The sequence below is a fragment of the Pelodiscus sinensis genome, chromosome 29 (assembly GCF_049634645.1).
Source record: "Pelodiscus sinensis isolate JC-2024 chromosome 29, ASM4963464v1, whole genome shotgun sequence".
NCBI lineage: Eukaryota > Metazoa > Chordata > Testudines > Trionychidae > Pelodiscus > Pelodiscus sinensis.
In genome coordinates, this window is record NC_134739.1 from 1 (window position 1) to 63024 (window position 63024).

The 63024-nt window shown below is 62.4% G+C and overlaps 1 protein-coding gene across 1 annotated transcript; it reads left to right on the forward strand.

Moving 5' to 3' along the window:
* Positions 1 to 174: 174 nt before the first annotated feature.
* ADAM11 (ADAM metallopeptidase domain 11) lies at positions 175 to 32473 on the forward strand. Its single transcript, XM_075911283.1, has 23 exons — positions 175 to 241; positions 494 to 560; positions 3710 to 3776; positions 4547 to 4614; positions 6339 to 6413; positions 6609 to 6680; positions 6885 to 7051; positions 10942 to 11026; positions 13091 to 13181; positions 13547 to 13598; positions 14904 to 15003; positions 16512 to 16583; positions 18377 to 18469; positions 18806 to 18886; positions 19096 to 19146; positions 19773 to 19836; positions 22324 to 22423; positions 23886 to 24005; positions 25413 to 25581; positions 25880 to 25994; positions 26985 to 27075; positions 28183 to 28200; positions 29304 to 32473. The coding sequence occupies exons 3-23, from the start codon at positions 3737 to 3739 to the stop codon at positions 29317 to 29319; spliced, it is 1740 nt and encodes a 579-aa protein (XP_075767398.1). The 5' UTR covers positions 175 to 241; positions 494 to 560; positions 3710 to 3736; the 3' UTR covers positions 29320 to 32473.
* The last annotated feature ends 30551 nt before the right edge of the window (positions 32474 to 63024 follow it).

The window sequence follows — 63024 nt, forward strand, 5'->3', positions numbered from 1 at the left end:
CGCTGAGCGGCCACTGGGGGGACGGAGGCAGAGAGGGGCCGGGACTCCCCCACAGTCAGAGCCAGGCATGGGGCCCAGGAGCCTGGCTCCTCCTTCGGCCCCTGGGCTCTGCCCGGCCCCGCGCTGACGCTCTGCTGCCCGTTGCTCTGTTGCAGGGCGCGGGGGAGCACTGTTACTATCAGGGCAAACTCCGAGGGGAGCCGAGATCTCTGGCCGCTCTGTCCAGCTGCCACGGGCTGCAGTGAGTACCCGTGCGGCGGGGGCAGGGGGCAGGGACAGAGCCCCGGGAAGCTCTGATGCTGGACTGGCAGGGGCAGGGAGGGGGCACACACCTTAGGCGCGGGCATGGCCCTGCTCTGCTGGGCACCGCAGGGAGAGGGAGGGGCAGCAGACAGGCTGGGGAACTGCGCGGCCAGCGGCCCTGGAAGGGGCTGGGGGGGGGGGGGTAGGGCTGCAGCCACGTGTGACAAGGGGGCGTCTGCTCTCCCCGCAGCGGGGTCTTCTCGGACGGGCGGGACACGTACCTGATCGAGCCCCGCGGAGCAGCCGAGCGTGGCCAGGTAAGGGCTGGGCTGGAATTCCATCCCCCCCGGGCTGCCTACTTGGGTTCCCGCTCACCTGGCTCCTGTTCCCTGGGGAGGTGAAGGGGAGGCCCAGGGTCACTGCATTGCCAGCCATCGGGGTGCAAACCCAGCTTCCCGAGGCTGACGCAGGCGCTGGGCTCTGGGCACTCAGATGCGGGCGCTGAGTTCCAGGAGCTCGGACACTGGTAACAGCTCGGGGGCTGGTGCCAGGAGCTCGGACACTGGTACTAGCTCGGGGGCCGGCGCCGGGAGCTCGGACATTGGTTCTAGCTCAGGGGCCGGCGCTGGGATCCGGGAGCTCGGACACTGGTACCGGCTTGGGGGCCGGTGCCGAGAGGTTGGACACTGGTACCAGCTCAGGGGCCAGCGCTGGGAGCTCAGACACTGGTACTGGCGCAGGGGTTGGCGCCGGGATCCAGGAGCTTGGACACTGGTACTGGCTCGGGGGCCGGGAGCTCAGACACTGGTACTGGCGCGGGGGCTGGCGCCGGGATCCAGGAGCTTGGACACTGGTACTGGCTCAGAGACTGGTGCTGAGATCCGGGAGCTTGGACACTGGTACCGGCTCGGGCGCCGGGAGCTCGGACACTGGTATCGGCTCGGGCGCCGGGAGCTCGGACACTGGTACCGGCTCGGGGGCTGGGAGCTCGGACACTGGTACACGGCTCGGGGGCCCGGAGCTCGGACACTGGTACCGGCTCGGGCGCCGGGAGCTCAGACACTGGTACCGGCTCGGGGGTCGGGAGCTCGGACACTGGTACACGGCTCGGGGGCCCGGAGCTCGGACACTGGTACCGGCTCGGGCGCCGGGAGCTCGGACACTGGTACCGGCTCGGGGGCCGGGAGCTCGGACACTGGTACACGGCTCGGGGGCCCGGAGCTCGGACACTGGTACCGGCTCGGGCGCCGGGAGCTCGGACACTGGTACCGGCTCGGGCGCCGGGAGCTCGGACACTGGTACTGGCTCGGGGGCCGGGAGCTCGGACACTGGTACCGGCTCGGGCGCCGGGAGCTCGGACACTGGTACCGGCTCGGGGGCCGGGAGCTCGGACACTGGTACCGGCTCGGGCGCCGGGAGCTCGGACACTGGTACCGGCTCGGGCGCCGGGAGCTCGGACACTGGTACCGGCTCGGGCGCCGGGAGCTCGGACACTGGTACCGGCTCGGGCGCCGGGAGCTCGGACACTGGTACCGGCTCGGGGGCCGGGAGCTCGGACACTGGTACCGGCTCGGGGGCCGGGAGCTCGGACACTGGTACCGGCTCGGGCGCCGGGAGCTCGGACACTGGTACCGGCTCGGGCGCCGGGAGCTCGGACACTGGTACCGGCTCGGGCGCCGGGAGCTCGGACACTGGTACCGGCTCGGGCGCCGGGAGCTCGGACACTGGTACCGGCTCGGGCGCCGGGAGCTCGGACACTGGTATCGGCTCGGGGGCCGGGAGCTCGGACACTGGTATCGGCTCGGGGGCCGGGAGCTCGGACACTGGTATCGGCTCGGGCGCCGGGAGCTCGGACACTGGTACCGGCTCGGGCGCCGGGAGCTCGGACACTGGTACCGGCTCGGGCGCCGGGAGCTCGGACACTGGTACCGGCTCGGGCGCCGGGAGCTCGGACACTGGTACCGGCTCGGGGGCCGGGGGCTCGGACACTGGTACCGGCTCGGGGGCCGGGGGCTCGGACACTGGTACCGGCTCGGGGGCCGGGAGCTCGGACACTGGTACCGGCTCGGGCGCCGGGAGCTCGGACACTGGTACCGGCTCGGGCGCCGGGAGCTCGGACACTGGTACCGGCTCGGGCGCCGGGAGCTCGGACACTGGTACCGGCTCGGGCGCCGGGAGCTCAGACACTGGTACCGGCTCGGGCGCCGGGAGCTCAGACACTGGCCTGGTCCCGCCTGCCTTGGCCTGTTGGGCTCCAAGCCCTGCCCTGAGCCTGCAGCCGGGGATTTCCCAGAGAGCCGCCTTCCCCGTGTTGCCATGGCAGCAAATGGAAGGAGATTCCATTGATGTCTGCTCCCCATCCAGTCATTAGCCTCCCCTCCCCCACGCTCCCGTAGTCCATGGAGTGTCGCCCCTCCCCCGTCCTTTCCTCGGTTTCCCCAGTCCCGTGCCAAACCTGCAGGGTGGGCTGCAAGGCCTGCTGGGACGAGAGCCCTGTGGGGTCTCTGAGTCCCTCAAGCCCCCACAGAGGGGGGCAGTGGGGGGCCACGAGGGGCCTCCCCTCGAGCTGCCAGGTCTGTGCAGGGTCCGGGTCAGCCGTGGACACTCCCCTCCCCCACTCCTGCCCCCTTGCGCCTTGCAGGCCCCACCAGCCGCAGGCGTGGCCAGTGAGCGGTCCCTGGGGTCCCCGTGGAGCCAGGGGGCGGCCTGGCCGGCTCTCCGTGTCGGGGGTGGGCTCTGGCCCGGCACTCGCGCGTCTGGCACAGGTGCCGGTCCCGGACCAGACAGCTCCTGTCGGGCCAGCGCCGGGACCCCGGACCCTGGACAGTGCTGCCCCCCGGGGCAGTCAATCTGGGGGCCTGCTCCCCTCGTCCTGCTCCTCCCTTGCAGGCAGCCACCATGACTGACCCAGCCCCACCTGCTCCGCTCCCTCAGCTGGGAGGCAGTTGGGGGAGCTCAGCAGGCTGGGGCCAAGACCCCCCACCTAGGATCACAGAACCACAGACCCCCACGGCAGGCAGAGCCCTCGGGGGGCATCGAGTCCAGCCCCCCGTCCGGAGCAGGACCAGCCCCGACTCATCCCGGGGGGGGGAGCACGGGATGAGGGGGTCCCTACTGCCGGCACCAGCCCCCCGGTGATGCCCAAGGCCGTGTCTCTGGGGGTGGGGACAGAGCAGGGTGTGGGGCTCGGGGGAAGGAGCGCAAGGGGGGTGGGAAGAGGCAGGGTGGGAGCTCAGGGGCAGGTGGGGGGTTGTCCAGGGTGCCCAGCCCCTAAGGGAGGCAATGAGCTGGGGGCAGGGGATGGGTGTTGCCCCCCCCCCCCCCCGCGCGGGGAGCTCTCCCCCTCCTGCCACCCGCTCAGGAAACCCAGGCTGGTGGCTCCTGGCCCCAGTCCGCCCTGCGGAGGGGCCCTGGCTCCGGCCGGGAAAGCCGCCGGTGACCGACCTGCTCTCCCGTTCCCTGCCAGGGGCCCGTGCCTCACCTGCTCCAGCGGATGCCTGCTCCCCCCCGCGCTCGGGGCTGCACGGAGCCAGGTGAGTGGGGTGCGCGGCACCGTCCCCCTCACAGCCGGGCCTGCAAGTTGGGGTGGGGGCCGCTGAGCTGAGGAGCAGAAGCTGCTTCTACCTGCCCCCATTCTCTGGGCTGCCCCCCAGGGGTTGCCTGCCCGGCGCACCCAGCACTCTGCCTGTGCCGAGCGCTCGCTCCCTTCTCCCCGGCGTCCGCCCCGCCTCGCCACAGACCCTGGGAGGAACCCTAGGGAGCCAGAGCCAGAGCCAGGGGTCTCGTCCCTCCTTCCGTGGGGCACGGGCCTCCCCAGGCGCCTCTTGGGGGCTCTGCTCTCTGGGTAGGGGCAGCCCCGGGAGACTCGCAGCCTCCTAGGGAAGCAGGATCCGTCCTGGCCAGGCCAGAGCCGGCCACGTAGCCTTTTGCAGGCTGGCTCCGACTTCTTCCGTAGTTCCCAGGGGAGCGCCCCGGGCCCCTGGCAGAGCAGCCCCCCCCCCCCCCCGCGTTCCGGTGCGGGGGGCTCTGCTCACAGGCAAAGCCCCTCCCGCTGGGCTGCTGAGGGCCCGGGGCCTGGTGGCTGGCCAGTGCCCCCCATGTCTCAGCCAGCCCTGAGAGCCGCTCTTCCCCCTCTGGGCCAGGCACACGCCGGGGTCCTACAAAGTCTTGCAGCACGTTCCCCCTCCGCCCCCTCGGCTCCTGCTGGCCCTGGCCCTGGCCTACCTCCCCTACTCCCCCCCGCCCCCGTCCTGGCTGGGGGATCCAGCCCCATCTGCCCTAACCGGGCTGCTCTTCTGCCCAGGCTGCCTCTTTGCTGCCCTGAATCCCTCCAGGCCAGACACCCGGCCCAGGCTGAGGAGGAGGCGGCAGGTAGGGCCCTGCTCAGCCAGCGGCTGTGGGGAGGGGGGCCTGCGGGGAAATGCTGGGGGGGGATGGGGAGCTGTGCACTTGGGGTGGGGGAGACTGGAGGAAGCTGAGGGCTCAGGCTTGTAGGGGGAGGGGAGCTGAGGGCTCAAGGGTGGGGGCAGGGTATTAGAGAGCTCAGGGATGGGGAGGGAAGTAGAGAGCGCAGTGGGGGGGCGCTGAGGGCTTGGGTTGGGGGGAGGGAAGTAGAGAGCGCAGTGGGGGGCGCTGAGGGCTCGGGGTGGGGGGAAGGGAAGTAGAGAGCGCAGTGGGGGGCGCTGAGGGCTTGGGTTGGGGGAGGGAAGTAGAGAGCGCAGTGGGGGGCGCTGAGGGCTTGGGTTGGGGGAGGGAAGTAGAGAGCGCAGTGGGGGGGCGCTGAGGGCTTGGGTTGGGGGAGGGAAGTAGAGAGCGCAGTGGGGGGCGTTGAGGGCTCGGGGTGGGCAGAGGGAAGTAGAGAGCACAGTGGGGGGGCGCTGAGGGCTCGGGGTGGGGGGAGGGAAGTAGAGAGCGCAGTGGGGGGTGCTGAGGGCTCGGGGTGGGCAGAGGGAAGTAGAGAGCACAGTGGGGGGTGCTGAGGGCTTGGGGTGCGGAGAAGGGAAGTAGAGAGCGCAGTGGGGGGTGCTGAGGGCTCGGGGTGGGCAGAGGGAAGTAGAGAGCACAGTGGGGGGGCGCTGAGGGCTCGGGGTGGGCAGAGGGAAGTAGAGAGCACAGTGGGGGGTGCTGAGGGCTTGGGGTGCGGAGAAGGGAAGTAGAGAGCGCAGTGGGGGGTGCTGAGGGCTCGGGGTGGGCAGAGGGAAGTAGAGAGCACAGTGGGGGGGCGCTGAGGGCTTGGGGTGGGGGGAGGGAAGTAGAGAGCACAGTGGGGGGCGCTGAGGGCTTGGGGTGGGGGGAGGGAAGTAGAGAGCGCAGTGGGGGGCGCTGAGGGCTCGGGGTGGGGGGAGGGAAGTAGAGAGCGCAGTGGGGGGCGCTGAGGGCTCGGGGTGCGGAGAAGGGAAGTAGAGAGCGCAGTGGGGGGCGCTGAGGGCTCGGGGTGGGGGGAGGGAAGTAGAGAGCGCAGTGGGGGGCGCTGAGGGCTCGGGGTGCGGAGAAGGGAAGTAGAGAGCGCAGTGGGGGGCGCTGAGGGCTTGGGGTGCGGAGAAGGGAAGTAGAGAGCGCAGTGGGGGGTGCTGAGGGCTCGGGGTGGGCAGAGGGAAGTAGAGAGCACAGTGGGGGGGCGCTGAGGGCTTGGGGTGGGGGGAGGGAAGTAGAGAGCGCAGTGGGGGGCGCTGAGGGCTCGGGGTGCGGAGAAGGGAAGTAGAGAGCGCAGTGGGGGGCGCTGAGGGCTCGGGGTGGGGGGAGGGAAGTAGAGAGCGCAGTGGGGGGCGCTGAGGGCTCGGGGTGCGGAGAAGGGAAGTAGAGAGCGCAGTGGGGGGCGCTGAGGGCTTGGGGTGCGGAGAAGGGAAGTAGAGAGCGCAGTGGGGGGGCGCTGAGGGCTCGGGGTGCGGAGAAGGGAAGTAGAGAGAGCAGTGGGGGGGTGGGCGCTCAGGGCAGGGCGGCTTGCTGAGTTTCCAGGGCCAGCCCAGACAGTCCAGAACCGAAGGCGAGAGGCTGGGCGGGCCAGGGGCCCAGGGCGAGGGTCCCCAGAGGGGTCGGGGCCCTCGCTTGGCCCCCCGGCCACAGGCTCTCACTCAGGCCTCTCTCTGCGTCCCCAGGTGCGGCGGGCCCAGCACACCGTGCACAGCGAGACCAAGTACATGGAGCTGATGGTGGTCAACGACCATCAGCTGGTGAGCGCCTGGCCCAGGGTCCTGCTCCCCGGCCTCAGCGGGGCCCAGGGCAAAGGCGGGGGCAACGTAACAGACTGCCCAGGGCACCAACCTCAGCCTCTCCCAGCAGGGGGCCGGTGGGGGGACACTCCCAGCTGTTCCCCCCTGGCCTCTCCCAGCTGCCCTCCATCCCTCCCCGTCTGTGTCCTTTTCCAGTTCCAACAGCTGCGCCAGTCCGTGGTCCTCACCAGCACCTTCGCCAAGTCCGTGGTGAACGTGGCTGACATGGTGAGTGCCGGCTGCGCAGGGACGCCCGGTTCGCGCCTCGGCCGCTGCCAGCTGGCCTGCCTGGCTGGGGGTGTGGGGGGGCTTCCCCACGCAGAGAGCCGGGTGCCTGGGGGAGGACCACACGGCCTTCATGCCCCAGGAGCCTGGGCAGGGGGCAAAGGCTTGTGGGATTGCAATGGCTGCCCCCTTTCTCTGCCACTGCAGATGTACAAGGAGCAGCTGAACACGCGCATCGTGCTGGTGGCCATGGAAACGTGGGCCTCCGAGGACAAGATCCGCGTGGAGGAGGATTCGCTGCAGACGCTGAGCGAGTTCATGAGATACCGGATGGAGGCGCTGCCGGAGCAGAGCGATGCTGTCCACCTCTTCTCGTGAGAGCGGGCACAGCCGCGCTGTCCTCGTTCCCCCCGCCGCCGGCCTCCTGCCCCGCTCCCCACAGCGCCCCCTGCTGGGAGAGACAAGAGGAGCTGAGAGCTCCCCCAACCGCCGGCCTCCTGCCCCGCTCCCCACAGCGCCCCCTGCTGGGAGAGACCGGGACCGGAGGAGCTGAGAGCTCCCCCAACCGCTGGCCTCCTGCCCTCTCCCCACAGCGCCCCCTGCTGGGAGAGACCGGGACCGGAGGAGCTGAGAGCTCCCCCAACCGCTGGCCTCCTGCCCCGCTCCCCACAGCGCCCCCTGCTGGGAGAGACCGGGACCGGAGGAGCTGAGAGCTCCCCCAACCGCTGGCCTCCTGCCCTCTCCCCACAGCGCCCCCTGCTGGGAGAGACCGGGACCGGAGGAGCTGAGAGCTCCCCCAACCGCTGGCCTCCTGCCCTCTCCCCACAGCGCCCCCTGCTGGGAGAGACCGGGACCGGAGGAGCTGAGAGCTCCCCCAACCGCCGGCCTCCTGCCCCGCTCCCCACAGCGCCCCCTGCTGGGAGAGACCAGAGGAGCTGAGAGCTCCCCCAACCGCCGGCCTCCAGCCCCGCTCCCCACAGCGCCCCCTGCTGGGAGAGACCAGAGGAGCTGAGAACTCCCCCAACCGCCGGCCTCCAGCCCCGCTCCCCACAGCGCCCCCTGCTGGGAGAGACCAGAGGAGCTGAGAACTCCCCCAACCGCCGGCCTCCAGCCCCGCTCCCCACAGCGCCCCCGGGACCGGAGGAGCTGAGAGCTCCCCCAACCGCCGGCCTCCTGCCCTGCTCCCCACAGCGCCCCCTGCTGGGAGAGACCGGGACTGGCAGAGCTGAGAGCTCCCCCAACCGCCGGCCTCCTGCCCCGCTCCCCACAGCGCCCCCTGCTGGGAGAGACTCATGTTGAGAAGACTCATAGCAATTTGCAATTTTTACTCCGATGAACCCTCCCAGTTCTCCATGAGGTAGGGCAGGGCCATCACCCGCACGGTGCCGATGGGGGACTGAGAATGCAGTCGCACTCCTCTGCCTGAAGCGCGCATGCAGCTCCACGCGGGAAAGGATGAGCTAGTTCGGAGAGGCCGTGAGCGGGGAACGGTGCGGAAGGGCCGGTCGGGGGGTAGAGCAGGTGGTGCTGAAAGCTGACCCGTCAGGCTGGACTCAGGGAGCTTTCTAGTGCAATTCCTCCAGGACTGGTCCTGGGACCAAACTTGCCAACTTGTTCAGTGTCTTTGGCAGAGAAAGTGACGAGCGTAATTACGTTTATCGGTGACACAAGGCTGGGAGCTGTGGCCAATATGCAAGAGGGGGGAGGGTCCTATAATGACCTTTGAACCCTGGAGAAACAGAAATGGGATACAATGGGTTAGTGCCGAGCACACGATTGTGCATTTAGGCATGGGCCCCGGGTGAACCTAGGACCGGGGGCCGCAAGCCCCCCGCTTTCTGCCCAGTGCTCCTGTGGGAGCCAAGTCCCCTCCATTGTAGGGGCTGGCCGTGCCCTGCGTGGGAGGCACACGGTCCCAGCCTCCCACCACCCTCCCGCAGCACAAGGAGGGTGGGCGGCACGGGACCCCAGTTTTCCTGGAGCGGGGGAAGGGCAGGCAGCTCCCTCAGTCCCGGAGGGGAGCTTGAACATGGCGGGCAACCCCCTTGAGTTTGGCGCACGGGTGGTGCCCAGTCCCAGCCTTGGCAGAGCCGCCCTGAACGGGGGGCTGGGGGCAGAGTGTGGGTGGGGGCAGTCTGGGAAGGCCTTGCCTGCCCCTGCCTCTGAGATGCGCCACCCATGCACTTAGGGACTGAGCAGCAATGTGGCTCTGAGCGGGGACTGGCCAGCTGGAAGTGACAGGCAGAGAAAGGCCCGATGTGCGGGCGGAGCCCAGGGTGGCTAGGAGCCGCCTGTGCGGTGCGGCTGCTACTGAGGCGAAGACGGTCCCGGGGTGCAGCAGGGGAGGCTGGGACGTTTTATTACCAGGCGCTGGTGAGGTTTCCCCGCGCGCTTGTCTCCCAGAACTTTCCTTTGAAGGAAGATGGATTCAGACGGGGACAGGGCAGAGAGGAGGGGCGAGGGGGTGGAAAACCTGCCTCCGGAGGGGAGCCTGAAGGAACTTGGATGCTTGAGCACAAGCAGAGGCTGCGGGGAGAGACGGTTGTTCTGTAAAACACGTCCGGGCGGGGAGCGGAGCCACCCAAGTGAAGGGCCAGGGGTGGCAGAACCAGCGGAGAGAAACTGGCCAGCAGCGTGTTCTGGCTTGAAACTTGGTGACGGTTTCCAGCCACTGGAGGAGCGACGCTCCCCGGGGAGCAGGGCGGGTACGAAACCCGGCTGGCCTCAGGACTGAGCGTGAGGAGCTCCTGGAGGAGCCGGGCCGAGGGGCGTCATCTGGCCCACTCGCAGCAGCTGTTAGCAATTCCCAAGGGCTGGGGCCAGAGCCGGAGTTAGTGCAGAGAAATCTCTGCCAGGGTCTTGTGCCCGGGCGCAGGGTCCAACTAATCCCCATATTCGGGGTCCCCCGGGCCAGACGGGCGGAGACTCGGGGCGGGGGGGGGTTTGCCTTCTCCGCTGCATGGGGCACAAGTCAGTGCTGGCTTGGAGTCAAGTAAATGGGGAAGTCTGTCCAGCACGATGTGAGGGCGTCAGCACAGAGCTCCAGGGCGGGCAGAGCCCTCAGGGGCTTCAAGTCCAGCCCCCTGCCCAAGGCAGGACAGGAGCGGCCTGAGGCCGGCTGCAGCAGCTGGCGCCAGGCGGGATCGGCGCCCCTGCCTGCACGGCCGGCAATGGCCGTGACGTCATCGGGCGCCCGGGACGGCGGCGCCCTGGGCAACTGCCTGGTTTGCCTGGGCTCACGGGCCGCCCCTGGGCAGGGCCAATCCCAACTCAATCAACCCGGCCGGGGCTTGGTCAAGCCGGGACTTAAAAACCTCCAGGGATGGAGACTCCACCCCCGCCCTAGGGAACCCAGCCCAGTGCTCCCACACCCTCGGAGAATCTTTTCTCCTAAGATCCAACCTAGACTCCCCCCCTGCAACCTGAGCCCATTGCTCCTCCTTCTGCCATTTGCCCCCACTGAGACCAGCCTCTCGCCAGCCTCTTGGGAACCCCCCTCAGGTAGCTGCAGGCTGCTCTCAAATCCCCCCTCACTCTGCTCTTCTGCAGACTGAACAAACCCAAATCCCTCAGCCCCCCCTCGTAGGCCATGTGCTCCAGCCCCCACCTTGTTGTGTTGCCCTCCGCTGGCCCCTCTCCAGTGTGTCCGCATCCCCTCTGTCACGGGGCCCCAGACCTGGACGCAATGCGCCAGAGCGGGATAGACGGGAATAATCACTCCTGGATCCGCTGGCAATGCGCCTCCTAATGCCCCAATCTGCCGTGAGCCGCCTTGGCTGCCAGGGCAGCTGGGCCAGAGGCTGGGGGAGGCTCTGTGCAGGAGGGCAGACTAGACAAGCCCAGTGGCCCTTCTGGCCTCACACGTGGGGGTCTACGAGAGGGGGAGGGGGAAGCCGGACGCTGTGTCCGTGGCAGAGCCAGGAAGCGAAGCAGGAGTCCTGGCTCCCTGGCCCATCTCTCGGCAGGAGGATGCCTTGTCCTGCCATTCCCTGCTCTGTCTCTCCCGGGGGTGGGGGCGCTGGGCGGGTTCCCTGGGGGGGGTGGATCCACCCCTGGAGGTTTGTAAGTCCCGGCGTGGCCAAGCCCTGGCTGGGCTGACTGAGTTGGGGATTGGAGCCGGGCTGGACCCGATGCCTCCTGAGGTCTCTTCTGACCCTGATCTGGTGTGACGCCCGGAGCAGCCAGGAGCCCCTGGTGCTAGCGACTCGGCGCGCCAGGCAGCCGGGCTGCCACCCTCTCACGCCTCTCTCCTTGCTCCCTGCAGCGGGAGGACGTTCCAGAGCAGCCGCAGCGGGACCGCCTACGTGGGAGGGGTCTGCTCGCTCGCCCGGGGCGGGGGCGTCAATGAGGTGGGTGGGGAGAGCATGGCCCTCTTCAGGCATCTGGCCCTCAGCCCACAGCCTGCCCTGCGCAACAGGAGGTGGGGCAGCCGCCCATGCTCCTGGGCTACAAAGCGGGATGCTGAACACAGGGGGCCATGGGGTCGTGGGGCTGCAGGATGGGGGGACAGATTGTGAGAGGTTGTGGGGCTGCAGAAGGAGGGTATAGGATTACATGGGCTGTGGGGCTGCAGAAGGGGGTATAGGATTACATGGGTTGTGGGGCTGCAGAAGGGGGTATAGGATTACATGGGCTGTGGGGCTGCAGAAGGGGGTATAGGATTACATGGGTTGTGGGGCTGCAGAAGGGGGTATAGGATTACATGGGCTGTGGGGCTGCAGAAGGGGGTATAGGATTACATGGGTTGTGGGGCTGCAGAAGGGGGTATAGGATTACATGGGCTGTGGGGCTGCAGAAGGGGGTATAGGATTACATGGGTTGTGGGGCTGCAGAAGGGGGTATAGGATTACATGGGCTGTGGGGCTGCAGAAGGGGGTATAGGATTACATGGGCTGTGGGGCTGCAGAAGGGGGTATAGGATTACATGGGTTGTGGGGCTGCAGAAGGGGGTATAGGATTACATGGGCTGTGGGGCTGCAGAAGGGGGTATAGGATTACATGGGCTGTGGGGCTGCAGAAGGGGGTATAGGATTACATGGGTTGTGGGGCTGCAGAAGGGGGTATAGGATTACATGGGCTGTGGGGCTGCAGAAGGGGGTATAGGATTACATGGGCTGTGGGGCTGCAGAAGGGGGTATAGGATTACATGGGTTGTGGGGCTGCAGAAGGGGGTATAGGATTACATGGGCTGTGGGGCTGCAGAAGGGGGTATAGGATTACATGGGTTGTGGGGCTGCAGAAGGAGGGTATAGGATTACATGGGTTGTGGGGCTGCAGAAGGGGGTATAGGATTACATGGGCTGTGGGGCTGCAGAAGGGGGTATAGGATTACATGGGCTGTGGGGCTGCAGAAGGGGGTATAGGATTACATGGGCTGTGGGGCTGCAGAAGGGGGTATAGGATTACATGGGTTGTGGGGCTGCAGAAGGGGGTATAGGATTACATGGGCTGTGGGGCTGCAGAAGGGGGTATAGGATTACATGGGTTGTGGGGCTGCAGAAGGGGGTATAGGATTACATGGGCTGTGGGGCTGCAGAAGGGGGTATAGGATTACATGGGTTGTGGGGCTGCAGAAGGGGGTATAGGATTACATGGGTTGTGGGGCTGCAGAAGGGGGTATAGGATTACATGGGCTGTGGGGCTGCAGAAGGGGGTATAGGATTACATGGGTTGTGGGGCTGCAGAAGGGGGTATAGGATTACATGGGCTGTGGGGCTGCAGAAGGGGGTATAGGATTACATGGGCTGTGGGGCTGCAGAAGGGGGTATAGGATTACATGGGCTGTGGGGCTGCAGAAGGGGGTATAGGATTACATGGGTTGTGGGGCTGCAGAAGGGGGTATAGGATTACATGGGTTGTGGGGCTGCAGAAGGGGGTATAGGATTACATGGGCTGTGGGGCTGCAGAAGGGGGTATAGGATTACATGGGCTGTGGGGCTGCAGAAGGGGGTATAGGATTACATGGGCTGTGGGGCTGCAGAAGGGGGTATAGGATTACATGGGTTGTGGGGCTGCAGAAGGGGGTATAGGATTACATGGGCTGTGGGGCTGCAGAAGGGGGTATAGGATTACATGGGCTGTGGGGCTGCAGAAGGGGGTATAGGATTACATGGGCTGTGGGGCTGCAGAAGGGGGTATAGGATTACATGGGCTGTGGGGCTGCAGAAGGGGGTATAGGATTACATGGGCTGTGGGGCTGCAGAAGGGGGTATAGGATTACATGGGCTGTGGGGCTGCAGAAGGGGGTATAGGATTACATGGGCTGTGGGGCTGCAGATGAGGGGCAGGCTCCGGGAGGTGATGGATGGGGGCTGTGCAGGGGGCCGGTGGGGCTCCGATCCCTGTTCCCCGCAGGGAGGCGCGCTCAGCGGGGCTGACCCATGGCTCTGTGCTCTCCCTCCCGCCCCACGCAGTACGGGACCATGGGCGCCATGGCTGTGACGCTGGCTCAGACCCTGGGGCAGAACATGGGCATGATGTGGAACAAGCACCGGAGCGCGGCAGGTGAGCGCTGGCAGGGATGCCGGCTGCACGGCCGTTCTGCGGGCAAGGACATGGGCTGCAGCTGCTCCAGCAGGGCTTGGGCGCTGGGGGTCTCCGCGGCACCAGCTCCCCGGCCCCCCTGTGCCTGGCAGAGCTGGGAGTGGAGTTGCCCCATTGCTGACTGGGGGCCTGGGGGGGGAGGAGCACACTCGGGGCGGGTCCGCAGCCCAGTCTGAGCAGCAGCTGGGCCCGTCCTGGCTCCGTCTCCTCAGGAAGCCGATTTGGGGCTGCCGCTGGGCCCGGAGCTTCGCAGCCCCCTGAGGTTCGGGCTGGGGGGCCGGGCGCAGTTACCAGGCCAGCCCAGGCTCCCTACTGTCTCTCTGCAGGGGACTGCCGGTGTCCAGACTCCTGGCTGGGATGCATCATGGAGGACACGGGGTGAGTTCCCTTCCGGGGTGTCCCGGGACAACGCCAGCTGGGCCGGGCCAGGGCTCAGCTGGAACCGAGGCAGATGGGTGCTTGGCGCAGCCCGAGCCAGGCGGGTGACTGGCGCCAGTTCCAGGGGCTTCTGGTGCCCTCACTGCCCAGCCTGGCCCCTTCTGCCTGCCAGTGCGCCAGCCCCACATTCACAGCCCTGCCCCCACCCTGCGAACCAGCCCCACACATGGCGTCCTTCTCTGCCAGTGCACCAGCCCCACATTCACACCCCTAACCGCACCCCACATTCACACCTCTGGCCCCGCGCCCGGGGCTATAGACTAGTCGAGTTCATGCGGTTACTCGACCAGTGAAGTAACCGAGATTTAACCTCTCAGCGAGGGGCTTCCGGGGCTGCCCCGGCCCAGCCTACGGGTCACTGGGCAGCGCTAGAGGCGGCTGCGTGGCGGGTGGGGACGAGCGTCGCTCCGGGCGCCACAGCCTGGGGCAAACCCACCACTTCACAAGCCATGGGCCCGGGTTGCAGCCTCTCGGCCAGTGGCACAGCCATGGGTCCGAGTCCCACTGCGATATCCCAGCCCTCCGCCACCCCACAGGAGGCGACATCCAGCCAGGCAGGCAAAGCCCTTGGCTTCTCTGAAGCTTCAGAGGAAGGGGCTGAGGCCCAGGCGTGAGCCAAGGCCTGACAGTGTGGTCCCCTCACACTGGGCTACTCTGTGCCGTTCGATCTGGCACTGGCTAGGGGACTGAAATGCCCCTCTGCCGGCGGAGCCACCCGACCACCACTGCACGCAGGCGCAAACGACGCTGGCTTGGGAGGAGAGATTGGCTCCGTGCTGCAAAATGAGCGAAACCTGAGCACACAGCAAGGGGAAGGGACTTGACCAAGGGCACAGCTAGTCAGTGGCAGAGCTGGGAGGAGAAGCCAGTGTTCCTGGCTAACAGCACTGTGCTCCATCCACTGGACCATGCTGCCGTGTGTGGTGAGGGCGCAGACTCAGCGGGTAGATACGGTCCCGTGGAGGGCAGGCAGCCGAGGGAAGGGGGGAAGGCCCAGCTTTGCCCCACGCCGGGAGACACACTGGTACGTTTGACAGCAAGGGGGCATTGGTGAGGCTGCTCCGGCTCTGTCCCTGCCCTGCCGTGTGACGAGGGGTGAGGCCCCCGTTATGCCGCCTGTGAAGTAACCCGGGGTGCAGCGTGGGGAGGGCGCTTGGCCCTGGCTGGCTGGGGGGCACATTGCACGAGGCCCCAGGCCAGGGCACTGCGGGTGGCGCCTGTGACTTTGCTGGTTCTTCTTGCCAGGTTTTACCTGCCTCGCAAGTTCTCCCGGTGCAGCCTGGAAGAGTACAGCCAGTTCCTGCAGGAGGGCGGGGGCAGCTGCCTCTTCAACAAACCCTTAAAGGTACCCTCCCTCCCCCGCACTCCGGCCAAGCCTCCCACAGGCCCGGGCAGCCCGGACCCTAGAGCCGTTCCCCCGCGCTGGGCGGCTGTGGCGGGCCGGGTCTGGGCACAGCCGAGGGCGTCCGCTCAGGGCAAATTGCTCAAAGTGGGGGCTCCTACAGCCCCAGACTGGTGACCTTCCCAAACAGGCCACAAACCAGTTACACCAAGCGCTTCAGCTGCCTGCCTGAAGCCTCCCGAGCAAAACCGCTCCGACCCCCCAGCAATATCCGTGCCCCAGATAGCGCCGGGCCTCATACACCGGTGGGGGGTCTTAGAACCCAATCCCACCTACCCCGAACAAGTTCTGTCCGGTTCCAAGAAACCAGCCACAGATCCCTGGTCAATTTACCCTCCGGATCTTACCCACAAACCACGCTGAGCCAATCCCTTAGAATCTAACATCTAAAGGTTTATTACTAAAAGAAAGGAGAGTGAGGTTGTTAAAGTATCCTACGTTACATGCATCGAATCTCCCAGTTCTCAATGCAGGCTCACAGCAGAGATGTTATAACTGCTGGGTTAAAAGTCTTTGGTGAGCATCCTACGTCAGGACGGGTCCACAGTTCTTTCTGGCTCCTCGGTCCCTGCACTCTTGCCTCTGGGATGAAGAGCTGAGCTGAGCACCAAGATGGAGTCGGCCACATGGCCTATTTATATCCCCTCCCCCTCCTCCATCCCCTCCCTCCGCTTCGTCCAAGCTGGAGACAGTCACATGGCCAGTGGTCAGATGTGTCTTTGGCCTTCTGTGGTCCATTGTTCCTGGAGCTTTGCTCATTAGCTTGTCCAAACATGCCTGGCCCATTGCTCCTCCTCAGACAGAATCTTTCAGCATCAACACAGAGTCCATCTTTATAACTCCACACCCAGACATTACACAGGTACATGCAGGGCAGATACGGAATCCATAGACAATAAGCTTCCGTTTGACACCTCACATGGCCCCCTTTGTATCGATTTTTGGGGCAAACACCCCCCAGCGGTGCAGCAGCCATCTGGCTGCTCCCCTTAAAATCCAGGAACATGACAGCGGCGGAGGTAGCTTGGGGCTCTGAGACCCAGCTCCTGGGCCATGAGTGTCCCCAGCCGAACAGCCCCCACGCGGCTGAGCTGGGCGGGCAGAAGCCCAGGTGTGACAGGGCCCCAGGCGTGGGGGCAGGGCAGGGGGTGCTCCTGTGTGGGGAGGCTGCTGGGCCCCCAGGTGCCGGGAGCAGGAGCTCAGAGAGGGGAGCTGGCACTGGGGCTGGGAGCTGCTGTGCCCCCACCCCGCTGCTTTTCCCAGGGCCACAGACGCTTCCCTTCAAACGGGGCCTTTGGGGGTCCTGGGGCGAGCCCAGCCCCGCTGCCGGGAATGGGCGGGGCAGCCGGGAAGGCCTCGGGAATGTCCTGCACCCAGCTGGCTCTTGGTACGGTGCCTCATGCCCATTCCAGGGGCCTGCAGGAACCTCTTGTCCCCCTACCCCCTTGCAGCTGCTGGACCCCCCGGAGTGCGGCAATGGCTTTGTGGAGGCTGGAGAGGAATGCGACTGCGGGTCGCTCACGGTGAGGGCTGCGCGCCAGGGGCGGGTGTCAGACCCTGCAGCCCACCCGTGAGCCGTGGGCACGGAGGTTATTGGAAGGGGCCCAGCCGTGGGATGGGGCCAGTCGTTGTGATGTGGGACAGAGGGAGGTGGGAGAGGGCGGGGCTGTGGGAGAGGGCGGGGCTGGGGGAGGTGGAAGAGGGCGGGGCTGAGGGAGAGGGCGGGGCTGAGAGAGATGGGAGAGGGCGGGGCTGGGGGAGGTGAGAGAGGGCAGGGCTGAGGGAGAGGGCGGGGCTGTGAGAGATGGGAGAGGGCGGGGCTGGGGGAGGTGGGAGAGGGCGGGGCTGGGGGAGGTGGTAGAGGGCAGGGCTGAGGGAGAGGGTGGGGCTGTGAGAGATGGGAGAGGGTGGGGCTGGGGGAGGTGGGAGAGGGCGGGGCTGAGGGAGGTGGGAGAGGGTGGGGCTGGGGGAGGTGGTAGAGGGCAGGGCTGAGGGAGAGGGCGGGGCTGTGAGAGATGGGAGAGGGTGGGGCTGGGGGAGGTGGGAGAGGGCGGGGCTGAGGGAGGTGGGAGAGGGCAGGGCTGTGAGAGGTGGGAGAGGGCGGGGATGTGGGAGGTGGGAGAGGGCGGAGCTGAGGGAGAGGGCGGGGCTGGGGGAGGTGGGAGAGGGCAGGGCTGTGGGAGAGGGTGGGGCTGGGGGAGGTGGGAGAGGGCGGGGCTGTGGGAGAGGGAGGGGCTGTGAGAGGTGGGAGAGGGTGGGGCTGAGGGAGAGGGCGGGGCTGTGAGAGGTGGGAGAGGGCGGGGATGTGAGAGGTGGGAGAGGGCGGGGCTGAGGGAGAGGGCGGGGCTGAGGGAAGTGGGAGAGGGTGGGGCTGGGGGAGGTGGGAGAGGGCAGGGCTGAGGGAGAGGGCGGGGCTGTGAGAGGTGGGAGAGGGTGGGGCTGTGAGAGGTGGGAGAGGGTAGGGATGTGAGAGGTGGGAGAGGGTGGGGCTGAGGGAGAGGGCGGGGCTGTGAGAGGTGGGAAAGGGCGGGGCTGAGGGAAGTGGGAGAGGGTGGGGCTGGGGGAGGTGGGAGAGGGCGGGGCTGAGGGAAGTGGGAGAGGGCGGGGCTGGGGGAGGTGGTAGAGGGCAGGGCTGAGGGAGAGGGCGGGGCTGTGAGAGATGGGAGAGGGTGGGGCTGTGAGAGGTGGGAAAGGGCGGGGCTGAGGGAAGTGGGAGAGGGTGGGGCTGGGGGAGGTGGGAGAGGGCAGGGCTGAGGGAGAGGGCGGGGCTGAGGGAAGTGGGAGAGGGCGGGGCTGGGGGAGGTGGGAGAGGGCGGGGCTGTGAGAGGTGGGAAAGGGCGGGGCTGAGGGAAGTGGGAGAGGGCGGGGCTGAGGGAAGTGGGAGAGGGTGGGGCTGGGGGAGGTGGGAGAGGGCGGGGCTGAGGGAAGTGGGAGAGGGCGGGGCTGGGGGAGGTGGGAGAGGGCGGGGCTGAGGGAAGTGGGAGAGGGCGGGGCTGGGAGAGGTGGGAGAGGGCGGGGATGTGGGAGAGGGCGGGGCTGAGGGAAGTGGGAGAGGGCGGGGCTGGGGGAGGTGGGAGAGGGCGGGGCTGAGGGAAGTGGGAGAGGGCGGGGCTGAGGGAAGTGGGAGAGGGCGGGGATGTGGGAGAGGGCGGGGCTGAGGGAAGTGGGAGAGGGCGGGGCTGAGGGAGAGGGCGGGGCTGTGGGGCTGATGTGGCGCATTGGGCCCCCCCCCCAGTCCTGCTGGAGCAGAGGCTGCGGGCGCGGTGCTGGTGCCAGGCAGGGCCTCACGGGCGGCTGCTTGTGTGTGTCCTGGCAGGAGTGCGCGAGGGGCGGTGGCAGCTGCTGCAAGAAGTGCACCCTGACCCACGGCGCCATGTGCAGCGACGGCCTGTGCTGCAAAGGCTGCAAGGTGAGGGGGCAGGCCGGCCGCTGCCCGCCCTGCAGTGCCCATGGTGGACACTAGGGGGCGATGTAGTTGCCGGGCCGGTCCAGCCGAGGGCAGCCCAGGGATCAGCGAGCGACTGAGGCACCAGAGGTGCCCCCGGAGCCGGGGCAGAGCCAGTCAGCAGGGGAGCCGGTCGCCAGGGCCCCGCCAGGCAGAGCGCCCGGGCCCAGGGTCACAGCGCGGCCGCCCGTCCCTGTACCCGGCTGGGACATGCAGCCGCCGGGAGAGGGAGTCTCCTCAGCCGTGCCGGGGCTGGCTCCTCGCCCCCCGGCCAGTCACGGTCCCCTCCGTATCTTGCAGTACGAGCCGCGGGGCGTGCCGTGCCGGGAGGCCGTGAACGAGTGCGACATCGCCGAGAGCTGCACCGGGGACTCCAGCCAGGTGAGGGGCAGGGCAGGAGCTCAGCGGGACGCCCTGCCCCCGGGGGCTGCTTTGGGGCAGGCCGCCTGCAGGACATGGGTGGCGCTGGTCCGTTCCGGGGGTGCCTGCTGGGCAGAGCGGGGCAGGGACCAGGCCTGGGGGTTGAGGCTCAGGCCGGGGGGGGCAGGGCTGCGTGGCGGGGGGCCCATGGAAACTCCCTCTCTCTGCAGTGCCCACCCAACCTGCACAAGGTGGACGGCTACTTCTGTGACCAGGAGCAGGTAACGGCCCTGCGGCCCCGCTCACCCGCGCCTGGCCCATCACCCGCCCCCGCTCTCGGCACGGCCCCACAGTTCCATGCACAGTCCTGGGCTGACCGGTTGGGGGAGCCCTTTGCCCATCCCCACCCAGCTGCTCCCTGCTCCATCCAGCACTCGCCCGACCCCCCGTCTGACGCGCCCCGAGGCCTGGGAGCCGACCTGCACCCCCGAAAGGGCACGAACAGACTCCACCAGCCGGGAGAACAGGGGAGTTTATTGCCTCTCCAGGATACAGCACAGCACAGATGTCACCAGGTTCCAGGGCAGGCCTAGGATGCCTCAGCCCCCCTTGATATGGGGGAGGGGGTCCGGCTTCTAAACCCCCCAGCCTGTTGCTGAGGCTGCTTCCTCCAGGCTCCCAGACAGAAACTAACTAAGTCTCCTCCAGCCCTGCCCCCCAGCCCGGGCGGCATCCACCTTCCTTTGCCCCTCTCCATGGGGGGTAGCTGGTCGGACAGGTTGAGAGACCCTCACTCCCTGGCCTTCTGGGCCGTGGCACCGGCAGCAGCCAGTGGGGTTACCACAGAGCCAGCATAGAAAGCAGCCCAGTACCCCCACTACGTCACACCCGGCTCTCTGCTCCACAGGGCCGGTGCTACGGGGGCAGGTGCAAAACCCGGGACAGACAGTGCCATGCACTCTGGGGGCATGGTAAGTGCGGGCGGGCCGGGGCTTCGAGTGGGGGCAGGGCAGGGGGCTGCGTGGGCGTGTGCCATGGACGATGCCCGCAGAGCAGGAAGTGCAGCCAGGCGCCAGCTCTGGCCTCAGGGCCCTGCGAGCCAAACTCTCCCTCCCTCCCTGCTGCCTCTGCCAGGCCACCCGCTGCCCACGGACACGCAGAGCGCGGGTGTCGCCCCTCGCCCGCCCGCTGCCCACGGACACGCAGAGCACGGGTGTCGCCCCTCACCCGCCCATTGCCCACGGACACGCAGAGCACGGGTGTCGCCCCTCACCCGCCCACTGCCCACGGACACGCAGAGCGCGGGTGTCGCCCCTCACCCGCCCACTGCCCACGGACACGCAGAGCGCGGGTGTCGCCCCTCGCCCGCCCGCTGCCCACGGACACGCAGAGCACGGGTGTCGCCCCTCACCCGCCCACTGCCCACGGACACGCAGAGCACGGGTGTCGCCCCTCACCCGCCCACTGCCCACGGACACGCAGAGCGCGGGTGTCGCCCCTCGCCCGCCCGCTGCCCACGGACACGCAGAGCACGGGTGTCGCCCCTCACCCGCCCACTGCCCATAGACACGCAGAGCACGGGTGTCGCCCCTCCCCCGCCCACTGCCCACGGACACGCAGAGCACGGGTGTCGCCCCTCGCCCGCCCGCTGCCCATAGACACGCAGAGCACAGGTGTCGCCCCTCCCCCGCCCACTGCCCACGGACACGCAGAGCGCGGGTGTCGCCCCTCGCCCGCCCGCTGCCCACGGACACGCAGAGCACGGGTGTCGCCCCTCACCCGCCCACTGCCCACGGACACGCAGAGCACGGGTGTCGCCCCTCACCCGCCCACTGCCCACGGACACGCAGAGCGCGGGTGTCGCCCCTCGCCCGCCCGCTGCCCACGGACACGCAGAGCACGGGTGTCGCCCCTCACCCGCCCACTGCCCATAGACACGCAGAGCACGGGTGTCGCCCCTCGCCCGCCCACTGCCCATGGACACGCAGAGCGCGGGTGTCGCCCCTTGCCCACCCGCTGCCCACGGACACGCAGAGCACGGGTGTCGCCCCTCGACCGCCCGCTGCCCACGGACACGCAGAGCGCGGGTGTCGCCCCTCCCCCGCCCACTGCCCACGGACAGGCAGAGCACGGGTGTCGCCCCTCGCCCGCCCGCTGCCCACGGACACGCAGAGCGCAGGTGTCGCCCCTCACCCGCCCACTGCCCATGGACACGCAGAGCGCAGGTGTCGCCCCTCACCCGCCCACTGCCCATGGACACGCAGAGCGCGGGTGTCGCCCCTCACCCGCCCACTGCCCATGGACACGCAGAGCGCGGGTGTCGCCCCTCGCCCGCCCACTGCCCACGGACACGCAGAGCGCGGGTGTCACCCCTCCCCCGCCCGCTGCCCACGGACACGCAGAGCGCGGGTGTCGCCCCTCCCCCGCCCGCTGCCCACGGACACGCAGAGCGCGGGTGTCGCCCCTCCCCCGCCCGCTGCCCACGGACACGCAGAGCACGGGTGTCGCCTCTCACCTGCCCGCTGCCCACAGACACGCAGAGCGCGGGTGTCACCCCTCACCTGCCCGCTGCCCACGGACACACAGAGCGCGGGTGTCGCCCCTCACCCGCCCGCTGCCCACGGACACGCAGAGCGCGGATGTCGCCCCTCACCCGCCCGCTGCCCACGGACACGCAGAGCACGGGTGTCGCCCCTCGCCCGCCCACTGCCCACGGACACGCAGAGCACGGGTGTCGCCCCTCACCCGCCCGCTGCCCACGGACACGCAGAGCGCGGATGTCGCCCCTCACCCGCCCGCTGCCCACGGACACGCAGAGCACGGGTGTCGCCCCTCGCCCGCCCACTGCCCACGGACACACAGAGCACAGGTGTCGCCCCTCGCCCGCCCACTGCCCACGGACACGCAGAGCACGGGTGTCGCCCCTCACCCGCCCACTGCCCACGGACACGCAGAGCGCGGGTGTCGCCCCTCGCCCGCCCACTGCCCACGGACACGCAGAGCACGGGTGTCGCCCCTCACCCGCCCGCTGCCCACGGACACGCAGAGCACAGGTGTCGCCCCTCGCCCGCCCGCTGCCCACGGACACGCAGAGCACGGGTGTCGCCCCTCACCCGCCCGCTGCCCACGGACACGCAGAGCGCGGGTGTCGCCCCTCGCCCGCCCACTGCCCACGGACACGCAGAGCGCGGGTGTCGCCCCTCGCCCGCCGGGAAATTCTCGGCTGCGGGCCGGGGGCCGCTCTGGCCATGCCCTGGTCCTGGTGGGGCGCAGCCATGACCAAGGGACGTGTGTTTGCAAAGCAGGAGCGTGATGGCCAGGCTGCCCCATGTGAGCCCCCCTACACGCCGGCCCCCCCGGGGCACTCTGCCAGGTGGGGCAGGAGCACATGCTTTCTGGCAGGGGTAGTGAGGGGGACAGGGCCACACCCGTGGGTGACCGAACCCCTCCTGCCCCAGCGGCTGCTGACAGGTTCTGCTACGAGAAGCTAAACGTGGAAGGGACCGAGAGGGGGAACTGCGGGCGTGCCGGCCCGGCCTGGGCGCAGTGCAACAAGCAGTAAGTGGTGGGGCCCGGGCATCGCCACATCCTCTGTACAGTCCTGCGCTGGCCTCCCCACCCTCCGCTCACTGCCCACCTGCCCTGTGCCAGGAGGGTCTTGCCCCCACACCCAGAAACACCCTCCTGCCCTGGACCCGCTCCCTGAAACCAGTCTGAGGTGGGTGTGGGGGGTTGGTTGGCCAGGCCGGGCTGTGGCTGGGCGGGCGTGGGGGTCTCTGGGCCGGGCTGTGGCTGGGCGGGCGTGGGGGTCTCTGGGCCGGGCCGGGCTGTGGCTGGGCGGGCGTGGGGGTCTCTGGGCCGGGCCGGGCTGTGGCTGGGCCGACGTGGGGGTCTCCGGGCCGGGCCGGGCTGTGGCTGGGCAGGCGTGTGGGTCTCTGGGTCGGGCCGGGCTGTGGCTGGGCGGGCATGGGGGTCTCTGGGCCGGGCCGGGCTGTGGCTGGGCGGACGTGGGGGTCTCTGGGCCGGGCCGGGCTGTGGCTGGGCGGGCGTGGGGGTCTCTGGGCCGGGCCGGGCTGTGGCTGGGCGGGCGTGGGGGTCTCTGGGCCGGGCCGGGCTGTGGCTGGGCGGGCGTGGGGGTCTCTGGGCCGGGCCGGGCTGTGGCTGGGCGGGCGTGGGGGTCTCTGGGCCAGGCCGGGCTGTGGCTGGGCGGGCGTGGGGGTCTCTGGGTTGGGCCGGGCTGTGGCTGGGCAGGCGTGGGGGTCTCTGGGCCGGGCCGGGCTGTGGCTGGGCGAGCGTGGGGGTCTCTGGGCCGGGCCAGGCTGTGGCTGGGCAGGCATGGGGGTCTCTGGGCCGGGCCGGGCTGTGGCTGGGCGAGCGTGGGGGTCTCTGGGCCGGGCCGGGCTGTGGCTGGGCGGGCGTGGGGGTCTCTGGGCCGGGCCGGGCTGTGGCTGGGCGGGCGTGGGGGTCTCTGGGCCGGGCCGGGCTGTGGCTGGGCGGGTGTGGGGGTCTCTGGGCCGGGCCGGGCTGTGGCTGGGCGGGCGTGGGGGTCTCTGGGCCGGGCCGGGCTGTGGCTGGGCGGGCGTGGGGGTCTCTGGGCCGGGCCGGGCTGTGGCTGGGCGGGCGTGGGGGTCTCTGGGCCGGGCCGGGCTGTGGCTGGGCGGGCGTGGGGGTCTCTGGGTTGGGCCGGGCTGTGGCTGGGCAGGCGTGGGGGTCTCTGGGCCGGGCCGGGCTGTGGCTGGGCGAGCGTGGGGGTCTCTGGGCCGGGCCGGGCTGTGGCTGGGCAGGCATGGGGGTCTCTGGGCCGGGCCGGGCTGTGGCTGGGCGAGCGTGGGGGTCTCTGGGCCGGGCCGGGCTGTGGCTGGGCAGGCGTGGGGGTCTCTGGGTCGGTCCGGGCTGTGGCTGGGCGGGCGTGGGGGTCTCTGGGTCGGTCCGGGCTGTGGCTGGGCGGGCGTGGGGGTCTCTGGGCCAGGCCGGGCTCCTGCCTTGGGCCCACCCACCGCACTCTGTTTCCACCTTGCAGGGACGTGCTGTGCGGGTCACTGCTGTGCACCAATGTGACGGGCGCACCACGGCTCGGCGAGCTCGCCGGCGAGATCACAACCATGACCTTCTACCACCAGAACCGATACATCGATTGCAGGTGGGCGGGTGCCCGGGGCCGGCCCATGGCCTGCGCTGGCTTAGTGCCCCTGCGCCCTGGCCCTCCGGGGCCACCAGCTCCCTGGCGCCAGGGCCCACTGTGGGGCATTACTGGCCAGGGCTGGGGGTGTCCTGTTCCCCTACAGGCACAGCCCTCTCCTGTGGGGATCAGCCCCACGCCCTGGGCTCTGGCCTAGCTCCAGTGTCGGGTGGCCAGGTCTCTGGTCTGACCCAGACGTCTGGTCGGCGGCGCAGAGAGGTTCAGGCAGGCTGGGCCCTGGCCTGGCACAGCCCCCAGACGTGGCCAGCGCGTCTCTGCGAGCCCTAAGCAGAGGGTCAGGTAGGGAAGCTCTGCCCCCAGCGCTGACTCTGCAGCTCCCATTGGCCAGGAACCGTGGCCAATGGGAGCTGCAGGGATAGCGCCTGTGCGTGGGCCCCCCGAGTCCTCAGCCTAGGGGCACGTCCGGGAGTCGCACAGAGCCTGGGCCAGCCTGCCTGAGCCACGTGAGGTACAGTCTGGCTGGCTGAGCCCCTGCCCTCCCCCGCCCCCGCCCCAGGTCAGAACCCCCTCCTGCCCCCAAACCCCTCCCACAGCCACCTCCTGACTTCCACAGGGTCTCTGGGCCCCTCGGTTCAGCCCTGCGCCCCCTCCTGCATCCCCAGCCCCGCTCCAGAGCCTGCACCCGCCGCCAGCGCCCTCAGCTCCCCACATTCCAACCTCTGCCCCAGCCCAGGGAAAGTGGGTGGGGGATGGAGCGGGGGCGGAGCCTCTGGGAAGGGGCGGGGCCTTGGGGAAGGGGGGTTCGGGGTCGTGCAATGGGAGAGTCGACAGTCCTGCTCCCGGGTGCAGAGCCCCCTCTTGGGCAGGGCCCCAGTCACTGCCCCGGCCCGAGGGCCCTGGCTCCGGGCGCTCCGGTTTCCCCGCTCAGCAGAGCAATGGGCAGACCCAGGAGCCGCAGGCCAGGCCACGGGCCGCTCCGCCGGGTGCTGTGGCTGCGCCAGCTGCCCGGACGTGGAAGCGTCCCGAGGCCCCGTGTGGGGCTGCGCCGGGTGCGGGCGGCCTGGCCGTGGTGCTCAGCCCTGTCCAGCGGCCGCCTGGCCTTAGCGCAGGATCGGGCCCCCGGCTCCCCCACGGCTCCTTGAGCCTCCGTCGCCTCCCGTGCAGCTCGCTGGGAGCCAGCCCTGGCCTGGGCGTCTGTCAGCCCTCGGGGCCGGGGCCCTTTCCCCTTCCCTGGCAGAGCCGGGCAGAGGCAGCGGCTCCGCAGTCGCCCCCAGCCAGAGGCGGCCGAGCCGGCTGCACAGCCAGGAGCCTGATCCCGGGGGGCAAAGGGGGTTCGTGCCCCAGCCTGCACCCCCTGGGGCATGTCGGACAGTGACCCCGCCCCCCTCAGCACCTCTTCCTCCCCAGAGGCGGGCGCGTGCAGCAGGTGGACGGCTCGGAGCTGAGCTACGTGGAGGACGGGACGCCCTGCGGGCCCAGCATGGTCTGTCGTGAGCACAGATGCCTTCCCGCCGCCGCCTTTAACTTCAGCGCCTGCCCCGGCAGCGGGGACGGGAAGATCTGCTCCGACCACGGGGTGAGTCCTCGCGCGGCGGGGGCGTGGGAAAGCCCGGAGACGCGATCCGCGTTCGGGAACCCCCGGCAGCTCTGTGTGCGCCGCCCGCTTCCCGGACACCCCGCCCCCGCAGCCTGCGGCACGAGCCAGCCGCCCGGGCCCACGGGAGGGCCAGCGTGGGCCAGTGGCCTGGGAGGGCTGCCCCACTCGTGCTCAGGGCTGTCGGGCCGTGGGGAGCCGCCCCGGGGGAAGGCAGCCCAAGGCCAGCGAGCCCCCATGGCGGCTCCCCCCTCACCCGCCTCCTTCTCCTTCGCCGCAGGTCTGCAGCAGCGAGGCCACGTGCATCTGCCACGCGGACTGGACGGGGAAGGACTGCAGCGTCTACGACCCCCTCCCGGGGCCCAAGCCCACCGGCGAACCCGAGAGATACAAGGGTCCGTGCCCAGAGCCCCCCAGCCGCCCCCCAATGCCCCATGGCCAGGCCCCCCTCCCTAGCCCCATGGAGCCCCATGGCCAGGCCCGCCTCCCTAGCCCCATGGCCAGGCCTGCCTCCCTAGCCCCATGGCCAGGCCTGCCTCCCTAGCCCCATGGCCAGGCCTGGCTCCCTAGCCCCATGGAGCCCCACAGCCTCCCTAGCCCCATGGCCAGGCCTGGCTCCCTAGCCCCATGGAGCCCCACAGCCTCCCTAGCCCCATGGCCAGGTCCCTCTCCATAGCCCCATGGCCAGGCCCCCCTCCCTAGCCCCATGGCCAGGCCCGCCTCCCTAGCCCCATGGAGCCCCACAGCCTCCCTAGCCCCACAGGCCCCAAGGCCAGACCCCACCTCTCTTCACCTTGCTCTCAAGCCCCTCCCTGCCCCTGCTCACTCAGCCAGCCAGCCCTCCCCCAGGGGCATCGCGAGACCCCCGAGCCATGCCTGGGGCCACCCCCTGCCCGAGAAGGCTGGCACCGTGTGCCGCAGGACAGCTGGGCCGGGGCGAGGCTGGGGCTGCGCTGGCCCCAGCCCGCCCAGCAGCTCCAAAGGCCTCTCTCTCACTGCCCTCCGCCCTCGGCCTGTGGGGCAGGCAGCTGGGGCGTCTCCACAGGGCTGTGCTAGCCAGGCTTAGAGCCACGAGCTACTGCTGGGGTCCCACAGGGGCACGAAGGCCCCACAGCTGAGCCCGCGGCGCCATGGGCTGTGGGAAGGGGGAGCTGGGGGAGCGCCCCCTGCTGGCTGCTGGGAGCCAGGGTGGCGTGGCCGGCCCTGCTCAGCGTGTCCCCGTGGGGGGCCGGGCCTGGGGGGGCGTTTGCTGAGCCAGAGGGATGGGGGACCACCCCAGAGGGAGGGCCGTGGGGGACACTTCTGACTCGGCGTCTGGGAGGGGCCACGCGGGGCCCAGCGCCGGCCCCACACCGGACCTGAGCGCGGCTCTGCCCTCCTTGCAGGTCCCAGCGGCACCAACATCATCATCGGCTCCATCGCGGGCGCCGTGCTGGTGGCGGCCATTGTCCTGGGGGGCACCGGCTGGGGCTTCAAGTAAGCACAGGGGCCTGGCGCTGCCCGGTGCCGCGGGAGGGAGCACGCCCCAGGCAGCCAGCCGCTGGGCCTGGCACTGAGCAGGGCGGGGCAGGGCTCCAGGCGGGGGGCGCCCCACACAGCTACGCCGAGCCCTGCCCTGGCCCCGCCCCTTAGCCCACGCCCTCCAGCGCCCCAGGGATGCGCCAGGGCTGCCCCGGCCTGGCTGGAGCCTCTGGGCGCCTGGCTCTCTGGGGCCCATGCCAGGGCCCTGCCAGCCCGGAGGCAGCTCGGCTGCAGGAGGCCGGGCGGGCAGGGCCGAGGGCTGCGGGGCATGCGGAAGCAGACAGGGCACCTGGAGTGGGGGGCTGGAGACCCTGGGCCCCACGGGGCAGGCGGGAGAGGGGTAGGTGTAACCCAGCAAGCAGCCCCCCACCTGCCGCCCGGGCCCCCAGCGTGGGGCGGAGGGGCCTGCCTGGCCCAAGGGGAGACCCGGGTGACAGGGAGCTCCATGGGCTGCGCCTGCGTGTTGTGTGCGGCTGGCGAAAGCCCTGACCTGGGCTGAGCGGGGGCACAGCTTTCCGGGGGGCAGGGCGGGGGAGGGGCACAGCTTCCCGGGGGGCAGGGCGGGGGAGGGGCACAGCTTCCCCGGGGGCAGGGCGGGGGAGGGGCACAGCTTCCCGGGGGGCAGGGCGGGGGAGGGGCACAGCTTTCCGGGGGATAGGGCGGGGGAGGGGGCACTGGCCTGGGGCGAGCGGGGGCCCAGTTTTCCAAGGGGGAGGGCGCGGGGAAGGTGCTCCTGGGGTGGAGACTGGGCCGTGGGTCAGGAACAGGGGCTGCAGTGCCCCCTCCCCCCACGTCCCACCCGCACTGACCCCTGCCCTGGCGCATTCTCGCCTGAGCCCGCAGCTGCACCCAGCCACAGAGGGGCCCTGCCCTCCGCCCGCCCCTGCTGGGCTGGAGTTTGCCCCGGCCCCAAGCCGCACAGTGAGCGCTGCCCCAGCCCAGCACCCTGTGCCTGGCCTGCGAAGCCCGTGGCTGGGGGCTGGCTCCTGGCGAGGGTCCTGGCAGGGCCGGGCCTCGCCCCGGGGCCTCGCTAACCAGCCCTCTCTCCTCTCTCGCGCCAAGGAACATCCGCAGAGGAAGGTACGACCCGGCTCCGCCGGGGCTGGCGTAGCCCCTCCCGCCGTCACCCATCTCCATCCCATCTCAGCCCTGCGCTCGCTGCTGGCACGCGCCCATCGCCTCCTGCTGCACCCGCCTGGAACCTGCTGCACGGGCCGTCCCCTCCATCCCACCCCCTGGGGGCCTGGGGGCTGCCAGGGTGCCCTGGGCTGTGCCGGGCTGGAGAGGCGGGGGCTCCGGGGCTGTGCTGCCTCTGCCCATTGGGCCAGCCTGCTCCTGGCTGCCAGCCACAGCTGGCCCTGGGCCGGGAGAGAAGCAGCCTGGCTCCCTGCCCCACGCGCTCCATCGGCTCCGTGCCAGCCCTGCCCAGCGTGGGCCGGGAGCAGAGCAGCTGGCTCCTTGGGCACCAGGGCAGGGACTGGGCCCCATCTCAGCCTCCCACCACGTCACTGTCTGTGTCCATCTCGTTGCCCCTGGGGCCATGCCCATCTGCGCCCACATCCTTCCTCACCCCTGGGCGCTTGCTGGGGTCGCCCCTCCCTGCCCCGGGGCAGCTTAGAGGCCGGAGCTATCCCAGGAGCCCGAGGCTCCTCAGGTTACAGGGCACCTGGAGCCGTAGGGCCTTGACCCGCATGTGCTTGAGCCCAGGTGATGGGGGGCTGGGGCCTGGCCATGGTGCCTCTGGCTCGAGGTGGCTGGTTCAAAGCCCACCCTGGCCAGGTCGCGGTGGGGCCCAGTCCAGAGGCCGGGCCTGGGGCCTGTCACTGCTGGGGCTGGGCTGTGGAGCCCGCATGGGGCGAGGGATGTGCTGGCTGCCAGGGCCAGCTTGGGGCCTGCACGTTGCACGTGGAGGGCAGAGCCTGGGGCTGCAGCGTGGGGCGAGGAGTGTCCCAGCCAGTGGGGCCGGAGCACAACGCTCACCCCCGGCTGACGCGTTGCTCCTGCAGGGGGCCCCGGAAACGTCCCCTAGTGCGCAGGGTGTGGGGCAGGGAGGCCCAAGCACCCCGACCTGCGAGGGGCCTGGTGTGGAGAGCAGCAGCGGGATGGGCACTAACCAGACCCTGGCCCCTTGCTCTGCCCCGCCTGGCGCCAGCGCTAACGGGCCGCTCCCTTCTGTGTTGCAGGTCGGGAGGGGCCTAGCCTGGCCACCCTTCTGGCTGCCTGCCCTCCGCCGGGGGAGAAATCTCCCTAAAACCAGCCACGTGCTGGAGCCGCCAGCTGGGCGACCAACCAATGACACCGTCTTCCGCTGCGCCCAGCGCCTGGCACTGGAGGGGCCCAGCCTCTGCAGACTCGTGCGCAGCTGGCCCCGTGCACGGTCTCCTCGGCGGGCGGCTGCTGCCCGTCCCTGCCTGAATGTAGCTTCCACTCCCACCGCACTGGACTGCCACCACGGAATGTACCTGCCCCACGGCGCGGGCACAGAGACCGGCGGGCCAAGGAGCCGGCTGCATAGTCAGAGCCGCCCCGGGCCCGCACCGGCTGCTGGGACTCTGCCGGGATGTTTGTAAAGCAAATCCGCACACTGAATGTAGGGGGGGGGGGGTTAGTCTTTGGCCTGATGTCCCTGCACACACAGCCGCCCTGCCATGGCTGCAAACGCGGAGCGGTGCCCAGCCCCACACAGCCCAGTGCCCCACACACCCCTTGCCCCATCCATGCAGGGCACAGCCCCCGCCCAAGGAACAGGGGGTGGGAGGGCTGTAATGGCCCAGCTCTGCCATGGGACGCCCCAAAGCTGCTCGCCCCAGCACGGCGCGGCCAAGGCCAGCAGCCCCTTCCCCCTCACTGCTCCAGCGCCTGGGCCCAACCCGGCTACTCCGGCGCCGACAAAGAGCCATGGCAGGCGGGCCTCAGCCCTGAGCTGCACCCTCTGCACGGTGGGTTCCTCGGGCCAGCAGTTGGCACGTCCACACCCCCCAGCTGCACAGCCACAGGCATTGCCTCCTCCACCCGTGCCTCAGTTTCCCCACACAACCCCCAGGTGCGATCATGCTGGTGGCTGCCCAGGGCCGAGGCTGCTCCTTGATGGTCATTCCTGGCAGGCCTGCCGGCCTGGCTTCCAGCACTGAGGCTGGAGGGAAGCCCTGCGGGTGCCGGGCGGGCTGGGCCAGCCATTCCTGCCAGGGGCCCGCGGAGGAGCCGGGGCCGGAGATGATGCCGCACAGCTCCTGGCCCCGGGGAAACGCCCCATGGAGCTGGGCGCCAGGCCCGGAACCCGGACGTTTCCCTTCCAGCGCTGTGCCGGCCGGCAAAGGCCCCCCCGCCCCGCCCCCGAGAGTGACTTGCAGCAGGGGGCTCTGCAGGCCGGGGCCGGGGGCTTTTCAGGCCTGGGTACAAGCTGCCGCCGGGGCGGGGCGGCGGGGCCCTTGTGCAAGCCCCTCCCACCTGGCCGGGCCCGGCTCTGCCCCGCAGCCCGTCCCACGCGCAGCCCGCCCTGGGCACAAGCCGCCGAGCTCCAGCGAGACGGTTCCCAAGGCGGAGGGGACCGAGCAGCCGCCGCCCCGGCCCCAGTGGGGGCCTCACCCCCAGGCTCCCCTGCCCCTCCCCACAGCCCCCCTGCTCTCCTGGGCGGAGACTTGGGACCCGCAGCCTGGGATCCATACAGCCCCCTCCCCCAGCACAGGGATGAGGGCAGTACAGCCCCCTCCCCCAGCACAGGGATGAGGGCAGTACAGCCCCCCCGGAGCACAGGGCGGGGGGTGGTACAGCCCCCCCGGAGCACAGGGATGAGGGCAGTACAGCCCCCCCGGAGCACAGGGCGGGGGGTGGTACAGCCCCCCCGGAGCACAGGGATGAGGGCAGTACAGCCCCCCCGGAGCACAGGGATGAGGGCAGTACAGCCCCCCTGGAGCACAGGGCGGGGGGTGGTACTGCCCCCCCGGAGCACAGGGATGAGGGCAGTACAGCCCCCCCGGAGCACAGGGCGGGGGGTGGTACAGCCCCCCTGGAGCACAGGGCGGGGGGTGGTACAGCCCCCCCGGAGCACAGGGATGAGGGCAGTACAGCCCCCCCGGAGCACAGGGCGGGGGGTGGTACTGCCCCCCCGGAGCACAGGGATGAGGGCAGTACAGCCCCCCCGGAGCACAGGGATGAGGGCAGTACAGCCCCCCCGGAGCACAGGGCGGGGGGTGGTACTGCCCCCCCGGAGCACAGGGATGAGGGCAGTACAGCCCCCCCGGAGCACAGGGCGGGGGGTGGTACTGCCCCCCTGGAGCACAGGGATGAGGGCAGTACAGCCCCCCCGGAGCACAGGGCGGGGGGTGGTACAGCCCCCCTGGAGCACAGGGCGGGGGGTGGTACAGCCCCCCCGGAGCACAGGGCGGGGGGTGGTACAGCCCCCCCGGAGCACAGGGATGAGGGCAGTACAGCCCCCCCCCGGAGCACAGGGATGAGGGCAGTACAGCCCCCCTGGAGCACAGGGATGAGGGCAGTACAGCCCCCCCCCGGAGCACAGGGATGAGGGCAGTACAGCCCCCCCGGAGCACAGGGCGGGGGGTGGTACAGCCCCCCCGGAGCACAGGGCGGGGGGTGGTACAGCCCCCCCGGAGCACAGGGCGGGGGGTGGTACAGCCAGGGCGAGAGGGCTGCTGGCAGCCCCGTGTTCTGCTCCTGGGTCTTTCCGGACTGGCTGCAAGTAACTTGGTGGCGTGGGGGACCCCGTACCCCCGGCACTGCCCCGCCATGGCCAGTTGCTGAGCCCCCGCCTGCCCCTTTGCCCCAGAGCCTGGGCCTTCCCGGGGGCTGGCCGTGCGGGCCCAGGCAGCTGCACTGACCTTCGCTGAGGGCCCGGCGGGGGCTGAGCAACCCTCAGCACAGTCCCCAGGGGCCGCCCGGTTCCCTGTCCCAGGCAGGGCCAGGGCCCCGCTCAGTGACCAGGCCGGGATGGTGCCTCGGGGGCCCGCCCGGAGCATATGGACCAAATAGGCCCCCAATGGCTGGTGCCGCCAGTGGCCATGCACCTCCCCTTCGTCCCAGCACCACGGAGTCACGGCCGCCAGTGGCACTGGACGATCTCACACAAGCCCGAGGGCTGCAGGGCACACGCACGCTTTGCACCACCGGCACCAGAGCGTGCACCACCGGCCCCTGAGTGCCCTGGACCCCAGCTGTTGAAGGAGGCCAGTGGGTCAGATTTGCCCACCCGTGACCACACCGAGAGCCTGCAGCGGGGGGGAGGGGGGTCGCTACCAGCTGCCACTGGGCTCCAGGTCTCGGGCTTGGCTCTTCCAGCCCCGGCCTGACGGGAAGCGGCCTTGGACCAGTCACAATAAAGAGTCTTTGGAGAACCGGGGCCCCGTTCTGAGACGCCTCATTTACGCCCACGGAGCAGGGCTGAGCACGTGCTGCCAGGCGCTAACCTGCCACAGCCCCAGGGCGACTGCGCAACGGGGGGAAGGAAGCTCATCTGTGGGCACCAAAGTGTCATGGGTCACGTGCTCAGCACGCGCCGCGGCAGCGGGGGCAGAACCCGCACCCAGAGCCTCAAAGGGGAATCGCCACCAGCAGTACAAGCCCATGGTATGCAGGTGAGCAGTTTTAATTCCCTCCAGCAGAGGGCAGCACTGCACGTGATTCCAGCGCACGGCCCCGGACAGAGATCCGTGCACATGCGGCTCCGCTCCCCCGGGGCTGAGCTGCACCGTGGCGAGGGACACGGCCTAACGCGCGCAGCCCAGCCCAGGGCCCCCCGGCCTGACACTAGCGCCCACTGCACCAGCACCCTGCCCTTGTGGAGCTTGGGGCACAAGCACGTGCAGGCCCTGCTGGGTGCCATGTGCACAGAGCTGGGCTGGGCCTTTCACTACGGACACTCTTGTGAGCAGGTTTCTCTGCCCAGCTGAGGCTCATTCACCCACCTGGGCCTGAGGCAGCCGCCGGAGGAGCCGTGTGCTGGGCTGCAAGCTGCCTGGCCGGGGGCGCGAGGGGCACAGGCCCCATGCTCGCCACAGCACCAGGCTTCGCTGCCAGGGCCTGCCCTGCGGCGTCCCCCGCCGGCCTCTCTCCCGTGGGCTTTGCCCGGGTCTGCGCTGCCCCCAGTCCCAGCCTGGGGGTGCGTCACTGCTGAGTGGAGCAGGGAGGGGCAGGAACATGTACCCCGGGCTGCTTGGAACTACTCTGAACGGGGGGCCCTGGTGTAACGGAGGGAGGGGACAGGGAGTCTGGTGTTATCGGGAGCAGCACAAAACTGGAGACCCAGCAACTGGGGAGCGGGTGACCCAGCTCGGACAGTTCAGCCGCTCTGGCCAACGGGCTGCAGGGACCCAGTGACCTGCGCAGCTGGCTCCAGCCAGGGCAGAACAACGGAGGGAGGGGGCCCCAGGGCGGGGGGAGGGCTGCTGCAGGGAACATTGGAGACGCGGCTGGAAGGAGGGAGCCTCTGACCTGGACATGGCCTTGGTAGAAGCCCCCGGCTGCAGGGGAGACTCAGACGAGCTGGCGGAGGGGGCCAGGCCCACAGGCCTGAGAGATCCTGTGCTGGGTTCAACGCTCAATAAACCCCCGTTCGGGGCTGGCCGGGAGTCGCTCTGGGCTGGAGAACGGGGGGGGGGGGGCGGTCCAGACGGAGGGGCCCGAGGCAGAGACCCCGGCGGTGGTGGGATGGACCCCAGGAGAGAAGGGGCCGCCGCACAGGAGGGCGGTTCTGCCCGGGGACCGAGGGGCCAAGTGTGGGCCCCACCTGGGAGCCTGAGGGTCCCTTTTAGCCCATCAGGCAGAGGCTTGCGCGCGGGGCAGGAGCCGTGATGGCAGGTGGCCTGGGGAACGGCCCTTCCGCCCCGACGCACCTCAGCGGCCCCCAGCCGCGGCTCAGCGTCAGCAGCTGCTGTGGACTCGCCGCACCAGGCGGTCGCCCAGCGGACATGCCCCAGGCTGCGATCCCCAGGGGCTCGGCCCTGCCCTGCGGCCCGGCTGCCAAGGAGGCTGCCGGCGCGGTTGCTCCAGGCGCAGGGGCTGGGCCAAGGGGGCTGTTAGGGCTGGGAGCAGGCTGGCAAGCCCCTTGTCTGGGGGGGGCGAGGAGTTTGAAACCGGCCGCCGCAGGGTTTTGCAAACCGATGGGCATGGACCATTCCCCCCCTGGAAAAGCAGCCACCTCTGGGGTGGAACAGGGCCGTGTGGAACAAGGCTCAGCAACCTGGCCACAAGGCAGGGCCAGCAGCAAAGGTGACTCCCCGCTCTGCAGGGGGGGGGTGTTAAATCCTGGACGGGTCCTCCCCTTCCCCCTCCCCCTTCCCCTCCCCCTCCCCGAGCCCAATGCAGAGTGAGAAGCAGCTGCTGGAACAGCTGATGCGCTTTGCCCACTGGCCACCACAAGGGGGGGGGGGATTCCCTGCTGCCATGGGCAGGGCCTGTCCCTGGGGGGACCAGAGCAGCTCAGCAGGGGAGCGTGTCGGTCCCTGTGGCACGGCTGGCGGCTCTCAGCAGGGCAGGGGGAGGGGACCGAGCTCAGGAGCTGCTGCCGGCGACCAGCCCGGACCACCACAGGCAGAGGCTGCTTCATGGAAGCCTCCCCCACCCCTTTCCCCCCTTGGGACACGTGGGGGAGGGCGGGTGGAGCCGGGGTTTAAGCCAGCTCCTCAGGGCGCCGGCTCCCGCCCCCACCCCCACGCGGGGGAAGTGCACGTGGTCGATCAGACTAACCGATAAGCCCAGACCTAACCGATGGTCCATCCCGCTGCGGGCTCCACAGCGCCGTCCTATCCCAGACCAGCGCTGGGGCAGAGGCAGGAGCCGGTTGCACAGGGAGCTGGATGGGAAACTGGCTCCTCTCGGGCCGGCTCCCGGCGCCGCTACCTCGGATCCAGAGGCAGCAGGGCGGGCGGCGGGGGCTCCCTGGCCCCGGGGCTGCGGAATAGCCCTGTAAGCAGGAAGAAGCCATGCGCGCTCACAGCCGTTCACTGACACGCTACCCAACACCCCTCGTTCAGAACACTTGGGCCGTGTCTACCCTAACCCCCCCCCAAGTGGACTGGCCGCAGCTCAGTTGCAGCCAAGATGCGCAGGGTTGGGCACGTGGTGTGGCCACTGCAAGGCAGCCCGCGGGCCGGCAAGGCCCAGAGACAGGGCGGGTGGCTAACAGGCTGGTACCTCTCTCCGGAGGCCGAGGTACCGCAGGGCAGCAGGCCTGGCTCCTCAGCTGCTCTAGCGATGTGCACAGGGCTGCTTTGTTTCTCCTTCCAGCCTCACTGCAGCTCACTGGCCGGCCGGGCGGGCACAGAGCCCTGAGCCAGCCTGCCCAGGAGGCCACGTGCCGTGCCGTGCGGGCGGGAGAGCACCGGGAGCTGCTAGCGCTTTGCTGCAGCTCCAAGCACGGGAGCCGTCGCATGGCCAGCTCCCCCCTCACCCCGTTTGTCATTTCCAACCCGCCCGGGTGAGCTTGTCTGGGCAGTGCCAGGCCTGACCGGCCAGGCCCCACAGAGCAGCTGCCTGGAGCTGTGCGGGATGGGCAAAGCCGGGGGAGCCCTGCCTGCTCTGATCTGCCCCCTCCTTGCTCCGAGCAGGGGATCTGCCCGCTGCCTGCAGGGCACAGCTGGGCCTGGGAAGCCTTTGAGTCCATCCCCCGCTACCTGGGTGGCCTCCTGCGCACGGGCCGGGGAAGGACCCCACACTGCAGACCCAGCCGTGGGCTCCGAGGCAGCTTAGCGCAAAGGGATTCCTTACTAGGCTCACTGGGAGCTGCAGTGGCTCTGCTCAGGCCCGGCCAGGGGCTACGGACGACAATGGCCTGGGAGCCAGCGCGCTGGACGGGGCGACACCGCGGCGTGTTCCGATCCAGGGCCCGCGTGCGGCACGCCCTGCCCAGCCGAGCTCAGAGCCTCGCTGCATGGGACAGGCACACGGCTCCCGGGGGGGGGGGGGGGGGCAGGCTCCTGTCCCCGCAGGTGGGAAAGGTCAGTGGACGGCGCTGGGGCAGGCCGGACCCTGTCGCTGGCTGGGGAAAGGTCAGGCCCGGCTTATTAAAGCAATGATCCTCATTCCCTAGCTCTGTCCCCTGCAGCCGCTTCCTCTCCGAGGCAGCCCCGGGCGGGGGAAGATGCAGCCAGACAGCGCGGACGATTAGGGAGGACAGGAAAGCCAGGAGGAGCCTAATGAAGAGCCGGGCGCAGGGGCAGCCCCGTGTCTCGGGCGATGCAGCTGGCGAGTCGCCACTGTCCCTGGCCTATGCTGCACCCTAGGGCATTGCAGGGTTCTCCCAGTTTCACATCAGAGCCAGGGAAATCTTGGCAGACCAGCGAGCCCTGCAAACCGCCGGGGACACCGAGATCCACGGCGCATGTTGCAGAGATGCGGATACAAATTTTGTATCTGCAGAGGGCCCCATAGACCAGGGTGCAAATCTGATCACTGTACTTTTCAAACAGTCACGGGAGTTACGGGGAGTGTGATACATACAGGGCACCCCCCATCATTCCAAAATTGAACCATAGTAGGGAAGTGGGGGGGGGGGGGGAAGAAGGGAAGTGACCCGTGAGTCTGTAACTTTAAAAACAGCAAGCAGTCCTATGGCACCTTAGGGTACGTCTACACTACAACGTTAATTCGAACTAAGCTAATTCGAACTAACGGATCCAGACTAAAGAACTAGTTCGAATTAGCGTTTTGCTAATTCGAACTAGCATGTCCACATTAAGTGGACCCTGAACCGGGCTTAAGGATGGCCGGAAGCAGTGCCGGCAGGGCATCAGAGGAGGACTTAGAGCGTGGAGATGCTGTCTCAGGCTAGCTGAGGGCTGTGCTTAAAGGGTCCCGACCTCCACCCCAGACAGACAGTTCTCAGGGGTGCCCCGCTTGCAAAGCAGTCCTGGCTTGGAGTGCCCGGAGTACCCACACTGGGCACATCACAGCACTTGGCCATCAGCCCGGCTGCACTTGCCGCAGGCTGCCATCTGGGGAGAGGGGGTAATCGGGGGGCTGCAGGAGAGCTTCCACCCCAAAAGCTCGCAGAGCCAGCCCAGTCCTCCCCAACGGGGGCGCGTACCCCATTCCTCCCTCACCTCCTTCCACTTACCCTTCCCTAGCCCCTTTTCTTGATGTACAAAATAAAGGACAATTGTGTTCAAAAATGGAATCTGTCTTTATTGAACAAAACTGGGGGAGACTGGGAAAAGGAGGTGGGAGAGGGGAAGAGAGAGGCTGGGAGAGGGGAGGGCAACTAAAATGATCAGGGGTTGGGAACAGGTCCCATATGAAGAGAGGCTAAAGAGACTGGGACTTCTCAGCTTAGAAAAGAGGAGACAGAGGGGGGACAGGATAGAGGTCTCTAAAAGCATGAGTGGGGTGGAGAGGGTGCATACAGAAAAGTTCTTCATTAGTTCCCCTAAAGAAGGACTAGAGGACACCAAAGGAAAGGAATGGGTAGCAGGCTTCAAACTAGTAACAGAAAATTGTTTTTCACAAAGCAAAGAGTCAACCTGTGGAACTCCTTGCTGCAGGAGGCTGTGAAGGCTACAACTAGAACAGAGTTTAAAGGGAAGTGAGATCAAGTCATGGAGGTTGGGTCCATGGAGTGGTATTAGCCAGGGGGTAGGAGTGGTGTCCCTGCCCAAGGTTTGTGGAAGGCTGGAGAGGGATGGCACGAGACAAATGGCTTGGTCACTGTCTTCGGTCCATCCCCTCCAGGGTCCCTAGGGTTGGCCGCTGTCAGCAGACAGGCTACTGGGCTAGATGGACCTTTGGTCTGACCCAGGACGGCCATTGTAAGCTCAGGGCTCAGGGTCGGGGGTCTCAGTGGACCCCCTTGATTTTCATGCACACCTGCTCCTGGATGGCCAGGCTGGCAGCTCTCCTGCCCTAGCCGGCCATGTTCCTGTGCCTAGTGCAGAGATCGTGGACAAGGTCCACGATGTCTGCACTAGCCCAGGCGGGTGCCCGCCTCTTGTGGTCCAGGGCAAGCTCCCGGAAGCCACCAGCCTGGTCCCGGGAAGAGGGGGAGAGCTGGGGGGCATCAGGTGGGTGGCTCGAGCCGTGCCAGGTGCAGGGTCTGCTTGCTGGGTGCTGGCAGGCTTTCCCCTGGCACGGGCACCGTAGCCAGCCCATGCCCCTTTAAGGGGTCCGGGTCTGGGAGGGGGGCAGACGAGTTTCCCTGGTGTTGGCCAGAGTGGCCACCAGGGAAACCTGGGGAGGACTAGCCTCCCACTAGTTTGAATTAAGGGGCTACACAGCCCTTAATTCGAACTAGTAAATTCGAACTAGGCTTAATCCTTGTGGAATGAGGATTACCTAGTTCGAACTAAGCGCTCCGCTAGTTCAAACTAACTTTGTAGTGTAGACATACCCTTAGAAACTAACCAAAATACAGAGGCTCGTGAGCTTCTGTGAGCAAAACTAGTTTCCTCCGATGAGCTGGAACAGAAATAACAGAATCCAGGATAATTTTATATATAGATAAAAATAATTAAGTGCGCTGGCTGTGGCCCATTCATAGCTTTTGGATGTGAAAGTCAAAGGGAGGGGAAATTGTCTTGGTAGAGCATTTACCACTACAGCTAATACCTTTATTCAAACTCAGATTGGGGATGTCAAATTTGTAAATTAATTCCAGTTCTGCAGTCTCTCCCTGTAATTGGCTTGTAAAATTCCTTTGTAGAAGAATGGCTACTCCTCTAAAAATGGCTACTTTCAGACACATAGATGAACATAATTTGTTAGGGAAAAACCCAACAGGGCAATCATGCCTCACTAATCTACTAGAGTTCTTTGAGAGCATCAACAAGGGGGATCGAGTCACAAAAGCAAACAATGTTAGGAATCATTTAAAAGGGATAGAGTAACACAGGCTATGTCTAGACTACGCATTATTTTTGAAAGACCGCTCGTCCTTAAAAAATGAGGTTTACGCAGTTTTTCAAAAAAGGGCTTTTTTCCTGGAAAAAACTGCAGCCAGACTACTTTTGCTATCTAAAGACCCACTTTCAAAAGTGAGACCGGAAGATATGCAAATTCCCACAGAATTTGCATATCCTCTTTCGAAAATAAAGCATAGTTTAGACGTACCCCCAGAAAATATCTTATTGCCTCTTTGTAAAACCATGGCACGCCCACATGTGGAATACTGTGTATAGCTTGGCACTGGAAAAAGTTCCAAAAAGGGGTTTGGAAATAGGAAAGATATGAGGAGAGATGAAGAAGACGGGGACTTTTCAGCCTAGAAAAGAGGAGACAAGGAGGGGATAGGATAGAGGTCTATGAAATCATGACTGGACTGGAGAAAGTGGATAAGGAAAGTTATTTACTTGTTCCCACAACACAAGAACTAGGGGTCACCCAATGAAACGAATAGGTAGCAGGTTTAAAAGAAACAAAAGGAAGTGTACAGGAAGTGGATCTCCTGTGTGGCCTGGGGCCATATGATGATGTCACTGATGTGACGGGGTAGGGGATGGGAGCGGAGGAAGCCATAAAACCGTTGGTGTCTGGGGGGCCACGCGGGCGCCGCTGACGAACGTACAAATTGTCCCCAAACTGACAGCAGCTCAGTCCCCTCGCTCAGCCCCCAGCTGTGCTGTGACGTTGCCGCGGATACCGCTCCGACGCGTCCTCGCGGGGATGCTGCTGTGAGGATGTGACAGCGCGTTGGGGGTCCCCCGTCTCTTGCACCCCGAAATGGCACAAACAGGCTGCACCAGCCGGTGAAATAGAGGAAGTTTATTGCCTCTCCAGGATACAGCACAGCACAGATGGAATCTGGTCACAGAGCTGGGCTAGGATGCCTCAGGCCCCCTTGAGATGGGGGGAGACTGGGCCCCTAAACTCCAGCCCCTTTCCCTAGGCTGTCTCCTCCATGCTCCCAGCCAGCCACTAACTAACTCTCTTCCAGCCCTGCCCCCCAGCCAGGGCAGCATTCCACCTTCCTTTGTTCCTCTCCATGGGGGGTGTCTGGCCATACCGGTTGAGAGATCCCTTTGCATAGTGACTCATCCTGTTTTGCTGGGTCGTGGTATCCACGGCAGCCAGTGGGGGTTACCCCAGAGCCAGCAGCATAGAAACCAGCCAGGTACCCCCACTACGTCACAGTTCTCCCCCGTCCAAGAGCGAACTGAGCAGGGTCACTCTGCTCGTGACCTAGGGAAGTTCGGGTCCTCTGCGTGGGAACCCGCCCTGGGGACATGGGTGCTCCCCTTGACTCAGGCCGGCCGTGGCGAGGCCCCCCATGAGCTGGCTTCCCTCTGTCCATTCGCCGCCCCGCTCCAGGGCGACTGGCACAGGCCTGTCCTCGGGGGTCACACCCACCCTTCCGCTGGCCTTGATCTCTGGCCAGGGTCTCTCGGGCCGGGGCCATGAGCCCAGCGAGCCTTCTCTGGACAGCCAGGGCGGCTTCCACACCCGACGCTCCATCCAGGGGGGTCTTCCCCTCCCATAGCTCTCTCAGCGAGCCCAGAGGGTCCTCTATCTGGGGTAGAGACCCCCAAGCCGCTTTCCTACTGTCCTGGGCCTTCCCGCCCCTCTGGCAGGAGTCACAGGACCGGCAGTACCGCTGCACGGCTGTAAAGATTCCCGGCCAATAGAAGTGCTGGAGCAGCCTCAGCCAGGTGCTCCGGTTCCCCCGGTGGCCCCCAACGGGGACGTCGTGGGCCAAATACAGCAGCTCAAGGCGATACTTTCGGGGGACGACCAGCTGCCGCTGGACCCCCCATGCCCTCACCTTCCTGGGGGGAAGCCATTCCCGGAACAGGAATCCCCGCTCCCACAGGAATCTCTCCTGGCCACCTCTCCCCCGGGGCTGAGCTGCACGGAGGCCAGCCTGGTCCCTCAGCCTCTGCAAGGAGGGGTCTGCCTGCACCTCAGCCTGGAATTCAGCTGCTGAGGCAGGGATCGGGACCTGTTCCCCACCTTTACCTAGGTCCAGAGTCCCAGCCTGGCTGGACCCCGTGTCCACTGGGATGGGACCCTGAGGAGGCTGCCAGGAGTCCTTCCCTGGACCCACATTGTCAGCCCCCCGCTGGCTCTGGCTCCGGGTAGTGGCTAGAGCCCGCTGGGATTCATGGGGCCACTCCTCTAGGTCATTCCCAATCAGCACCTCGGTGGGCAAGTGCGGGTGCACCCCCACTTCCTTGAGGCCTTTCTTCGCCCCCCATTTCAGATGCACCCTGGCTACAGGCACCTTAAATGGGGACCCGTCTATGCCCTTCAGGGTCAGCTGCGCGTGGGGTAGTACCTGGTCTGGGGCCACTATGTCGGATCGGGCCAGAGTCACCCCCGCCCCCGTGTCCCAGAAGCCCGTCACCTTCTTACCATCCACCTCCAGGGGTATGAGGCACTCACTCCGCAGGGGCCGTCCTGCCCCCACCCGGTACACGGAGAAATCCTCCTCCCGAGGGTCAGACCTCCCAGGGGAGGTGCACTGAGCATCCTTCCCCTCTCTCTGAGCTGAGGTTTGCCTGCCAGCCCCTGCCTCTGGGGCAGCCTGCCCTTCCTCCCGCCCCAGCCAGTTAACCCTGGAAAGTCCCCGGTCCTGGGACCTGGTGCACTGAGCCCTCTTGTGGCCTTTTTGCCCACAGCGATGGCAAGTTAGGCTTTGGGCTGTCTCTGTCCAGGCCCTGGCTGGTTCTCTGGGGCACAGACGACCTGTTCCTTGGGCTCGCCTCGTAGTTGACTCCCTCCATCGCTCAGCCAAGATCCGGTCTCTGCGCGGTTCCCTCTCTCTCCAGGACTCCCGTTCACACCCGGACCGGCTCTCCGTGAACTCATCCGCCAGCCTCCCAGCCTCCTGGGGGTTCTCTGGTCTTCGGTCCTTGAGCCACAGCCTCAGTTTGGGTGGGCACACTTCATAGAACTGCTCCATCAGGACCAGCTTGAGCAGCTCCTCTGCGGTCTGGGCTCCGACTCCAGACACCCACTTGCGGCCGTATTGCGCCAGGCGGGAGGCCAGATCCACATAGGTCTCCTGCGGCCCTTTCTGTACCCCCCGGAACTTCTTCCTGTACATCTCGGGGGTCAGCCCGAACTTGTGCAGCAGGGCCTCCTTGACTCGGTTGTAATCCCCTGGCTGCAGGTCCTCCAGCTGACTGAGCACTCCGGCCGCCTCCTGGTTCAGTGCGGGGACGAGCTCCTGCAGCCAGTCAGCTGGGGGAACCCGTTGCAGTCCACAGGCCCTCTCAAAGGAGCTGAGGAACCCGTCTATGTCACCCATGTCCTTCAATTGGGCCCCCACGAGCCTCTCCAAGCGTCTGGCAGTCCCGGGACCCCAGGGCCCATCGGCACTTGGCGCAGCCGGTGCCCCGCCGGTTCTCCGCTCTGCCATGGCCAGCTCATGCTGTCGCTGCCTCTCTCGGTCCTGGCGGTCCCTCTCTCGGTCCTCTACTTCCAATTCCTTGATCCGCAGCTGGATCTCCAGCCGCCGCAGCTCCGCTGGGCTGGCCCCTGCCCTAGATGGGCTACCCCAGAGCCAGCAGCATAGAAACCAGCCAGGTTCCCTCACTACGTCACAGAGGACGCCTGCCCCCAGTGGGGCTCGGATGGTGCGTGTGGGAAGCTCACCAGGAGGTTGTTTCCTCAGGATGTCAGTGATGTCCCAAAGAAGCTGGGAGCACAGGGAGGGCAGGGCCCGAGGAGTCTCCATAGCCAACAAGGGCGACGTGCCGGGGGGCAGGAGGGGTAAGGGGCCAGCCCACAGCGGGTGGGGGGCTGGCACTCGCAGCACAGTGAGCCCCCCGCCCGCTCACTGGCAGCAGCAGGAAGCAGAGCATCGCCGCTCCAGCCCTCTGCTCGCAGCCGGAGGGGCAGAGCCGCCCTGTGTGCTCGGCCGGGGTGCAGAGCAGCGGCCCCCGCCTCCCAGAGCTCCCACTGTGCACAGGCAGGGCCGCCAAGGCAGCGCTGGGCTCCCGGGATCCAGCAGGGACAACCCGAGTCACAGAACCACCTCCAGGGCCCAGACTTCCTGGGGTGCAGGCCAGGGCTCTGCAGGACTCCTCTTCCTCTCCACCCAGCTGGGCCGGGGCTGCTTGTGCAAGTCCTGACGGCCTGAGCAGGGCTTTGCTCTCCTCCATAAGGGGGGGGGGGGGGAGTGGAATCATTTCTTGTTAGGGAAAAATTCACATGGCTGGGGAGGGAGTTTGCAGCTGCCCAGGGGAACAAAAGCAACAGGAGCTGATCCCAGTCCCGCCCCTGCCGGGGGAGTTTGCTAACTGGGCAAACGCTGCGAAGGGGAAAGGCGGGAGGCAGACGATGGTCCGGCTCTCGGGAAGGCAGCGAACGCTGCGCAGCAGTGTCAGTCCGACGGCGCTTCAGCCCGGCCGCCGCAGTGCCCAGCACGTGCGCGCAACAGAAGTCTTGTCCTACACAGTGGGTTTAGCTCCAGCCCAGCACCTGGCTTGATTTACCACGCAGCACGAACCATCTGCAGCAGGGGTTACGTGTCAAGCTTCTGGTGACTCTTAAGAGTGTGGGGTACGCTGGGATGGCCTCCCCCAGGAGGAGAATGTTACATGTGCGCTCAGCCAGAGTGGCAGCATAAGTCCGAAAGGGGCGGGTGCTGTTTGAGAGCGCCCAGGCAATATGCAGGTGGAACCCAAACACCTAGTCCCATGCAGTGGCACTTCGACCACTGACAGCGAGAGATAAGAACAAGGGCGCTCTACAGCCTAAGCTAAGAGCCAGCTGGGTTTATAGCTCAACCTGTGACGGCTCCTACGCTAAGCTCCTAAGATCCCAGGTTCAAATCTGCCCAGTGACAGTTACAAAGGCACCAGTCCCACTCCTCAAGAAAAGGCAGGGCAGGGTCAATCTCTTACCTTGAGATTGTGAAACCCACGGTGAGCCACACCAGTGTGGCCCTGCTGCTGCAGAAGGTCGCTTGACTCCCATGAAGCCACAACCCCCCTCACTGAGTCAGAGCAGGGAGTTGCTACACCGGAGGCACTGCATGCCACACAGGAGCTCCTGCACATCATGGTGCTGTTCTCCTCACCGAAACACGAGAGGCAGCTGAGACATCACTGCCTGCTCTTCAAGTGCCTGCTCGTGTCCATTCAACGGAGGAGACTCCAGGTGGTATCTGCGGAGGCGGGTAGGAATTTAAGCAGATGCTGATAGCTACACCCCTCTGCTGAACCCAGCGTTCTCCCTGGCTTGTCACGTGATGGCACAGCACATGTGAAGATACACACTGAAGACCATAGCGCAGCCTTGGCAAAGTCTTGGATAGGAATAAGGGCCAGGGGCAGCTGGCAAGACCTGCTCCCGTCAACGGAGGCAGTTTCACCCTGCCAGCTCAGCCCGTTCAAAGGCAAGAGGTTATCCAGTTACGGATCAGCTGTGTGGACACGGGGAGACCTCTCATCCTTTCAGCATGCGCAATGAAAAGCTGAAACAACATACAAGATGGCTTCATCCATTCACGTCCAAGGCACGGAGGCACCTTTCCTTGTTGCGATTTGCGATTTAGGGGAGAAGACTGTGAGGAAGATGTTCTGACCCTTGTGGGATGCGGAGCCCACCTTGCTAAGAAGACTGGGTGAGGCCGGAGCACCTTGTCCTTAAAGAAGGCAGCACGAGGCAGCTCTGACATCAAGACATGGAGTTCAGAGACCCTCCTGGTGGACACAATTGTTATCCAAAAGGCTACCGGCAACAACAGATGCGAGAGGGAGGGACAGGAGGCCAGGGATTCGAACGCCTGGAGAGGACAGGGTTAAGATCTCATTGAAAGACCGGGGCTCGAACCTGCAGCCTTTCAAGAACCTAACTATCCTGTACTGAGAAAACAGAGTGGCATTGACTTAGCAGATGGAAAGCCGACATTGCTGCCAAGTGCACCCTGACTGACACATATGCCAAGCCCTGATGTGTCAGATGGAGGAAGTAGTCCAACACAGTGTGCAGAGAAGTAGAGGGGGAAACCCCCTTCTATATGCCCCACAAGAATCTACTCCACTTTGCCAAGTCTGCCTGGTTGTCGCCTTTTGGCATTCCAGGAAGACTTGTTGCCAGTGTTCCCTCTTAGCTTTCCCATCCGCGTGTGGACTTTTCTTCCCCACGTGCTGAACAAATGTTTTATGTGCACCAAGACGTGCGAATGTGCACCATCTGAAGAAACAAACCAAAAAACCAAGCAGTGGGCGTGCCGCTAACCAACTGGGTGGCATCTGTCTCTCTTCTGAGCAGCTGCACCGTATAGTTCCACCCCCTCCGAACAGGATTGCTCCTTCGGGCTCAGCCATGAAGCAGCCACCCCGCGAGGTGGAGAGATGGTAGATTTGGCTGTGCTCCTGGGACAGCAGGTCCAATCAAATCAGCAGGGACCAGGGCAGCCGCACTACGAGGCTCATGAGAGCTCCAAACTCATGCTGGTGCAGCCACGCCTGCGTGAGGGGAAAGACCCGAGCGCTGTCACCTGCAGGACTTTGCTAATAAGGAAGTCCATCAGAGAGCATGGAGATTTCCTCGATAGAAGGCAGTGTTTAATCCTGCAGGCACTGAAGAGCCAGTGAGGGCAGTGCAGGTCAAGGAAGAGAACTGGCAGCATGTAACCTCTAGAAGAAAGTGGCGGCCAACTCAGGTCTCGCCCATTCATGTACAGATAAGTAACCACTTTCACACTCTCTCCACAGGCACTGCGGTGGAGAATGCTTTGGCAGGGACCTCTCAGGGAAGAATCAGAAGGGAACACCATCAACCAGAAGCCATGGGATGCATAGTCCTAGGGATGGGGGTTCCACGGCCACCACCCCCAAAAGAAAAGGACGGGTGGTAGTGGTCGGGGACTCCCTCCTAAGAGAGACCAAGTCATCCATCTGCCGTCCAGACCTGCAATCTCGAGAAGTGTGCTGCTTACCGGGAGTTCGCATTCAGGATGTGACTGAGTATCTTCCAAAAGTGATTAAACCTTTGGATTGCGACACCTTCCTGCTTCTCCATGTAGGAACTAACAATACGGCCGAGAATGACCTTGGATCACAGCAGATTCTGTAGCGCTGGGAAGAAGGATCAAAGAATTTGAAGTGCAAGTGGTGTTCTCGTCCATCCTTCTGGTTGAAGGAAAAAAGGTCCAGGTCGGGATCGTCGAATTGAGGATGTAAATGCGTGGTTGCGCAGGTGCTGTTGGAGAGAGGGCTTTGGTTTCTTCGACCACGGGACTCTGTCCAAACACAAGGATTGTTAGGAAGAGATGGGATCCATCTAACCAAGAGAGGAAAGAGCATCTTCACAGGCAGGCTTGCAACCCTAGTGAGGAGGGCTTTAAACTAGGTTCACTGGGGGATGGTGACCAAAGCCCTGAGGTAAGTGAGGAAGTCGGCTACCGAGAAGAAACACAAGGAGGAATGAACAACAAAGGAGGACCCCTGACTCGACTGGAGAAGGTAGGGCGATCAACTGAGTATCTAAGGTGTTTGTACACAAATGCGAGAAGCCTGGAAAACAAACAGGAAGAATTAGAAGCCCTGGCCCAGTCAAAGAACTATGAATTGATTGGAATAACGGAGACTTGGTGGGATGACTCGCATGACTGGAGCACTGTCATGGAAGGGTATAAACTGTTCAGGAAGAACAGACGGGGGGAGAAAAGGAGGAGGAGTTGCTGTATGTAAGAGAGCAGTAGGATTGTTCGGAGCTCCAGTATTTAGAGGGAGAAAAGCCTGTTGAGAGCCTATCGGTTAAGTTTAGAGGTGGAAGCAACAGAGGTGATGTTGTGGTTGGTGTCTGCTACAGACCGCCGGATCAGGTGGATGAGGTAGACGAGGCTTTCTCGTGGGGACTTTAATCACCCTGACATCTGTTGGGAGACCAATACAGCAGGACACAGTCAATCCAGGAAGTTTTTGGAGAATGTTGGGGATAACTTCTTGGTACAAGTGCTGAAGGAACCAACCAGAGGCCATGCACAGCTTGACCTGCTGCTCATAAACAAGGAGGAACTAGTAGGGGAAGTAGAGATGGGTGACAACCTGGGGAGCAGTGTTTACGAGATGGTAGATTTCAGGATCCTGACCAAAGGAAGAAAGGAAAGGAGCAAAATACACACCCTGGACTTCAGAAGAGCAGACTTTGGGTCCCTCAGAGAACTGATGGGCAGGATTCCCTGGGATGCTAACGTGAAGGGGAAAGGAGTCCAGGACAGCTGGCAGTATTTTAAAGATGCCTTATTGAAGGCGCAGGAGGACACCATCCTGATGCGCAGCAAGAAAAGCAAATATGGCAGGCGACCAGATTGGCTTACCAGGGAAATCCTTGGTAACTTAAACACAAAAAGGAAGCTGACAAGAAGTGGAAACTTGGACAGATGACTAGGAAGGGGTATAAATGTCTAGCTTGAGAATGCAGGGGAGTTATCAGGAAGGGGAAAGCAAAATTGGAATTGCAACTCGCAAGGGATGTGAAGGGTAACAAGAAAGGTTTCTACAAGCATGTTAGCAATAAGAGGGTGACCAGAGAGGGTGTGGAGCCTTTACTGGATGAGGGAGGTAAGCCAGTGACAGACGATGTAGGAAAAGCTGAAGTACTCCATGCGTTCTTTGCCTCTGTCTTCACAGACATGGTCAGCTCCCAGACAAATGCACTAGACAACGCAGTATGGGAAGGAGGTAAACAGCCCTTGGTGGGGAAAGAACAAGTTAGGAGCTATTTAGAAAAGCTAAATGTACACCAATCCATGGGTCCGGATTTAATGCATCCGAGGTGTGACGTAGTGGGGGTACCTTGCTGGGGCTGTGGGCGACCTCTGCTGTCTGTAGCACGACCCAGCAGGGCAGGGGACGAGTCATTATGCAAAGGGGGCTCCAAACCTATCTGACCAGCTACCCCCCCGGGAGAGAAACAGAGGAAGGTGGAATGCCGCCCCTGGCTGGGGGGCAGGGCTGGAAGAGAGTGAGTTAGTTTCTGTCTGGGAAGCAGGGGAGAAGGGGCTAGGGAGGGCCCTGGGATTTAGGGGCCCAGCCACCCCCCATCTCAAGGGGGGGCACTGAGGCCTCCTAGCCCCAGTTCCTGTAACCGGATTACGTCTGTGCTGTATCCTGGAGAAGCAATACACTCCCTCTATTCTACTGGCTGGTGGAGTCTGTTCGTGCCATTTCGGGGGTGCGGGAGACGGGAAAAACCCAACGCGCTGTCACACGAGGGTACTGAGGGAGTTGTCAAATGTCACTGCGAAGCCTTTGGCCATTATCTTTGAAAACTCGTGGAGATCGGGAGAGATCCTGGATGATTGGAAAAAGGCAAATGTAGTGCCCATCTTCAAAAAAGAGAAGACAGACAATCCAGGGAACTACAGAGCAGTGAGCCGTACCTCAGTCCCCAGAAAAATCATGGAAGGGATCCTTAAGAAATCCATTTTGAAGCACTTGGAAAAGGGGAAAGTGATCAGGAATAGGCAACATGGATTCATGAAGGGCAAGTCGTGCCTGACCAATCTGATTAGCTTCTATGAGGAGGTAACTGGCTCTGTAGATATGGGAAAGTCAGTGGATGTGATATATCTTGACTTTAGCAAAGCTTTTGATACCGTCTCCCACAATATTCTTGCCAGCAAGTTAAGGGAATATGAATGGATAGAAAGCCAGCTAGACTGTTGGGCCCAACAAGTATTGATCAACAGCTCAATGTCAGGTCGGCGGTCGGTTTCTAGCGGAGTGCCCCAAGGATCTGTTCTAGGACCGGTTTTGTTCAACATCTTTATTAATGACCTGGATGAGGGGATGGATTGTACCCTCAGAAAGTTCACAGATAACACTAAGTGAGGGGGAGAGGTAGATACGCTGGAGGGCAGGGAAGGGTCCAAAGTGACCTGGACAGATTAGAGGATTGGGCCAAGAGAAATCTGATGAGGTTCAACAAGGACAAGTGCAGAGTCCTGCACTTGGGGCGGAAGATTCCCAAGCATTGTTACAGGCTGGGGACCAAATGGCAAAGTAATATTTTTCATCAGCAGTAGCCCTGCCGGACCTGCCTTGTGCTATTCACGCCCTTTCGTGGAGCGTAGTCCAGCCCCACCAGTTCCTCCTAAGCCAGGAGCATCTGACAAAGATAAAGACACTAGCTCTGAAGCAGGGAGGAGGGCTGCTGCTGATGAAAAATGTTACTTAGCCATTCGGTGAAGCACCCACGGGGGGACACATCTCAAAGAACAGACACTACTGCACCAGGTGAGTAACTCTCTCTTCGTCAAGTAGTGTCCCCTTGGGTGCTCCACTGAAGGTGAGTACATAGCAGTGGTCCCATGCTATTGATGTGCTTCGGATTCATGGTCTCTGTGCTGTGGATAGGACTGCCTGGGCCACTGCAGAATCGTTTCTCAGAATATTTGCAAGGACGTAGTGCCTGGCGAAGGTCAGAGTAGAGGACCAGGTTGCTGCATGGCATGTCTTGTACTGGTACGCCCTTAAGAAAGGCTGTGGAGGTTGCCATCCCTCTCGCGGAATGGGCCCTCAGTCTGTGTGGTAACGGTCTACGGCGCAAGGAGTAACATCACGTGATGCAAGACACGATAAGGTTGGAAACGCGCTGTGCGGAGAGCTGTTGGCCTTTTGAACGTTCCGCTATAGATAGCAGAAGGCACTGCGATTTTCGGAAGATGTGTGTTCTTTCGAGGTAAAATGCAAGCGCTCTTCTGATGTCCAGCACATGTAAGCACGTCTCTTCCATGGTGGAATGCGGTTTCTGATAGAAGGCTGGTAGGCTTAGGGTTCATTTATATGAAAGATCGAGTTCACCTTCGGTAAAAAGGCACGGTGAATGGAAGGTCGAAAGGCCGAAATTGCCGCCAAGTGAATCCTGAGGGAAGATATTGCCAGGCCTGCTGTCTTTAGCTGTAGGGTATAATCGAGTATTTGCTGAATAGGCAGGGAAAGAGGATTGAAGCCTCTTGCTGAACACCATGACTGGAACCGATGCCATTCGTGAAGGTAAGTTGTTCGAGTGGTGTGGTGTCTGCTATGTATGAGAGCACGTGCTTTACAGCCTGGGAACAAATCATTTCCGGACTTTGGAGCCAACTAGGAGCCATGTGGTAAGGTGCATGTGATCGATGTGCGGGTGGGTTACTGTACCCCGCGGCTGAGACAGTAAGTTGTATAGATTCAGAAGTCATCGTGGTTGGGACGCAGACATTCGTGATAGTAGCGGTAGCCACGTCTGTCAGGGCCAAAACAGCGCTATCAATATCACTGTAGCACTATTCATTGCTATTTTCTCCAGTACTTGCGGGATGAGTGGAAGCGGGGGAAAGGTGTACAGCAGATGGTGATGACTCCAGTTGAGTAGAAAGGCGTCCCCTTGGGAAGCTGCACCAATGCCCGCCCGCAAGCAATAACAATGACACTTTCTGTTGCAATGGGTAGTGAAGAGGTCTATCCTGGGGAATCCCTAGTGTTGGAAGAGGTCGCGGGCAACCTCGTTGTGCAGCTCCCATTCGTGTTGTGGGAAGAATTGTCTGCTGAGGGTTTCGGCAATGGTGTTGTCTTTGCTGGGAAGGTATGTCACGGTAAGGGTGATCCCTTGTCGGATAGCTCAGTTCCACAACCAGATGGATTCTGCACAGAGGGATCAAGATCGAGCGTCACCGGTTGATGTAATAAACAGTGGAGCTTACAGTGGATGAGAAGCTGGATATGAGTCAACAGTGTGCACCTTGTAGCCAAGAAGGCTAATGGCATATTAGGCTGCATTAAGAGGAGCATTGCCAGCAGATCCAGAGGTGTCATTATTCCCCTTTATTTGGTTCTGGTGAGGCCACATCTGGAGTATTGTGTCCAGTTCTGGGCCCCCCACTACAAAAAGGATGTGGACGCACTGGAGAGGGTCCAGCAGAGGGCAACCAAAATGATTAGGGTGCTGGAGCATATGACTTATGAGGAGCGGCTGAGGGACTTGGGTCTGTTTAGTCTGCAGAAGCGAAGAGTGAGGGGGGATTTGAGAGCAGCCTTCAACTTCCTGAAGGGAGGTTCCAGAGGGGATGGAAAAAGGCTGTTCTCAGTAGTGACAGATGGCAGAACAAGGAGCAATGGGCTCAAGTTGTGGTGGGAGAGGTCCAGGTTGGATATTAGGAAAAACTATTTCACTAGGAGGGTGGTGAAGTACTGGAATGGCTTGCCTAGGGGAGTAGTGGAGTCTCCATCCCTAGAGGTGTTTAAGTCTCGGCTTGACAAAGCCCTGGCTGGGATGATTTAGTTGGGATTGGTCCTGCCTTGGGCGGGGGACTGGACTTGACCTTCTGAGGTCTTTTCCAGCTCTATGGTTCTATGATTCTAGGAGGAACTGGCAGGGCCGGACCGCGCTCTGCAAAAGGGTGCGAGGCAGCAAATGCGCATGCGCAGTCTGGCGGGGCTACTGCTGATGAAAAATCTCTGACCTGCGACGCTGGGACGAGCCCGACACCTTCAGTGGAGCACTCACAGGAACACTACTCGACGGAGAACGACCGTCCCTACCCCGCTGATGTGGGTAGTGTATACAGTGACACATGCATTGGCACATCTGGGCTGCTGTAGCATTTTAAGTGTAGAAGAGCTTGTAAGAACAGCCTACGGGATCAGACCAATGGTCCATTTAGCTTAGTATTCTGGGTCCAACAATGGCTAACGGCAGATGCTTCAAAGGGATTCAACAGGGCAGTTATTGAGAGAGCCATGTGCTGTTCACAGAGTGATAGGGTTGGAAGAGATCTCAGAGGTCATCGAGTCCAGCCCCCTGCTAAAAGCCAAACCAATCCCAACTTCTAGCAGTCAGATGTTTAGAGACACCCAGAACATGGGGCTGCATCTTGGCTAACAGCCATTGACTGACCTGTCCTCTAAGACCTTAGCCAGTGTCGCGTTACTGGATTTTAAGGGGAGCAGCCAGATCACTGCTGCACCCATGGAGGGGGGGGGGAGTTGCCCCAAAAGTCTGCACAAAGGGGGCCATGTGAGGTGTCACATGAAAGCTTCTGTTCTACTGATTCTGCATGTGCTATTCATGTGCTTGTGTAGCATCTGTATGTGGAGTTAGAAACACGGACTCTGTAGGGATGCTGGAAAATTCTCTGTCTGTCGCTGAGCAACGGGCAAGGAATGCTCAGCCTATGGCTCTGCTAATTAGCAAGGAGACAATGAAACTCTAGGTGCCAATACATATCTCAGAAATGTGACTGATACCTAAGGGCTACCAGCAGGGAACACAGGGATAGGCCACGGACCAGGTGACCTGCTGCAGCCAAGAAGAGACCAGGAGAGGTATATAAGCGCCATGTGGCACCCTCCGTCTTGTCTTCAGTTTAGCTCCTGATCCCAGATGCAGCCTTGCGTGGAACAACGAGCCAGGAAGAACCGTGGACCCATCCTGACATGGGATGTAACCAGAGACTTTTAAGAGAGCAGTTTGTAATGTCTCTGCTAAGAGGCTGTATCGAGAACTGGGAGATTTGATGCATGTAACAACCTTACTCTCCTGCTTGTCTTCCTTTTAGTAATAAACCTTTAGATTTTAGATTCTAAAGGATTGGCTCAGCATGATTTGTGGGTAAGATCCAGAGTGTAAATCGACTAGGACCTGTGGTTAGTTTCTTGGAACCGGAAAAAACCATTCAGGGAAGGTGAGATTGGGTTCTATAACCCCTCACCTGTGTGTTAGGCCCGGGGCTGTCTGGGGCACTGATATAGCTGGGAAGTCAGAGGGGTTTTGCTCATGAGGCTTCTGGCTGGCCAGACAGGCAGCTGAGGCGCTGTGTGTGACTGGTTTGGGGCCTATTTGGGAAGGTCTCCAGTCTGGGGCTGTACAGAGCCCCGAGTTTGAGCAATTCACCCTGAGCGGACGCCCTCAGCGGTGCCCAGACCCGTCCCGTCCCAGCTAGTTCCTTTTGAACCCAGGGACACAGACACCTGCAGCAGGATTCAGTGGAAATAGCTAAAATGGAGGAAGCCTGCATACACGTCTGCAATGAAAAGCAACTTCGTTGTAAGAGGCTCCGTTCCACACACAGGGAAGCTTCTGTCCGTTTCAATTGCTTCCCTAGAGTAAGCCACTAGCTAATTCACACTTATTCTAGATTATTATTCATATGACAGGAGCATCCAGAGTCAAGACTGTTGCCGTGTTCCACAGTGAGAAAGAAGCCCTGCCCTTAGAAGACTATAACTAGAGAGGCAAGAAAGCACCACTGCCTGCATTTAGCCCACGGAGAACTGAGGCCCAAACATGAAGTGATTTGTCCAAGGTGTCTATGGCAACGGTGAGTCCTGACTCCAGACCTCGTGAGTCTAGTTCAGTCTCATAGCCACAAGTTCTCTCTCTCTGCAGGGAGACTCAGACTTTAAGGTCAAAAGGGACCACAGTGTTCACCTGGTCTGTCTCCTGCACATTGCAAATCCCAGAGCTGCAGCCACTCACCTCACAGCCTTCGTTATTTCAAGTTTCTGTAGACATTAGGCTTTTCAGTTACTCTAGCAACATAATGGATGGTGAGACATGCACACAAACACGGTTCTTTGGAGTTAATCTTGGAAGACGTGGATTTGTCTCAACTGCAAACCCACAAAAAATCAGCTGGCAGTTGATAGAATCCATAATCTCAATGGTTCAAAAGCTGCCTGAACTCTTAATTGCTTTACTGCCACATATGTGTGATTCGACTCATGCACTGTCTGCTGTGTCAAGGGATCTGTCTGCCTGAGCTACCTCCTTCCCAAGAGACGATCTGAAGTACCCTGTGCAGAGGCTCCTCTTCATACAGATTCTCACACACAACTTCCCTGCCAACCATTTGTCTTAGGGATTTTACCCGTTACCAAGAAGCTGGTTAATGAAAAGCAACATTTTGTTGAATCAAGTCAAGTCTATTCCATTTCCGTAGGCCAAAATGTCCAGTTGCAGCTTTCTCTTCTTGTGCTCTTCTCTTCCCCCTAAGGCAAGGGACTCTGGAATCCCTGCCATGCTTTTCCAGCCTGTAACACCATTTTAAACTCACATTTTTCCAGGAAATACGCAAGTGCCTGCAGAAAATCCCACCTTGCCCTACTTTGCACTTATACATAATTTTGTATCAGCAAATCTCAATATGCTTACAACACCTGTCCTTAGGGCAAATCCAATGAAGTCAATAGACTTACCTGAGGGATACATTTGGTATGGAAGCTCTCAACATCCTTGTGAGGTAGGTGAGCAATATATAGCAACCACTTCACCCACCACTGACGTGCCAGGTTTTAACATGGCTTAGCTGCCTTAGTAACGTCCCAGTTTCAGTCGGAAGGTGAATACCACTGTTATCGATTAGAACATAAGAGAAATTTAGGCTGGCAAAATCTAATTATTCAAATTAAAATCCAGTCAGAACCCAGGGGTTTTGATCCCCACCTCTTACAAAAATGACCGACTCTCTAATGGCCAGAGTGGTCGGGTCAATCCCAAAGCATTAGCATCCAGTAAATGTTTGGTGCTACACTGAACAGGAGTGCATGGGTAGCAATGAGGTCCATACAGAACAGGGTAAATTGTCAGTATTCTAAAGTTTTCTTGGAACTGATTTCAGCAGGTTTCAAGTTTTTGGGAGAGACGCACAAACCACTCATTTTTAAAAATGGAATTCACGACTAAAAGAAATGTCAGATGTGCAGTGAATTTTCTTTTACTGGTTGCCCTGAACACGGATAAAGCAGAGGGCTTCTTGCCTAGCTTACAACGTAAAACTTGACATAAATTGAAATTTTTTTTTAAAAACCCAACAGTTCAGAAACTGGGGTGACTATTTATACAGTTTCCTGCACACACTGTAATAGCATCTCACTGAACCCTGCAGAGTGTAAGTCATCTTGGGAAGCAGACTTTGTTCAATATGGATGTATACAGCATGTCTGTCATTTGTACCCAGGCTCTCACTGCTGAATAGACAAGAGGACTCTGGCATTAGGGCCTCATTACTGTGTTCAGAGAAATCAATGGGAGCAAAACAGGCCCCTAGTGAGGAAAGACATGCCAGATTCCCTGCCCAAATGCCCGGCTGCACAGCCCATTCACCACAGAAAAGATGGCATAGGCCAAATTGTAGTAACGACTTCAAGCCGAGTGCCAAGGATGAGAGTTAATTTGGTGCCTCCGAACCCCTCTGGAGACATGAAAGGCATGACTGGTCGCACGCTAATTAGAAGGGAGCACTCAAGAACAAAAGCACATTCCCACGCTACAGAAAGCAAAATGCCCTTTTCCCGGCTGAGCCGTTTCCAGTTCCCCAGGATGTACACAAAGCGTACCCAAAATGAGTAGGGTTAAGATTTTGCCATGGTTACTTTTAGTAAAAGTCACAGAAAGGTCATAGGCAATAAACAAAAATTCACAGAGGCCCATGACCTGTCTGTGACTTTTACTTAAAAAAAAAAAAAAAGATGGGGTTGGGGGTGGGCTGGCGGGGTGGGGAGCAAGAGAGGGCAGGGACAACAGACAGGGAGTCCCTGTTGACAGCTGTGAGGTACCCACCTCCTGAGAGCTCTGGGGCCACAGTGGCTAACAGCTGCAGTCCCAGAACACAAGGCTGAAGTGGCGAATGTCACAGAGACCTTTGCAAGTCATGGAACCTTATCCTTCAAAATGAAAGTCAAGCCATACGACTCCCTGGAGGACTAGCATCCGAGTGGCAGAGACTCATCCCACATTGCTGGAAAAAGGTGTATTGGAGGATCCTTTGACTGACCTAGCTCAGCAAGGCTAGACTCACGCACACATACAGGATCTACCTTTCCCGGGTAGTAATACAAAACCGCCACATTGCAAAGGACTGCGCTCTCCATGCAGAGACCTTAGCATTCCATGAAACCAACTGGTTACCGGACAGGTTCTGTGCAAATCACAAATTCAGTCCAGTCAGAAACTGAGCTAGAACTTCAAAGAGTATGTCATTGCAACAATGAGTATGCAACTAAAAATGAAGGCAACATCTACTGTTCATGCAAAGCATTTAGATAGTGATTTTTAGATTCAAAGCACCTTTGCAATATTGATCAATTCATCCGCCCAACACCCATGTGAGCTAGGACATGCTATGTTAAAGCAGGAGAAAACAAGGCAGAGATTTACTCAAGGACACAGAGAAATTCCAAATATCAAAGCCAGGCTAAGCCCTAAATCCGTGGTCACCAACCAGTAGGTCGCGATCTACCGGTAGATCTCAGGGGCTCCAAGAGTAGCTCTTGAGCCCTCTCTGAACTGCGCGCCTGCGCAGTACATTTACATTAGATTTCCTCATTTGAGGAGTAGCTACTCACCGAGCAACAACACAGGTGAGTAGCTGCGAGGAATGGTGGGAGCTGGGAGGTCGGGAGGGCTGAAACACCCCAGCCAGCTGACTGTGGCTTTCAGCTGAAAGAGGCTGCCCTGCGCTCCAGCTGATCGGCGGCTTCTCCTCTGCGCCTGCCCACGTGGAGCTTGGTGCACCCTGGCTGAGCACCAGAGCCAGCTGGCCAGGCAGCCACTTCTCTTCCCTCCAGCCCAGCTGCCCTGCGCTCAGCCCATGGAGGCTGCGTCTAGCTCCAGCTGTGCTGGAGCAAGCTTCCCAGGCTGAGCGCAGGGCAGCTGGGCGGGAGTGAAGAGAAGCGGCTTCCCGGCCAGCTGGCCATAGCGCTCAGCCAGGGTGCACAAAGCTCCATGTGGGCAGGCGCAGAGGGGAAGCCACCGGATCAGCTGGAGCGCGGTTCAGCCTCCTCTGGGCTGAAGGCCACAGCCAGCTGGCCAGGCAGTTTCTCTGCACCAGCCCACGTGGAGCATGGTGCACCCTGGCTGAGCACCACTTCCAAATGTTGAAAAACCTTTTTTAAAAAGCAGAAGTATAAGGATTGGGGATAGCAAGTGATGGAGAGGAGGAGAATAGAGAGGGCGGGGCTTCAAGGAAGGGGCGGGTTGGTAGATCTTGGCTTAGTCTGTCATTTAAAAAGTGATTTTGGGTGTAAAAAGGTTGGAGACCACTGCCCTAAATGGCTCCTGGCCTCAGGCCTGGCCTCTGACCACAAGACAAAGTCTTTCTCCCTTAGAAAATGTGCTGCCAAAGGAAGGATGTTGGCAGCGTAACCAGATCCCATCTGAATACCGGCCAAGTGGATCAACAAAACACACAAGCACTTGCTTAACTTTAAGCAGTGTGTAGCCACCTTATCATATAGGGAACCACTCACCTGCATAAAGTGAATCATGTACGCGTGTGCTTTGATGTATTAGAGCAACAGAAACGTAACCGTCTGCTGACGTCATTTGCAGTTGTGCCATGGAATGGACAGCAGCAGGTCTGAATGTAACGTCCCCGCTAACAGGAGAAATAACAGGCCTCAGCAATAAGTCATTTTGAGGAAGGCAGAGAATCTCCAGCTGAGATTCCTCCTAACAAAGGCCATCTATTCTTCCCTCGCTGCTGCCGCCAGCCTCATTTTACTAATAAGCTTTGTCTCAGCTCACACATGGCAACCTAGCTAAAGGCTCTTTACTCCCACAGACGCCAGCACGTCCAAGGCCAAATGTTCAATGGAGGGAAGACACTAGATGCTCCTACAAAAGCTGGCATTGTAAGTGCACCTTAGACTGGGGCTCTGCACGACGGAAACGGGCCTCCAGCTCCCCTAGGCTCCTTAGGAAGCTCAGCCTCAGCCACCACACTAGCACTGCACTCTCCACCGGGGGATGCCACGAGCCAACCACACTCAGAAACGCAGGTTTCAGCAGGCAAGCATTTCCATAAGCATCCCTCTTGTCCGAGAGGGTCTCTCGGGCCTGGTCTCCGCTGCAGTTAGGTCGATGTGGCACATCTTATATGTCGTTAACCTAATTCCGTCACTACAAACACTACAGCCTTGCTCCCGCTGCTCTACGTGCCGTCCCCCCACATCATGACTCTATGTCCATAAGAAGCCCAGGGCTTATGTCAGAGCGTTAGGGCGATGCAACGTGTGTGTCGATGCTGCATTTCTTACATCAGTTGTTCGCTGTCATTCTTGTCTCCAACATGAAGACATGAAATTGACAAGGAGGCGGGGCTGTCACGGAGGTGGGGCTGGGCTCCCTGCTCCCCATCAGGCTGCACCTGTCACACTCCCCACTTGGCTGCCCCATAGGTCTCTGCTCCCAGCTAAGCTGCACCTGCCCCACATATCCTGGCTCCCTGTGGGGATCCCAGGAGCCACCCAGACTCCAGGAGCAGAGTTCCTCTCTGGGAGGCTGGGGAGCAGCCAGGTTCCAATGGCAGGGAGCCAAGTTCCTGGGAGGAGGGTAGTTGTGCTTCCGACAGACTGTGTGTGGAGCTGAGAGCCCAGGGCACCCCACACTGCCCCTCTAAGTTGCTGGAAGTGCTCTAGTGAGGCGGGGCCATGTGGAATCAGCCACCGCAGCGATTGCCTAACACAGGTCGACTTAAGTTTCGAACACAGACACGCCCCTCACATAGCTGGCCTTATTGCTACGTGATCACTGAAAAGTGAGTCAACTGAAAAAAGGCCGCTCGGTTCTAACGTGCATTTTAAATAACCCCATGTCAAGTTTATGAAAAATTCCAAGACCTGGGTCTATAAGCTAAAAAACAAACATCACAGCGCACGTGCACATTCATACACACACAGACCATGTCCCACAGCTGATCCAGAGGAGATGTTTAGCAAATGCTAAGCAGTTTCTTTTAAAACTGTGTCCAAAAATAGAGAATTCTGTTAATGACAACAACATCCACGTTATGTTTAGTTTTGTGTTTAAGTCTCTTCCGAATATTTATTTCAGATGGCCCAGATGTAACCCAAAGCCTGCTCCCATTCCAGGGAGGACAACATTTTAAAACAGTGCATGTGACAGTTCTTCAAAGGGAAAATGAAAATGTACTTTGAAACTCAACGTCACCATGAACATGAGCACGTACAAAGACATCCTCCTAGTGGGGAGCAACACTCAGTTGCAAGTAAAATACGTACTTTTGACACAACTGAAATGAATACCAAACAGACACAAAAGTAAGAGTTCCCTTATTTTGCATTTCTGGCATGAGTCCAGTTGCTCACTGGAGGGATGCGAATAGGTAACTTTTAACCAGTTATCCAGTAAGCATCATCCTTCCCGCTCTGCACGCAGCAGAGGGTGTGGGGGTAGAAGCAGAAGCTGGCTGCCTCTCGTGGGGGCAGGGAGCACCAGCCTCACGCTTGTGGGGGCCAGGAGCAGAAGCCAACAGCCCTGTAGGCTGGGGGTGGATCCAGCCGGGCTAGAGTGTCCCCCCCTGGATCCCACTTGATCGGTTAACTAATTAACCGGGATTTTACCTCCCTAGCTCACAGTGGAGTAATGATGCATATATTTTGAAACAAAATAGAGCTGTACAAGAATGGGATGATTTCTGTTTTTGAAAGAAATCTCACAGGATTAACATAAACTAGTGCTTTTAAACAGAATTATTTAGGGCCAAATGGAAAGATGACTTGCACCCCAAATATGTAATAATGACTGATACTGCTAGCCGCTTCATATGCTGCTGTGACTGTCAGATCATTTTAAACTACAGGAACGGGAGACGTAAACAAGTGTTCGGCAAAGGATTTTAAATTATTGCAATCCTTCTTCTTAGTCCTAATTCAAAGAAACTACAAGGGGTTAAGAACAGTATAAACCTCTTGGGATACTGAAGAGAACAACCAAGCTGCAGCTTTTGCGGATAATGTTTATCTCCAGGCTCCAAATGTCTTTCCACCGTTCTTTCAGACATCACTGGTTTTCACCCAGCCGCCCTATCACTCTGCTATCTTCCCACTGGCTAAGCCCTCTGTCCATCCTCCATCCCATCACACGTCCCTTCAGACTCCTGCTTCTTAACTGGAAGATCACTTCTATTCTCTCTCTCCCCCACTAGGTTAGTGACATGAACCCATTTCTAGCTTTGAGATGGCCAAGTGGTCTGGAATTCCACTTACTGGTTTAAGGATGACTATGTAATTTGGTCTGTTATTCACTCAGAACAGATTGTCCCCAAGAACGTCCACCATGTAAAACACAGACTTCAGTCACTCACTTCTCACTAACCAGCTGAGCATATGAAGAGAAGTGGGGAAGCCAGTTTTATATCATGTTTATATATCAACGAGCCTGAATTGGACAGAAGCAGCCTGCCACTGTGGACCTATTTCTGATCCTCATCTACAGGATTCGTATCGGCTGGGGCTGCTCTTTGGAAGGTTTCCGTCCTGATCCCATTTAAATTAATGCCACTTTTACCACCAACGTCCACGAGAGCTGGAGGAGACCTGCAGGAACATCTACACAGCAAAAGGGGCTGAGGTCAACCGACTCACAGGGCTCATGCTACAGGGATGAAAAGAGCAACAGAAATGTTCAGGGTCTAGCTGCAGCCCAGGGTTTGAGGTCCTCCTGCTTCCAGGCTCCCTGAGCGAGAACTTCTATGCTGCCATTTTTAGCCCAGCAGCGTGCCTGAGTCAGTTGACCTGGTTCTGAGACTGGCTGCCGTGCCATACAGACCTACCCTAACATTGATAATGCTCCAGAGGGAATTGAAGAGGGAAATTGTGGCCTTCCATGAAATCAGGACTTTCACCTCTCCATTCAACAAGTCCTCCCTTAGCAAAACACGTAAGCAGATGTTATGTCCCATTAATGTAATGTTCACGTTAAGCATATGCTTAGGTGCTTTTGGAACAGGAATGAACTTAGGTAGGCACCAAAGTATTCTGCTGCACTGGGGCACAACTCTCTTACTGGCTCAGCTCTGGCCGCATGCTCCTGATTAACTGTCTCCAGGGTGGCATGGGGACGTGGAAGCCTAATAACAGAACAGGAGTCTTCCTGTAATACTCCTTCCCCTTACCCCCTCCCCCACCCAATCTATTAACTGGACTAAAACTTGACTGAAAACAGAGCATGGCCTTGGCTATATTATAAATAGTAGCTAAAAGCGTACAAAACTCATCAGCATCTCTCAAACATTAATGCTTGCCCTTGCCAAAAAGACACTGCCAAAGGCAGGAATACTGCATGCTCCTTTTTCTAATTATAAATTTAACTTTAATGCCAAACCCTCAGAATGCTAAATCCAACTCGTCTCTCAAGCAGAAACGTGCATATTGCTCTCTCTGCGCTGAGTTCCTAGGACACAGTGGAAGAAAGAGGCTTGAGGGGGTAAAGCATCTTTATCAAGTTTTCAGGATATTCCCAGATGCAAAGTTTTCATTATTCTTTTTTTTTGGGGGGGGGGGGCGGGAGGGGTCTATCAAAAGCTTCCTTCTAAGGTAATGCACAAGAAATACAGTTTATAATGAACTACATAAAGTCAAAGCATGCTGTTTAAAAAAACCATTTACCCAGAAGTTGCTATAACAATTGAATGCACTCATGGGTTTTTGTGTTAGAATAAGAGCTTAAGACACAAAGGCTGTGTCTAGACTGGAAATCTTTTCCGCAAAAGCAGCTGCTTTTCTGGAAAAACTTGCCAGCTGTCTACACTGGCCGCTTGAATTTCCACAAGAACACTGACGATCTCATGTAAGAAATCAGTGCTTCTTGCGGAAATACTATGCTGCTCCTGTTCAGGCAAAAGTCCTTTTGCGCAAAAGGGCCAGTGTAGACAGCTCAGATTTGTTTTGCACAAAAAAGCCCCGATCGCGAAAATGGCGATCGGGGCTTTTTTGCGGAAAAGCATCCGTGCCAATCTAGATGCGCTTTTCCGCAAATGCTTTTAACGGAAAACTTTTCTGTTAAAAGCATTTGCAGAAAATCATGCCAGTCTAGACGTAGTCACTGGGGATGTCTATACTACAAAGTTAATTCGAAATAACAGCCGTTATTTCGAATTAACTTCAATATCGTCTACACATGCAAACTGCTATTTCGAATTTAACACTTATTTCGAATTTGGTAAACCTCATTCTACAAGGAGTAACACCAAATTCGAAATAACTAATTCGAAATAAGCGCTGTGTAGACACTTAATTCAAATTAGCTGGCCTCCAGCCCTTCCCAGTTTCCCCTGGTGGCCACTCTGGGCACAACCAGGAAAACTTCTCTCCTCTCCCCCAGGCCCGGAGCCCTTAAAGGGGTAGTCTTGCCACTGGGCACATGCCAAAGCCAGGCCTGCCAGCAGCCACAGTTCCTCACCCAGTGGCCGCACAATGCCACACAGTGGCAGCCAGCCATCCCCCGCCCAGTCCCCCAGCACCCAGGGGCCAGCCAGGGGCCATAGACGGCACACGCCCTCATGGACTAGTGCGGAGATCATGGACCTCCTTGAGGTTTGGGGGGAGGTCCCCAACGTCCATGATCTCCGCACTAGGCGGAGGAACGCAGCCGTTTATGGCTGCATAGCAGCCACCATGGCCAGGAAAGGCCACAGGTGCATCCAGGAGCAGGTGTGCCTCAAAATTAAAGAGTTGCTGCAGGCGTACACCAAGGCCACCAGGGGTGGCGCTGCAGGAGGGGCTGACACCTGCCCCTACTTCCCCGTCCTCGACTGAATCCGGGGGGGGGGCAGTCCGCACCAGCCCGGGAGGCAGCGAGCCGGAAGCTGAGGGCCCTGACTCTGGCGCAGCAGAGGGGCCACCACCAGCTGTCCCGGCACCAGAATTGGCAGGGTCGTCTGAGAAGGCCATACCAGGTAACCGCCAGCACTGTCCCCTACCCGGGGGGAGGCGGGAGGGAGACCAGGGACCGCGCACGTGGGCCATGCCTCCCATGGATCACGCAGCCACCTGTGCACGTGCAAGCACATGCCATGCCACCCCTGGGCAGGTAGCTCCAGCTGCCCAATAGGCACACGCATGTGTGAAGAGACCTGACACGCTCCCGACCCCAGGACGGGACCCAGCAAGATGCCCTCCCTTCCAACACCCCCTCTACACAGAGGCAGGGGACATCCCCCCCCACCTTGGCCGCACTACACATGGCACAGGGACATGGGTGCAGTCTTGGGGCAGCTCCCAGTCCCAG

Excerpts from the sequence above, each read along its gene's own strand:
- ADAM11 (XM_075911283.1), top strand. The coding sequence starts at position 3,737 with ATGCCTGCTCCCCCCCGCGCTCGGGGCTGCACGGAGCCAG. Across the intron at positions 3,777-4,546 it reads TCGGGGCTGCACGGAGCCAG|GCTGCCTCTTTGCTGCCCTG; the intron begins GTGAGTGGGGTG and ends TCTTCTGCCCAG. Across the intron at positions 13,599-14,903 it reads TGCATCATGGAGGACACGGG|GTTTTACCTGCCTCGCAAGT; the intron begins GTGAGTTCCCTT and ends TCTTCTTGCCAG.